Below are 72,089 nucleotides of genomic sequence, written 5' to 3' on the forward strand. Positions count from 1 at the left end.
TCAGTTACTTGCTCATAGCTGTGACTAAATGCCTGAAGGAAGTAATGGAAGAGAGAGGGTTTAATCCAATTTACAGTTCCAGGGGAATAAATTCCATCATGATGAGAAAGGCATAGTGGCAGGAATGGGAAGCCAATTTGTCACATTGCAGTTAGGAAGCAGAAGGCAAACAGGAAATGAGACTGGGATGTAAAACCTCAAGGCCCTCCCCACTGTGTGACTGCCTTCCTCTAGCAAAATTCAGACTTCTAAGGTTTCAAAACATTCCTAAATGGTGTGCCACCAGCTGAGGGCCAAGTGTTCAAGCACATGAGCCCATGGGTACAGACCCCCGTATAAGGGTTTATTTTGAGCTCATGCTTTGAAACGATATAGCCAGGCGTGGCAGGGAAGTTGTGGCCGTGGAAGCCCAAGGCAGATAGTCACATTGCATCTGCAGTCAAGAAGCAGAGAGATGCTGCCTGCCAAGTTAGGCTTGTTTAAACAGAGTGAGAAAGACAAATGGCATCAGAGAGATGGCAGAGGGTGAGGCCTCGGTCTGTACTCTCCATGGGATGAGACACCAGAAGAGGGTCAGAGCAGAGGGTGCCATGGCCTGATGTGGGTGACAAAAGTCTCCTGCTGCCTTACCCTGGTGGGGAGCAAGAACAGGGTAACTGGGTGGGGGGGCATTACCATGATCCAGGAAGTGACAGTGGTGGCTTAGACCAGATGTCTTGTGAGACATGTAAGGAAGATAAGATATTTACCACCATAGACTTTGTAGAGGCGAAACATGCCAGATCTGCTGGTAGGATATGAGAGAAAGAGCAAAGTCAAGATGACTTGAAGGTCTTTGGTCTGAACAGTAAGAGGATGGAGCTGTCTCAGATGGGGATGGGTGTAGAGGAGCAGCTTTGAGGGAGAGACAACTCAGGAACTCAACATTACACATGTGGAGGCACAGATGAGAGAGATAACTAGCATTCATGTGGAATCCAGGAGGATGTTACAAAAAGAGGTGTAGATTTTGGGGGAAGGGTAAGATAGGTATTTTAGGGCTATAAATTGCTGTAATACCCATAATTTCATAGAAGTGGATGGCTAATTCAGAGATGACTGAGTAGAGCCTAGAGACTGAGTCAATAAGGTACACCTGATTCTTGGGGCCCTTCTAACATATGAACTTTGAGGAGGACCCACCAAGAGACCCTCGGAAGAAGCCAGTAAGGGTGCCTAGGGTAGATGTGATAGAAACACTGAGGATTACTCATTTTTCTAGAGTTTTCTCCAGATAGATATCAGTGAACTTTAATATTTAGTTTTTCCATTAAACAAATACAATTATGCAAATAAAAGCTGTGTATGAGAGAAAAATTGCACTGCATTACAAGTAATTGTGAATATATAATACTGGACTAGTATCTGAGCAACACAGCTTTCTCCTTGGCCATTGAGATGAACCTTGAAGTTTTCCAACATACAGAACCATAACTATGAGGTATACAGATCATTTCTACCCTGAGGTGGATGGAGTCTTGGAGGAGTTTTTAGTACATTTATTTGATGTAGATACTTCTTACAGAATATATTCATAACTTGTGTGTATATTTACTTTGAGAATGCTGTTTTTAATGCTTTGTATTTTTAGAATCACTTCAAAATGATTCTTATTGAACTTGAGGGTTTTTCTCTCTTTCTTTGTGTTTTATGACAGACTATCCTTTGAGGCATGCAGGCTTCCTTCAGAGCTCTTCCTAGGTAGAGGTCATGTCTATGCCTACAGAATTAACACATATGACAAACATCATGACTAGGGTTTCAGAACATTCATTGTCAAATTATAAAAATCACAGTCTTCCTTTCTTCTCCTATGTCAGTCTTGAAGGTGACCTTTCTTCATCACTGCCTTGCACATGTTCGCTCCTTTGGAGAATCATTTTAATATCCTAAGAGAAAAAAAATCAAAGAGAAGTTACAGATATTAATTAAAAATTTAAGATTAATGACCATATTATATGTGCAGAAATTGAACAGTAGGTGTTTTTCTTTTCCTTTTATTTCATTCAAGATAACCTTTTCCCTCCATTTAGTTTGAATTACACTCTAAAACCAATTAACTATACTCTTGGAAAGATATCTAAAGTCTTAGAACCTCTGTTTTCTAATCCAATAATGGAATTGCTATATTATATTAAATGACATTTATAAAAGCAGTTAAACAATTCTGTCACCTAATCTGTAAGAAGACAGAGTGCTTTTACTATGAATGAATAAAATATAGTATTCATAGTCTATTAAAGGAAAATTATAATGTTAAGCAGGTAACTTTTCTGAGGTTGTCTCATGTCTCTTTTTTTTCCTTTTTTTTTTAAACATTTTTAAATTTTTATTTCTTTATTTATTTGAGAGCGACAGACACAGAGAGAAAGACACATAGAGGGAGAGAGAGAGAATGGGCGCGCCAGGGCTTCCAGCCTCTGCAAACGAACTCCAGACGCGTGCGCCCCCTTGTGCATCTGGCTAACATGGGACCTGGGGAACCGAGCCTCGAACCGGGGTCCTTAGGCTTCACAGGCAAGCGCTTAACCGCTAAGCCATCTCTCCAGCCCTCTTTTTTTTTCTTACTACCAGGAACAGAATGGTCTGCTTTTGATCTGTTTAAAATATTTAGCAATGTGACATTTTAAATCATAGGTATTTTTTAAAAATAATTTTTATTTTACTTTTATTATGTTTTTGCAAAGAAAGTGAGAGAGAGAGAGAGAGAGAGAGAGAGGGAGAAGAAGGAGGAGGAGGAGGAGGAGAGGAAGAAAAAGACGGAAGCCAGAGCCTCTTGCTATTGCAAACAGCTCCAAGTGCGTGCACTGCTCTGTGCATCTGGCTTTATGTGTGTACTGGGGTATTGAATCTGAGTGGTCAGGCTGTGCGAGCAAGTGCCTTTAACCACTGAACCCTCTATCTAGCCACCATAGGCAACTTTAAAAGAAATATAAACTAAAATTGCAGCACAGAATGCGTACAGAACACATATGGAAAATACAAAATTACATTTGATGGGTTGTTTTTTACAGTTTTTTTTTTTTTTTTGTAATTTCACAATTTAGGGAAAGGTGTTAGGACTATAAGTTTCCTTTCTTCAGAGCTGAGTCCCAAAGGCGGTGGTCATTTTACATATAAGATATGAGTTAGTGCACTGCCGGAGGTGACTTGCTGGCTGTCACAGTGACATCACTCATAGTGAGTCCTCTTGAGGAACCTTGTTCCTTGAAAACATGGAGCTCCTGAAACTAAAGGTCAAGCTTGCAGTGTCATTCTGAAGGCCTTCTGTAAGTGCTAGGGCTGTAAAGTCCACACTGTTGTTATACAGTTAATCTGGGGAATAAAGAATGTGCTCTCCTGTGATTACCTGACTCTCTACAACACAGGAAGGAGGTATACCCCAGATATATGTAATTCAGCTTAGCTAAATTTATTGCTGAAATCAGGGGCCATGATTGCTAGTAGCAGCGAATGGAGACAGGCTTGACAGGATCAGATATTTGGTGACCTGAAAACATGAAATACTGAAGCAGCCATTGTTGTCTTGTTATAAAGATACAGGCAAGTGTGATGGTTAATCTTCACTGCCACACATATGTGTGTGAGGAAGTCTCTAGATTAAGATAATTGAAAACATCATAACTGTGGGGGGCACCATTCTATGGGGATGTGGTCCTGGACTAAATAAAAAGGAAAAAAGTGAGCTGAGTACCAACATTTTGTTGATATTTTCTTTCTGACTCTAGGCTGAATGTGACCATCTGTCTCAAGCTCCTTCCACCATGTTGTCCATGCCATTGATAGGCTGTACCTTCAAGCTGTGGGCTAGAATATGTCTTCCTTAAGTTGCTTTTGTAAGGTACTTCATTACAGTAACAAGAAAAATAAATAATTCATAAGGTTGGGTGATATTTTAAAGTCTGATGCCTTGGATACAAAGTAGGATGAAAATGCCCTTCCAGCCAAATGTATAATTATCTGCAATTGAGTCTGGTTTGATTTCTTTATAAGATTCTCAGTCTCTTGTGACCTTCTTATTCTAACATTAAAAGTGTTCTATTTACAATTGAAAGCATTAATTATGGATAAACACTTGATTTTTAAATTTTCTACAAGAAACGTATGATTATTTGACATGTATTCATCATAAAAAGTGACATGTGTTAAATTGCTAGAGACAATGATTTGTTGTTACACTTAATATATTTGTCACAGGAGGTGAATTTTATTATTAGCACTATAATTACACTGTTTTCATTAATTTTATAATATCCACCCAAATCATTTTCTTAATAATTTGAAAACATGTCTCAAACATAATTTTCTTATATGAAGTAATATGAAAATAGAAGTGAAATAGTGACTTAAAATGGAAAAAAAATTGCAGCGCAAAAAAAATTCTGAACCTTCTGCAAAGGTATTTTAAGCATGTGGGCTCCCTGAGGATTCAGAATGGACTTCCATCCCCATGCCCATCTACATGTGAAAATTTTCTATTGAAAAAAAGGATGGAGTGCATTCAAGGGATAAAAGGTCCACTTATTGGTCATCCACTTATCAGTTCATATGGTTCATTTCACCTGAAAGTTTTTCTTGACTACAAATACCACAGTTTATATTAATAGACATAACAGTGGCTTTTGATCTGATGAGCCTCAAGCTAAGTACTATGTAGATGTTACCTCATTTCATCCATACCCTTAAAGCACACTGTATGAGGCAGACGTGATACTTAATGCTATGTTACAGCTGTGGCAGCTGAGACACTGTGGGATCACTTGTCCCAAGTCACACATTTCAAGGCTCGAGAGCTAACTCTCATAAGCATAAGATCAGGCCATCTTACAACAGAAGCAGAACCAAAATATGTCACCACTACTGCACGGATGCTACCACATTTTTTCCCCCAAATATGCGATAAATTGGGATAAACAGCTTCTAAACACAAATCTTATAAACATAAGGCTGTTAGGCAACAACCTTTACTTCCCATGTTTATAACAGCAAATAATATTTAACCTTGAAAAACCACATTGTACCTTTGTTTTTGCTTTACTTATCTTGAACGATCTTCAAATAGCATTGCTGTGGTTAAAGTTCATTTTAAAATGTGATCTAATCGCTTGTACATGGATACCTGGAGCAAAGTGAAAGGGCGAGCAGGAGAGCCCCCAAATCTTCCAGGTTGGTGTTTAAGTGAGTTCCCTCTTCCCTTTCCCTTCCCTTTTCCTTCCTTCCTTCTGGTGAGCAAGAGCAGGGCACTTTACTTTCTTTTAAGTACTAGCCTTGTGTTTTCCCATTCACCGGCACAACTCCTCTGGATTGCATCAGTGTGAACCAGCTGCAGATGTTTCCCATCCCTCATTTATTCCTCAGTTGAGCATCAAGGAACAGACGCGAAGAGCAAGGAGCATCGGAACTGAAGGACTCAGGCGCACCATAATGGGAAAAACGAGACACCTGCCAGTGAGTTAACTCACCAGCTTATTAACTGTGGGGTCAATGAGCTAGCTTTCTGCCAACGGTATGTCAGGCGATACCTGAACTATGAGAATGGTTAAGCGGAGGATGACAGCGGGGTGGCTGCCAGCCAGAGAGGGAATGGGCATTAGAGAAGATGTTGGGCGTGCACAGAAGTGGTTTTAGTGACTAGCATGGCAACATGCCCCTTGCATACAGTGGCTGGACCTTGGACACTGATACACAAAGGAGCTGTGCTATTCCACATGGAAGTGGAGCGTCACTGGCTGGACCTTGAGAGCCGCAGCTCCCCTGCTCTGCGGTCTCGCTCTGGCCGAGAGTCACCCTGCTGCTGCCCTCGAGTTCATCAGTCTCCGGGTGCCAGTATTTCCTGGCACTAGCTTGGTAGGAAAATACAAAGCAAAACAACCTTCACATGAAAGAAAAGAAAAGGTCTAGGGAGATAGCTCAGTCAGTAAAGTGCTGGCTGTTCAAGTATGAGGACCTGAGATTGAGTCCCAGTATGTTCAATAAAAAAAAAAAAAATCCTAGGTATGGCGGTACATACATGTAATCCCAGTGCTGAGGGGAAGGAGGCAGGGGATCCCTGCGGTCTTGCCTATTTAGGTCCAGGCCAATGAGATGGTCTCAAAACAAAAAAAAAAAACAAACAAAGAAAACCAATGGACCAGGACCTGAGGAACCACTCCTGAAACTGTCCTCTGGCCTCCACATGCACACATACATACATACATGCACACACATGTATGCCTACACACACCTTCACACGTGAATACTAAATAAATGCATAAGTAGCAAACAAACACGACATCATAACATAACAAAACCTGTAAACATATAAAACAGCTCTGTGGCCTGCAGATTTCCCTAAGAATCTGGCACCAGTTCAAGGACTGACTCTCAAAGCTAGACAGTCATCTTGAGACTTTCTGTTCTCAGGCAAAATGCTGAAACAAATCTTTTCTGGCCACAGTGAAGTTATTCCTAAATTGCCCTGACTTCATAGGATTTTTTTTTTATTTATTTATTCTCATCATGGGAGGAAATATTTGGGTCCTGAATTTATGCTCTGACTTGTTCTTGGACTACAAATTGAATTCTATCATACTTTATCTCAAGATGATTAAACATTATTTTACTGGGTGGTCAATGGAACAGAGCACATAAGATGAGATGTTGTTTAAGTGATGAGCCTATGGGACCTGCTCTATACAAGATGACAAAATGACGTGATATAGTTAAGATACACAGAAATATGTCGGGGAGAAGAACTCAGTATCACTATACCCCTGCTTAGCAGCCAGTCCATGCTCCATTGCTTTTAAAATACAAAACAAATTTCCCTTTGATTCTTTTCGATCTCAATCTAATCCTTTTTATTTTTATTTGTTTTAGAGAGAGTAAGAGTGAGTGAGCAAGAGAGAAAGGATTGATGCCCCAAGGCCTCAGCCACTGAAATTGAACTTCAGATGTTTGTGCCACCTAGTGGGCATGCGTGACCTTGTGCTTGCTTCACCTTTGTGTGTCTGGCTTATGTGGATTCTGGAGAGAGATCAAACATGGGTCCTTAGGCTTCACAGGAAAGTGCCTTAACTGCTAAGCCATCTTTCCAGCCCTCAAACTAATCTTATTGAGTGGGATCCCCTTAGGCCCTTTGCAGATGGTTCCAGCCTGCTCTTTGATGCAGTCCTGCTTCTATGCCTTGGCCCAGGCTTGCCTTTCATTTAGCACGACTCCATCTTCCCATTCCAGTAGTAAAAATCTCTACAGAAGTTTTCTCTTCCTATACCTTCTCAACCCCCAACTATGTTTCTTAGGAAGCTTCCCTCCATGCCTCCAGCATACACAGTCATGTACTGATTTCCTATAGTTTTAGTTGGTTGATTTAGAGTGATGGTACTCATTTTTCTTACCCCCTTCCCTGGAAGCTTGGGCTGCAGGTCTAGTGGTATGTGTGCTGAATTGAGCAGGAATCCTTGCAGGCATCATTTCTCCTGCTTCTTCTGTGACAGATAATGCCAAATGCTTGCTAAGCAAGATGTCACTTAGTCCTCACCACCACCTTTTTGTCCTCAGTCTCACTGATGACACAACTAGGTTTTAGAGACAGTTTAGGTCTTGTCCCATGGCTTTGTGATTTTACAGATTGCGTTCCTAAATTTGAAAATTGGAGTTCACTACTCAATGCATTTAGTTTAGTGTTTTAACAGCTGCTAGCTTAACAGACACAGATTTTAATTATTCCTAATACACAGAATAAAATTAATGTCAAAAGGATTAACAATTAGAATTTTCTCTAGGTTTTTGTCCATGGTGTCCCCCACTTTGCGCTCTGTTTGCCTGATGGAATTGTCTCCCAGGCTTTTTTACCCATTGTTGTTTGTACCACATAGTTAATGCATACCATGATTGGAATGTAGTGACCACATCAGCACTTTGCTGGAGATTGTGGTCTTGGTTAGTTTTCTTTGACAGGAAGGATTCTATTCTCCACATTCTTCTAGTACAGAGCAATATGATCATGTGGCTGGAATGATCAGAGCTCTTAATCATCCACCCACCCCATCCAGCTTTAATTATCACGTGTTTCCAGCTTCCTGCAATAGACTCGAGGTAGTGCCACAGAGACTGAGAATTACCTCAGCTATGGTGAAAGTGCTGTAGATACTGCAGGCTGGCCGCTCTGGCCAAGTCCAGTTTTATTCTCCTTCCTTCAGGTGCCCTGCATTCCCTGAGCTGAGCCCACCAGAAATAGAACTGTTTTGGGATGATACTCACTGGAAGTTTATAGTCTGAATAATTTGCTATCAGGTCCTGAATGAAAGGATGCTTCAAGAGAACATTCACTTCAATTGGCTCCAGGTTCTTGGATCCTAAGTCTTGAAATACACTTATAAAGCTCTTTAAAGAAGAATAAAAGAGAAGTTGGTTTACTTTATGGTCCTGCCAGTACTTAAGAATAATTTTCTTCACTCTAAGGAATTCACTGTAAGTTCTGTATAGTGACACATTGTTGAAGCAATTCCAGGGAAACAAGCTCTAAGGTGAGGATGGGTTGTCCTTCCTTCCTTCCTTCCTTTCTTTCTTTCTTTTCTTTTCTTTTTTTTTTTTTTTTGAGGCAAGCCCAACAGATTGGACTTTTCTAAAATTTACTTATTTATTTAAGGGCAGAGAAAGAGGGAGAGAGAGAGAGAGAGAAAGAGAGAGGGAAGAAGAGAATGGGTATGCTAGGGCCTCCAGCCACTGCAAACGAACTTCAGATGTGTGTGCCCCCTTGTGCGTCTGGCTTATGTGGGTCCTGGGGAATCGAAACTGGGTCGTTTGGCTTTTCAGGCAAATACCTTAACTGCTAAGCCATCATTCCAGGCCCAGATTGGCCTTCTTTTCATGCAAAAGAAATAGAGGGCCTCCAGCCACTGTAATAGAACTCCAGACACAGCACCACCTTGTGTGCATATGCAACCTTGAGAGCTTGAGTCACCTTGTGTGTCGTCTGGCTTATGTGGGATCTGAGGAATTGAACATGAGTCCTTCGACTTCACAGGCAAGCACTTTAACTGATAAGCCATCTCTCTAGCCCCCTTTATTCTTTTATAAGACAATCTAACCCACCTCTTCATAAATATTCTCGGTCTTTAGGTGGCTGGAAAATCTGCTAGCATCCAGTGACTCAATTTCTCCTCTAAACACTTTGAGTAGTGTTTCCATGGAAATCTTTTCAGTGTTTGCATTTTCAGGGATGTCTTCTTCCTTTTGTTCCCTCTTGTCTTTCTCCTTTTTTGTTTCCTTTTCCTCTCCTGCAACATTTTCTTCAGATTCAGGAAATTCCTCAATAAGACTCAGAGTAGAGTAGGAGGTCTGCAAAATTAAAGGAAGAAAAAATAGTTCAGACTGAAGTCTTAACAGAACAGAGACATTTATAAACAGCAATTTACCACAAACTTCCCATATAAAGGGAAGGTGGCATCTGTTACGAAATAGCTCAATAAGTTATGGAACAGAATATATTAACAGTACTGGAAATCATGTCACGATCCTAGACCAATTTGGCTATGAGTGTCGAATTCAAGTACTGACATTTTGAGTATTAAAAAATGTAAATTAGGGCTGGAGAGATGGCTTAGCAGTTAAATGCATCCCTGTGAAGCCGGAGGACCCCCGTTCAAGGTTTGATTCCCAGGACCCACATTAGCCAGATGCACAAGGGGGCACACGTGTCTGGAGTTCATTTGCAGTGGCTGGAGGCCCTGGATCACCCATTCTCTCTCTATCTGCCTCTTTCTCTCTCTGTCGCTCTCAAATAAATAAATATATAAAAATAAACAAAAAATAAAAAATTTTAAAAAATGTAAATTATTTCTGAAGTAATTTTTTTAGATCCTGAAAGTATTTGTGCCCCTTGATTCAGTAGATGTAGGAATGATCTTGGATAAATATTTATGGGCACAATTTTTTAATATGAAAGTTAATTCAATATTGTAACAGATTACCAAGATTAAAATTACAAAAGTTGGAGAATGGTGACATAAATTGATTTTTTGTGATGGAATATTATTCTGCTATAAAAATTGTGTGTTAATTTCAGGTCAGCTTGGGCTACAGTAAGAACCTACCTCAAAAAGCAAAACAACAAAAATAAGAAAGAGAAAAAAAGAAAATTGTGCTTCTAGAAGAATCCTCCATACCATAAGAAAGTAACAGAACAAGAATTAAGCATCCAAGAAATAGCTATACTAGAACTTAGAGTAATTGTTTCATTATAATCTTCATTTTCATGTATATAAATGTTTACTAATAAAATAAACAGCATGTATTTTAAAGGGTTAACAGTGATTACGTATCTGTAAAGAGCAAACATGATTTTGTTTATCCTTGGTATTGCACACTTAAAATCATCTGCTGTATATTTGTGTGTATATATGGTCACATACGTGTTTTTGTCTGATGATAAGGTGACCAACATTTAGTTATGTGGCATAGGAAAATGGATATTTATGAATCATAATTGGCCAGATAGCAAATAACACCTAAATTCTGGTTTTCCATAAGGAAGGGAAAATGATAACATAAGAGGCTGTCAATGACATCAAAAGCTTCATTCAGTCGATATACTAAGTGAATGCTATTTTTTTCTAAACAAATATGATAGAATTACGACCCTAAACTCATCCCCCATAGGGGTGTCCCACAGGGGCTTTGGAAGGACTATTAGGATGCTTTAACTATTTGTGTCACCTTGCTTGGCTGGTTTTTTATATCCTGTCCTAATCTTGGAATTTGAGTATTGAAAAGAGTGTTCAATAACAGTGGGAAATTTGGGGATTAAACACGTATTATACAGATTTAATAAGCAATACTATGTAAATATGTATTTCAACCTCTTCTCCACCTAAAACAGTTTTGAGAATGACCACATTAGCTACCCATAAGTCATTTCCTGGGTCAAAGGAACATTTGGTACATTGAGAAGAACACTGTCAGAATAAAAAAGCATCGTGCTGCTTGAGTGTGGAACGAATGCATCTCTATTTAGATTGGAGCACTGTGTGGGCAAGATGAAGACAGAACCTGTGGATGAACAAATGAGTAGATGGCTACATCAACAAGAAGTACCAGAATTCATTAACAAAGCCTGGCCTCTCTGTACAATTTCCATAATTAGAAATGGTTTTATCCACTTTAAAGGCTGGATTTAAACATCATGGCATAATTTTTTTATCCAAATTGTAACAATTTGAACATTGTACATTTTAGGATGAAGGATCCTTGGTTTATAGATGACTGAGACTGCTCTTTAAATTTTTTGGTGTTTTGTTTTGTTTTACCTTGCTCTCTAGGACTTGGAATAGGCTTTATGGGCCAAAAGGGGGGAAGAAGAAAAGGGAGGGAGCTCCAGCTCAGATGAAATAAACCATGTCAATCTTCTGGAGGGAAGGAAGCTGTATGAGAAATGGGGACTCTCTCTAACAGATAACAAAGACATAAAATTTGAATGTGCACGGGAATAAGACCATTGAAAAAGCAGGGGGAAGCCAGTGTTTCTAAACAAGTAATTACTAGTGGCATCAAAACTCTGATAGTGACATTAACTCTAAGCAGGGATGTGTTGGTACTTGTGAGCACTATGTCACATTGCTGTAAGAGAGAATGGCCAGTTCACGCGTCTGCTGAATAGTGCTTATGGGTCTCACTGCCCAAGCTTACATTTCTGAAGGCGTAAAAGGAGGTCAGTTCTGGGACTAGTGTGAGAAAAGCATCATAAAGAAGATCAGGCTGGTGAGAAGGCTTAGCAGTTAAGGTGTTTGCCTGCAAATTGCCAGGTTCGCCCAGGACCCACGTAAGCTAGATGCACAAGGTGGCACATGTGTCTGGAGTTTGTTTGCAGTGGCTGGTGGCCCTGGCATGCCCACTCTCTCTCTCAAATAAGTAAAATATGTTAAAAAAAAAAAAGAAGAAGAAGAACAGAATAGAAGTTTATGTGTTTTTAACTCCAGGATCTCTTACAAGACTTTGGCTATGTGGGAGATTCAAGCTCACAATTTATTAAATTCAAACACCATGACACATGGATTACAGAATGAACAATTTACCCCAGGTGTCATTTATTCAAAGATTACATTCACGAGGACTCATTCATTAGTGATGGATGCTTGGCTCTTGAGCTTTTAAATTACCCAAGAAGCCAATGGCTTTGCACAGAAGGTTGAACCCACATTGAATAAAATCAGCATGAGTAGCAAATATAGAATAAGGAAAACAAAATAAAACATGGGGGGAGATTTTTAGTCATCAGTACAGTCAGAACGCAAAAGCAGCGATATGATAGCATGTCCTGGGAGCGAAGAGTGAAGGTAGATCAGCTGGAGATGTTGTTTCTGAGCAAGCTCTTTATGGATCCCTGGGATGAGGTTGTTCAGGAAACTAGAGCACAGTTGTGAAGGACTGAGAACAGCAAAATTAGAAACAAGATGATGATGGGCCAGAACCAGGGGCAAGAGAGAATGAAGGAGGCGGGAAGCGCCTGAGTTTCAAAAGTGCCTGGAGTTCATTCTAAGTTAGAATGAGCCCATGAGGCTGAAGGGAGACATGACACAGCTCCCTCAGCCACAGTTTTCTGTTGCATAAGAGTTTAGTTCCTGTAAACCTTTGTTGGATTTTCAAAAATATTTTTAAAATTTCTTTTATCTATGTCTGTCTGTATCTATCATCTATCCATCTACCTGCTAGCTAGCTATTAACACCATTGCATATTGTCATATTCCTAAAATTGGGTTGTACTCTGATCCCCCACTCCTGCCACCCTTCTCCCAGAGGGTCCTTCTCAGTGAGGGTTTCAATATTCACTGCGCACTCCTGAATGTACCAGTCAATCCCCGTGGGGGGGGGGGGGGAACAATGCCCCAGGATATTCCTTTTTACCTTGTGGCTCTTCCAATCCTTCTGCCTCCTTGGCATGTGTGTTATAAGAGTTCTGGAGAACCTTATCCAAAGGAAATGGCTTCCTGAGTGGTATTACTAGTATGAGGTGATGGGGTTCAGGGATGTCAGGGATATAGGCCATCTGTACTAGGTGACCTGGCTGTTACCCATTGAGGTAGCTGTCTGTTGCCATGGCAATGGCTGTAGCTGAGCTTTTCTTTCCCTAGTCTTTCTTACCCTTGGCAGAATGTCTGCTAAGACTTCTCTCCCCTAAGACCAGACTGTCTTCTTCCATTCTTCCCTTCCTCCCTTCTTTCTTTGCCCTGTTCACAAACACTGATTGAACATTTGCTATATGAAGCTACTTTGGATGATGTAAGATAGGTTTGATATGCATTGCACTAGACTTGAGGGAGGGGGGACAATCTGGTAGGATTCAATGGTACACAAAACACAGCCTGAATGACTGCGACTCCTTCACTTCCTTGTTGATCTTCTTTTTCAGTCGGGTCACTGGGCTCCATCAGTGGCTTCTCATCTTGCACAGACTGAGTTAAGCTAAGGTCTTTGTGATGTACTGAAAGTGAAGGTGTCATTACCTTACCCTGTGAGGAAGACTGTGTAAGAGGAAGCGCAATATGCCATGGGAACATGTATCAGGCTTGGATGGGTGGGAGAGAGGAGGATCAGGCATCATCATAGGTCAGGAAAGGCCCTGTTCTTGAGGACAGACATTTCATTGAGACCTTACAGCTGTGGTCCGGAATTAGATCATAAATCCAGTGTTAGCCTAGAGTAGACACAATCTATAGAGGAACTGGGAAAGCAAAAGATGCAATCTACAGGAATGTGGGCCATGCTTAACTAGCATATTTGGGAAGTTTATAAATGGTACTACCTCAAAGACAAATACTTCTTGCTGAATTGTGTGCTTCCATGTAAGTACTGAGCCACTTGAGTGGGTTGAAGATCACAAAGTTAGATGCCCCTGGCCATCTGTCTGACTTACTCTGGCCCTCGTGTCAGAGGACGTGGGGGAGGGTTTCTATCCATGTGTTCAGGGCTAGTCATTGTCTAGCCCATTTCTTTCTGATTAACCCTTAGTTTTATTTTGTGTGTGTGTGTGTTTGTGTGTGTTGTTTTGTTTTTTATTTTTTTGAGGTAGGGTCTCACTGTAGTCCAGGCTGACCTGGGATTCACCATGCAGTCTCAGGGTAGCCTTGAAGTCACAGTGATCTACCTCTGCCTTCAGAGTGCTGGGATTATAGGCATGTGCCACCATGCCCAGCTTGATTAACTCTCTTTTGATAAGTGTGCGTGTGCATGTGTTGCGGTGTGTGGGGGGAACAGCAATGCAGTTGGGACCCTGAGAAGTCTGGACCAGACAAGCCTCTCCCTCTGGGTCCACAAGGAACACAGAAGAACGGGTCCTAACTGAAGGGCTCTGCCGCAGAAAAGGCGAACCAGCAGCCAGAAAACATGCAACAGACACCGGAGATGCTCACCACTCAGCACCCTTACCTGGAGCTCTTTCTACCTGAAAAATCTAGAGAATGCCCATCTCTGAGAAATTGCAAAGAGAATGTATGGTGACATCCTAATCAGCAAGTAAGACTTTGTGTCCTTTTTGGTAAATGAGTCAAAGTGCTTGTGGAATTCAGGTTGCCAGTGTTTCAGGCTATCAAAAGTCACACATGGGCTGGGGAGATGGCTTAGTGGCTAAGCGCTTGCCTGTGAAACCTAAGGACCTCAGTTTGAGGCTGGATTCCCCAGGACCCATGTAAGCCAGATGCACAAGGGGGCACATGCATCTTCTCCCCCACCCCCTGCTTCTTTCTCTTTCTGTCTGTCTCTCAAATAAATAAATAAAAATAATCAAAAAAAAGTCACACCTGTGGGATATACTGAGGCCTGAGCTTGCTTCGAATACCATTTCTACCCTGTTTAACAAATGGTCGTGTTGATAATACAATTATTTTTTGTTCATTAAGGTCAATCCTTCATGAAAAATAAAGTCTGTTTTTTTTCAGAAAAAATTTAGATTCTACCAAGAAGCTCTAAACATATTTCCATCTCACTACAAAAGCTTTTGATAGATTTTGGGACCAGAGATCTTCAGGCAATTGAGGAATGTTTTATTGAAGATGTGCTTTTTTTTTTTTTTTTTTTTTTTAAAGGATTGTGTTAGGTCAAGAGAAATGTGGAGAAATAAAAATAAGTAAGTCCCTATTGTCAGGAGTTTTGGATCTCCTAGCAGCCCCTCCCAACTTCCCCAAAGCCCAAAGTTGGTGAGTTTCTTGGAAAGCAATTACCTTGTCTGTAGTCAGCACAAGACTCTCCACTTGTCGGAAGATATGAGTTCCCACAGCCACACTGAGGGCCCTGTAGACGCCTTGAACAGGGTCGGGGTGGCCCGCAAAGTACAGCAGCATCTGGGTGTAGTCAAGCTGAGGCGGGACCTTCTCACAGTCAGCAAACAGCCGAAAGAAGAACTGCCACACAAAGAGAACACGTTCGTGCAAATGAAAACCTAAGGCCAAGGCACCACATAGGAGTTCTGCTAATGTTTCATGGATTGACGCATTGTAATGCTGTAAGAAATATTTGATTTTCAGTACAGTGCCAAAGTTCTTTAAAAATGCATATGTCTTTTTTTTTTGTAATTCCATTTTGTTTTAAAGCACATTTTAAAAGTAGTTTTCTTATTTAGTAAAAGTTGTCTAATTGATATGAAAAAAAAAAACTGCAGCAAGGAAGCACAGTGAGGACTAATGATGAGAGGGAATGGGAACCCGGAGCAGAGGACCCACTGTGTCCTGTGCACCATTTAGACAAACTGGACTCTGGCCTTAAATAAGAGACTCTCAGCTCATCCACCCTCATTGGAGATGGGGTGGGTGGTGGGGATGATGTTGAAATCCTTAAACTGGCTCATTTATCCTGAAGTCTCTTTGGGTGGAGTGCTGGGGAGTGAATCCTGGGCCTTATGCATGCTAGGCAAATTGATCTGCCATAGAGCTATATCCTCAGCCCCTGTTCAACCCTGTTCATATCTGGTAGAGTGTGTAAAGACACTGAAGCTCAGATGATTGGACAGTTTCCTCTGAGGGAAGGATGGAACTGACATTCTCTCAGTGCCTTTTACCTTTAGCAGCATGAGGAGCTAGTACACAGGAGTCTAAAATCTTCTGGAGCCTGAAAAGTGTAGGCACAATCCCTGGGACACAGACTAAAAGTAGACACCTATAGGCCCTGCTCAGGCTGCTGGCTTCCTTGACCAGCTCTTCTTAAATGTGTACTGAATGCCCTGAAGATGCTTTTAAAAACACAGATTCTGATCATGTAGATAGTTTTGAAGCCATCTAAAGTTATGTATTTCTAAGAAATTGCCCAGGTGATTTGGATGTTAAAGGTCTAGGACCATAGTTTGAGAAACTCCTAGAACCAGAGGCCATTTCCACTATACTTTTTTATTCTAACCAACCAAGCTTACAACTATGAACAAATGTAATTAGGCAAACATGAATGTAACAGTAGGAAAATATTTTCTGATATTTGGCATGAACAATAAAAATATTAATAAGATAGCTGGTAGGTTGGAAAAGCATAAAATCGATTATGTTACAAAGAAAAGCAGAATCTTTGAAGTAAGATCTATAGGTTCTTTCTTTAAGTTATCTTTTTACCAAACATGTTTTCTGCTATAAGCCAGGCGCTCAGAACCTCACTGTGACATAGGTACCCTCTGACAAATGTGGTATCCCTTGATTTTTTTTGTTGTTTATTTTTATTTATTTGAGAATGACAGAGAGAGAAAGAGGCAAATATATATATATATATATATATATATATATATATATATATAGAGAGAGAGAGAGAGAGAGAGAGAGAGAGAGAGAGAGAGAGAATGGGCACGTCAGGGCTTTCAGCCACTGCAAACAAACTCCAGATGCGTGCACCCCCTGTGCATCTGGCTAATGTGGGTCCTGGGGAACCGAGCTCGAACCAGAGTCCTTGGGCTTCACAGGCAAGTGCTTAACTGCTAAGCCATCTCTCCAGCCCGATTTTTTTTTTTTTTTAAGGAGTCATAGTCTAGCTTTTGCATCCCTTCAGGACATTGTCTTCTCATCTTCTGCTTGCACTTGGAATATTGTAGGCACACCCAGTAGTTCTAGGTATACAAGAGGGACTCATTGAAATGGCTGGGTACATAGCTTTCAGTTCTTCAGTTCTTGTAAGGGATATGTAGATACAAACTCATTTTTCCCACTAACAAATGATAGAAGTAATATTGACAGTAAATGCAAGCAATGAAATAAGTCAATGTAAAGGCTTTTGCATAATTAAAAAAGCTTGAGTTTAAATCTGTGGATTGGACAGTTAAAATAATCTGCTTTTTGTGTGCTGAATATCATTTAAAATATCATGGTAGGACAAATTTGAAGAAAGTTCTTATCACTGGAGTACATGCTTTGCATCATCCTCTCCACTAAACTGTAGATAAGACATGTGAATATGCTGGGGATTTCATTCTACTAAGGAGGCTGCCTTACATGGCAAAGATAAAGGAATTTTTCAGAACTAACTAGGCCCTTAATCTGTTTGAGTTTGTTCAGAAGGAGCCCGATCTTGAGTTATAACTGGGCCTCTGTGTCTTAAGGGAGAAAGATGAAAGATGTCTTCCTTCTGGCCATGAAGAAGCAAACTGTCATGTGGCATAGAGCTGCAGGTACTGGGAAAGAGACAGGGGTCTCCTGGAGCTGAGGGTCTCGGTCCTACCATGGGAGGCATCTGAATTCTGGCAGTAGCACATCTGGAAAGCCAGTCTTGGATATAGTCTTGGAATTGTCCTCAGATGAAAATGTGACCACGTATAATGGCTAGATTACATGCCTGAGCAGAGCAGTCAGTGAATGCATGAGTGGACTTCTGACTCACAGAACTGTGAGATGGTGCAATGCTGCACATGGTACTGGTTTAGGTCACTAACTATGTGTTAGTTGTTACTTACATGACACAAAATTAATATGGATGTGTGTGGTGGCACACACCTTTAATCCCAGCACTTGGGAGGCAGAAATAGGAGGATTACATTCGAGGTCACCCTGAGATTACATAGTGAATGCCAGGTCAGCCTGGACTAGAGCAACACCTCACATCCCCCCAAAAATACAAATACATTGCTTTAGTCATTCAACAAATACTTAATGAGCACCTTATTGTGCTAGGTATAGAGTTTTCTAAGTGTTTAAAATATAATGAAAATCAGCCGGGCATGGTGACGCATGGCTTTAAACCCAGTACTCAGGAGGCAGAGGTAGGAGGATCACTGTGAGTTTGAGGCCACCCTGAGACTAGTGAATTCCAGGTCAGCCTGAGCTAGTGAGACCCTACCTCTAAAAAACCAAATATATATATATATATATATATATATATATATATATATATATATATATATATAGTAAAAATCAAGATCCTAGTTCTTGAGGAACTTTCTTGAAGAGGAAGGCAGAGAGCAAAAGAAAATAATAATAAAATACATAAAATTATATAATGGCTATGGAAACACAGGAATAAAAAGTAAGTGAAAGAAAGGCATGAAGAATGGGGAGGGGTATGGATGGCAGAACTGAAATGAAATTTGAACAAAACTGTAGAGGAAGGAAGGGAGAGGGTCAGGTGGGACATCTAGGACCACAACATTACAGGTAAACTGAACTGCTGAGTCAAATGTCATGTGTTGGGAACCTGCCTTATGTGTTTGACAATCAGCAGGTCAGTGTAGCTAAACCAGAGTGGGCGAGGAGGACGCAGGCAGAAGATAAAATGGGAGAGGTTATAGGGACGGGCCACTGAAGAATCTTGACTTCTCCTCTGAGTGAAACACAGTGTTGTAGGTGTCACCAGAGGCTGCTAGGATCAGGTTCAAAATCTGAGCAGACACACGTGAGAACAGACGGATGTGCCCTTGAGATGATGAGTTCAGCCAGGTGACTGGTACCCTCACTTTAGGCCCAGGCCCATGGTTTATCTGACTTGGACTTGAATGGTCAGAACCAAGAGCTAAAACAAGCCTCTCTTTGCTTCATAAGTAGCCTGTAACAGATATCGCATTATAGTGACAGGACATTCACCAATACACTTATTTAGGGCTTACTGAATGCTGATTACTGTTCTAAGAATACCACATGTGTGAACTCACTCTGTACAACAATCCCAGAGAGAGAAAATGGGGAGACCAGCAAGAGTGTTGCTTCCATGGTGAACCTGACCATCAGCGCCAGGGAGAAGGAGGTAGATGCTAAGGATGCTCAACACCTACCAAAGATGAGATCCAGAGGCTCCTGAGAGCTTATCACTGAAGTAGACTTAAAACTGGCCCAACACGGCTCAGGAAAGTTTGCAGAAGGCGGGGGGGGGTTGGAAAGATTGTGAGAGCCACAGGTCTGGAGGGCATACCCCAAGACATACTGACCGCGCTCCCACATGCCTAACCCACAACCCCATGGGGAATACCTGCAACCCCACTGTGGAGGGCCCCCAGCAGAATGTGGTCAGGGAGGAGGGAGAAGATGGTACCAACACATGATGTATCCATACAAAGCATGTTCTTTAAAAAAAATATTGTGTAATTTTTATTTATTTATTTGAGAGCAACAGAGAGAGAAAGAAGCAGATAGATTGAGAGAGAATGGGCATTCCAGGGCCTCTAGCCACTGCAAACTAACTCCAGATGCATGATCCACCTTGTGCATCTGGCTTAAGTGAGTCCTGGGGAATCAAGCCTTGAACCACAGTCCTTAGGCTTCTTTCCCAGGCAAGCGCTTAACCACTGATGGAGATTTGAAAATTAATGCTTCCTGGAGGGAGTGTATTGTTGGGGGTGGGCATATGGGTGTTATAGCCAGTTTCCCCATGCCAGTGTTTGGCACACTCTCCTGTTTCTATGTTTACCTTATGTAAGCCAGGGGGTGATGTCCACCCTCTGCTCATGTCATTATTTTTCCTATCATCATGGAGCTTCCCCCTTGAACCTTTAACAAACCTCTTTTTTCTTACAAGCTGCTCTTGGTTGGGTAATTTCTACCAGCAATGCGAACCTGACTGCAACACCATTTCTCCAGCCCTAAAGTATGTTCTTATTATTTTTTTTTTTAAGTTAAATAGAGGTTGGGAAATACCATGGGAACCTCAGTTTGGAAGCAGTGACCTTTAAAAGAGTTCAGATTTTGAGTATTGCTGAGAATCCTGGCCCTGAGAAAATACCACTCCAGGCACCTTTTCTCTTCTACGGACATCACACAGCAAGCATGCACATGCATGTACCCGCCCTCCTTCCCAGATCTGCCAGCCGTCTTTGACCCAAGTTACTGTTTCTTTCTTAGGCTCTTCAGTCCTTCCTCTGCCCCTGACTTTGTTCTTTTCCCTCATATAATGTGCCAGGAGCAGGTTAGAATCATACCTTTTCCTTTGTACCAAATGTCCTTTCCTGTTTTACTGCTGAATATGCCGCTTTCAAAGCTCTATCCTTGGCTGACATTTATAAAAATCTTCTGACTTAAATGAACATTCTTTTCACTTGGCATGATTACCAAGCTACAGGTTTCATCCCAAGTACTGATGAACCTGTCTATGTTATTGGCAGACCTATTGGAAAAAAATCATAGGGAGAACATCTTCCAAAGCTTTATAGAATTGATCCTCGTTCTTCAACTTTAGACCAAAAATGTCAACAAATAATGTCTCCCTCAAATGTCAGTCCCATACCTTGAAAGTTATTGCCAATTTGATGGCTCCTGCCTTTCAACTTCTCTCCTGCTAGCATCGATCACAAATGCTTAAAAAATACAAGAATCCAATTGAAGGGAATTATGTGTTTCAAGGTTATAACTGGGGTTATGTTCAATTTTGTCCTGCAATTTTGAGCTAATGGCTGGCTAGAAATTGAATAGTCAATATATTATACAGGATTTGCTGTGATCTCTAAATTTGCCACTCAGTTTTTCATAGATAGTACTGCATGTGGCTGTGCTGAGTATGTTTTTATAATATAAACACTGATACTTTTTAAAAATAAAAACATTTTATTTTATAAGAGAAAGAGAGGGAGAGAGAATGGTTACCCCAGGACCTATAGTCACTGCTAACAAATGACAGACGCATGTACCACCTTGTGTATCTGGCCTCTGGGGAATCAAACCTAGGTTAGGATTTGTAGGCAAAAACCTTAATTGCTAAGCCATCTCTCCAGGCCTAAACACTTATAGTGAGTTTAAAGTACCTTTCTGGTTTTAAATTATGCTTTCTTTTGTGGCTCCAGGGATAGAGGTAAATAATTATACTATTATTGAACTGCTTCCTTGGCAAAAAAAAATGTTAGGACTTTGAACAAACAGGAGAGGGTTTAAGGAGCAAGGGTGGAATCAGTAAATTTCCCAAGTGGAAGAGCTCAAAGGAAATGTTCAGCATTGTATATAATTTTTTACAAAAGTTCTCAGTAATTAATCTAGTTGTGTTTGGTCATGCCTGTGGTCCCAGGTTGGGGCAGTAAGATGGTCACGATTTCCAGATAAGCCTGGACCAGAGAGTGGACCCAAGCAGACATATAAAATACAACAAAAATAAACTAACAAGTAAATAAAAGAAGATCTCTGTAATTACCTCGATAAGATGTCCCAGCCTATTAAATGGCATGGGTTCAAGAGGATTATCTGGAACTTTCATATCATCATCACCTGCAAACCATAGACCAGCCTATAGAAAAAAAAAACATAAATGTATGATGAAGGGGTGTAATGATTCCTCTAAATGCCAGAGATTTAAATAATCTTGTTCTAGACCAGGGCTCTCTGAAATAGGGCATGAAAACCATGGCAGTGCTGGAGAAAAGGTTAGAACTTGCATTTACATTGCCTTTTATTTTATTCTATGTCTTCTTATTTTCATGATAATGAAAAATAATATAAGCAATTAGTGCTATAGTACCAGTCTAAAATTTATATGCTAGCTATATTTTAATGGTTGGGACATTGACAAATGGGTTCACCTGGATTAAGCTTGCACTGTCTAGCCTGAATTTTCTGGTTTGGGCTCAGTACTTTGGTAAACATTTCCAACTCTTTTTATCTTTCTATTGTTGGTATTAAAGGAGATTCATTTTGATATACTGTGCTAACTGGTAGTTTAAACAGTGAAGGTTTTCACAAGTGTTCACTTTTTACAAATCTTAATCCATGTGTGGAAACAGTGTAAATTTTGCTCAGTTCTTTTCATCTCCAAACAAAGTCACCCTAACAGGTATAATTTTAAGACAGTGAAAATCATCATAAACTATTCTATTTGAGAAGTATACCAGAACCCAATGAACTCAACATGTATCTCGGTCAGTCATTATGAACCTGCAGAGGACTTAAGTGCCCTTAGCTCAGTGATGTGAGCATGGGATCTTCCAGGCTCTCTCATGAAAAGCATGTGGCCTATTAATTATGAAGAAATGAGGCAGGAAGCGCTATCATATTTAGAGGGCAAAACACACGTGAGAGACAGGCAAGTGTGGACTATCACCCTGTTCCAAAGTTAGTGTCTTACTAGTTACCTTGTCTAGAGAAATGGGAAATGAAGAACAAAAGGACAAATCCAGTTAGTGGAGAGAGATGCAGCTAGCAATTCAGGCTCCTATCAGTTATAAAATTTCATTCTGTCTTTTCTCACTCAAGCTTTGCAAAGATGGTTGAATTTTCATATAGCTGGCTTAATGTCTACATCTATCATCTATTTTTTTTTTTACCACATATCTATCATTTTATTATCAATCATTCATCTCTCTGCCTACCTAGCTATCTATCCATATACCTCTTTTTTCTCATTCTTTTGACTAATTTATTACCTCACCCATTTGTATTTGGCTTCTGTACTTAAAATTGCATCAAAATTTCTCTATCAGAGGTCACCAGTGGGCTGCCAGATCCAATGGTCAGAGATTGTGCTTCTAGAGTACATAATTTTCTTGGAGCAATTTCATCCATCACTTTTCAGGACAGTGAGTTACAATTTTGTCTCTGTCTGTCATATTAGATTGGTCATTTTTCCTTACATTTCCCAGAGACATTTCAAACTCAACCCGCTAAGATTCATCTCATCATACACTAACCCTCTCACCTCAGACAGTAAAATCCCCTGCCGCCTCTCTTTGCTTTCTGTCACTGCTCTTGCTTACAGTACTAGGTATTGGGCCGTGGGATTGCTAAAAGTTTGTCAGATGTTGTTAATGTGCAGCCAGCCTGAGACTACAGAGTGAATTCAAGGTCAGTCTGGGCTAGGGTGAGACCCTACCTCAAATAATAAAATGAAATAAAAACATAAAAGAACCACTGGCTAAGAACTCAGGGGAAGGACAATGAAGTTTTCATTACTTTTGTCAGGATGTCTTAGTTCTCTAGGAATTTCTGGATTTCTTTTTCAGAAGCACTCCCTGGGAGTGGAAGCCGCACTTCTGCCTGGGACCCTGCCTTGGCTTGTGTTGTCTAGACAAAGGCTGCCAATGATCAAAACAGTGGCCCACGACCAGCTGTGCGACATCCAGTGAAGAAGACACTTGATAGTATCCCAGGTAGCCACCTGTTTATACTGCTCCAAAGTGACAGTGCCGGTCTGCGCCTCATCCACTGCCTTGAACCTCTGCAGGGTCCCCAGGAGCTCCTCCTCCAGGGGCGTGGGCCACGGCTTTGCGGCCACCAGCAGGAACTTCCGCCAGTCCACGAAGTCCGAGTTTACTGTCAACAGAGATGTTAACTCCTGCAACTAGAAGACAACAGGAAACGCCAGTGGAGCAGTTGCACGGCTTTGTCTTGAAGCCCCTTCCTGCTCAGGCTTTCAGATGGGCAAAGTGGGGTTTGAACATAGGCGACTGGAGGGAGTCCTGGCTTTCGGGGTGCTCTCATTTCCTGTTCTACCAACGGAGCCACGCAGGAATGTACCTAGAAAGTGTTTCACTCTTTGCTGTCTTAACTTCTGTATTTTTTTTTCTTAACTCTTGCACAACCCGTTTACACATGGGATTTCAATTAACTTTGTGCCTTTCCAACAGATTAAGATTATAGTTGTGCTGTGTGTAACCATGTGGGGTGTGTGTGTGTGTGTGTGTGAGAGAGAGAGAGAGAGAGAGAGAGAGAGAGACAGACAGACAGACAGACAGACAGACAGACAGACAGACAGACTTGGGATTGAACCCTCAGACTTGTCCATGACAGGGAAGTGCTCCGTCACTGAGCTATGTCACCAGCCCCATTTTATTCTGTGAGACATTCTTAAGGAAATTGTGGGGCTGTGGGACCAATAAACACTGGCATTCGCACGGTAGTTCCTGTTAGAGACCTTCAATGACTTGAAAAGCCATTTTAAAGTAGCCTTGGGATGAAATAACCTGTGTCTTCCTTTTTAAAAGCATTATTACCTTCAAAAAATTAAAGAAAAGAAAAAAGAAAGAAAGAAAGAAAGAAAGAAAGAAAGAAAGAAAGAAAGAAGGAAGGAAAAAGAAATTGTGGGGCTGGAGGGAGGGCTTAGCAGTTAAGGCGTTTGCCGGCAAAGCCAAAGGACCCAGGTTCGATTCCCCAGGATGTACGTTAGCCAGATGCACAAGGGGGCTCACGCATCTGGAGGTGGTTTGCAGTGGCTGGAGGCCCTGGGGCACTCATTGTCTACCTCTCCCTCTTTTTCTGTCCAATAAATAAATACATAAATAAAGATATTAAAAAAAGAAATTGTGAGGAAAAGCAAGGACTTGCAGAATCATCTACTATTGCTAATTAAGACAGTTGTGCTAGCAATCATAACAGGCCCAATGGCTGAGACTTCAAGTGTCTATCAGGTTTCATTTTAAGATAATCAATACTCTTTACAGAACATGTGCATGTATGTGTCTCAATTTCAAGTTTACTCACTCATTCAAATCTCACAGTTTTTTTTTTCTACTACATGCCAAGTTATCTTAGCACTACTGATTAATCGTATAAGAATAATGCTAACATCTTTCAAGGCCAAACAAAACAGAACTTACTTCAGGTTGGGTGAGGTGCATCCAACTACTAGGAAAATTGTTTGTTCCAAGGTTCAAGGTCACCAAATCAAGGAGAATGTCAGTAAATGCTTTATTTCCTATTATGCCTACAATGCAATGAAAAGCCATTTTTGTCATTATATTGTGAGATTTATTTTTTTCTTTATCTAAGACAGGAAAATATTTGGATAAGTACTGTAATATTATTCAGCATTACTGAACAACAGAAGATATTTTGAAAGCAACAATAGTGAGGTTCCGGATGCATATTGTTTTCTAACTGTATCAAAATGTACTTTGTAGCCTAATAACAATTCATTCCAGATTGAGCAACATATTGAAATTTCATACTATTTAGAGTCTTTTTTGTCTTTAATGAGAATACATTTTAAGAAGAAATATTACTTTGATAGGGTTCAAAACTGGGCATGGTGACAAACGCCTTTAATCCCAGCACTTGGGAGGCAGAGGTAGGAAGATCGCCATAAGTTTGAAGCCACCCTGAAACTAAGTAGTAAATTCCATGTCAGCCTGGACTAAAGTGAGACCCTACATCAAAAAATGAAAAAATAAAATTTTGGTAAATATGAGATAAATGTGTTTCAAGTGGGTTCAAGATAGACACCATAAACAACATAATACATTTATCTGCATTTTACCATTTAATTCAAAATATATTTGTTTGCTTTTGTAAATGTAGGGGAATTTGAATTGCTAAAGCATGAGATTGATGGTACTAATTTAATCATTATGTTGACTGAATGCTTCTAAGGACCTCATATAATATCACTAAATTTTCAAATGCTTTGTTCTTACACATTATCTAAAAGAAATATCTATCTTGTTTTGCATTCTAAATGTCATGCCCATGCATTAATGAATATGTTAAAACAAAAAGGAGCCAGCTAGCATAGCTTACACATACAGCAGAGGTACCTCTTAGAATCAGGAGAGAGCCCTAACATGTATCTGGACACCTTTCAAGTTCAGAACATGTAGTGATTCTTCTTTGTTAAGAAATATAAAAATGGAGATATAGACATAACATCTGAAAGTTTCTTTCCACACCTGTTTTTATCATATCTGAAAGTCCATGTGACTTGTTTTTTCCTCAAACCTCTAAGGAAATGTAGTTATCCCATTAAAATAACAGTGGTTTAACAAAATATATAATTCCAGAAATTGGAAGGCAATTTTCTGGGGAGCAAGAATGGAACCTTTATTGCAGTGACATAAAAATTGACCATCCAGGTGGTTGTTCAGACGTATATATATAAATATGGTGTCTTTTGAATCATACCTGAACATCCAATATTGTAGAGATAGGAACATTTTCCTAGGTAGAAAATTTCCTGTATGCCATGTTGGATGAGAGAATTATTATAAATCAGTCATGTTCTTCAGTATGAAATAATAAAGAAAATTTATTGAACCGTGCAGAGAACCAAGGCATTTAATAATCCTGGTAAGTATATAACATATTTCTACGGCTTCTAATGGCCATATTGAGAAATAAAATATTGAAAGACTTCCAGGTTGCATAGACATTGTTTTTGGGAGACTTTCATGAGAAGTGTGAAAAACATCTTAATATTTGACCTTGTTATTCAAGAATTAAAGGCATTTAGGAATATGACTTTCATATATCGTGTAATAACAGTTTCACTTACAAATTTTGATCACAGATTTTTTTAAAAAAGGAAACATTTCTTTAAATTTTGTTCTAGATTAGTGACTTAACACCAACTGCCATTTGGTACTCTCAATTGTATAGCAGGTATAAGAGAATTTAGACCATAACCAGTTCATTCAAACTTAGAGAAAAAAAATCATAGAAAGATGATGTCACAATAAGACCATTGCTTAGAAGCATGAGCTTCCCTCTTCCCCAAATTCAAGGGAGCATGTGAACACAGAAGCAAAGTCAGAAAGTTATAGGAGGATCAACATTTGGATTTTTGCATTGGATGTTTGGAAATGTCAAGTGTCGTTTGTGTTTGGGGCAGGGATGGACTATTATTTTACTTTTAATTTTTAGACATTTTGTTTATTTACTTTGCAATTATTTTAGTTATGATCAGTGACAGTCACCATATGTTACTCGTCACTTTCATCTTGGCTTTCTGAGTTCCATGAGCCATGTGAATTGTGTCCCATGTCACCAGTTGAAGACTGTGTCCTTGTGTTCCATAAATGGATAGCTGTCCTATGGTCAAAACCATCAACGTCTGGAGAGCACAAATGAACTATTAGCATATCTGTCATGCTTTCAGCCTTGATTTTCATGTGTGTGAGAGCTGGTGTGTTTCATCTGAATAAAGCCCAGTTCAGCTTGCCGGGAGGGCCAGCACCAAATTTGTTTGAGTAAACAGAATTCACAAAATCCCAGGTCAATTTTTGTATGTTTTGAAATCTAGATGGAAGGATAAAAATATATATATATCTAAAATATTGAATGGCTTTTCTCCAGACATTGATTCGTACCAGTTGCTTTATTCCATTTGCATTCTTACTGACCTGGTATATATCTCTAATCTTAACATGATCCATTCAGTATCCACATCGTCAATTTTCACATTGGTGGCTTCTCATACTGGTTCATAATGTGCAGTTTGGATGGAGACCTCTTTTTCTTCAAATTCTGCAATGCACGTGCATGCACACATGCATGTGCACGTGCACACACGCACACACACACACACACACACACAGAGTCACATAAATGAAAGCAACTCATAAGATCATAGAGTGATGAGTTCAGAGCTAGTGTTCCTATGAGTTACCTTGATTTATCTTTGTGGGCCACAATTTAAAGCTTCCAGTCGTGGTTACTCTCACCACATGTAGGCTGGCATCTCTGAAACACTCTTGCAGCCTCTTGATAAGATGTGTTAAAACCACCTTTCTCACGGTAGAAATGTTTTCTTTTCCCCCGAGGCAGTTACCGTGAACATGTGAGGCAGAATGCACCCTGTGTTCTTTTGGCCCTGCCCTGCGACAATGAAACCCGACCCCTCCCCAAATAAAGAATTAAATAGAGGGCTGGAGAGATGGTTTAGCGGTTAAGCGCTTGCCTGTGAAGCCTGAGGACCTCGGTTCTAGGCTCGGTTCCCCAGGTCCCACGTTAGCCAGATGCACAGGGGGCCGCACGCGTCTGGAGTCCGTTTGCAGTGGCTGGAAGCCCTGGCGCGCCCATTCTCTCTCTCTCCCTCTATCTGTCTTTCTCTCTGTGTCTGTCGCTCTCAAATAAATAAATAAATAAATAAATAAATAAAAGAATTAAATAGAGCACCTGGGAAATCAGTCCCCAGGTAAATCTGCCTGGCTTGACAGACCCTCCGACCACCCCCAACCTGTCACCTTGTCTGATACATTCGGAGCATTGCCAGAGTTGATTCCAAGGTAGCAAATAAGTCGGCAATTAGGAAATCTCGGTTCTGACTGACCCAGGACAGGGTCGACAGGACACTAAGGATGTCCAGCAAGAAATGAGCAAATTTGACCCTGTGAGCTTGGAGAAGGAGATCGAGAAGCTCTTTGGATTTCTGTTGACTGTCAGCACTTTTGCCCCCACCTGCCTGCAACTCATGTGGAGAATAACATGGTGGGTGATTATCTTTCTCGAAAACCTTATTCCAGAAAGCTCAATAAAATTATTTTCTGTTGTCCCAGGAAAGGTAAACATTTACTGAATGAAGGTGCTGGACAACTGCTGGGTATGCTTGGAGAAAGTTCTGGAGAGCCACCTATAATCCGTGAAGCCACTGCCGGCCATCTATTTGAGAGGGCATGACAGGGTGAAGGCCTTTGAAGGCAGTCATCAGAGAATGTTTATGAAGAGGAGAATTGTGGTAGAAATAATAGACTTGGTGAAGGAGCCCTTTGACATCATTGTGCAGAGGAATGTTCTCAAACAAGTCCTTGTGAGATTTTTCCAGGTGATGTGCAAAGCAGTACACAGCTTGCACACATGGCTGGATTTCTCTCAAAAGCAGAGCTACCTGTTTCTCTCCTTGTATTCCAGGGGCATATCGCTTCCAAAACCGACCAGTTTCTTTGCCCAGTCTCAGCTCGACAGCCTAAGTGGAAGATTTGTCTCTAGAGTTTTCTCAATGGCATTTTTTATTGCCAGGGGATCCTTGCCTTCTGTTGTCTGTCACCAGCGCTTTGACATTGCACTTTTCCTGCGCGTGCAAACTGCACGTAGACAAGCGTGGCCTCAACTGAGCGGCCTGTAAGTTCGTCACTGACAATGGAGAAAAATTTACTTTGTTCTAGTTTTTCTCTCAGATTTTTCCATTCTACTTCAGCAATGAAATATGTAAGTTTCCTCATTGACTTGTTAGTTCAGAAGACCAGCCCAGTATTGACACCCTTTATGTCATCTAACTGGCACATCCAAATAAAATCTTTGAGGGGATGTCCGGTTTTTGGCAAGAGCACAACATGTCCTGAGCAAGCTCTCGACTCTCCCTAGGGTTACTTTGCTTATGGTCTCCACTGTCAGTTCACTGGCAGCTCTGTTCACTGAAGACTGCTTGTAGCCTCCATTAATGAGGCCTTGGCATGGGCTTCGCTGAGATGATGTGCATTGAGCAATTCAGCCCCGGCTTCACCCCATGCTTACGACATAGGGCACAGAACATAAGATTTGATAGCTCATTGTATACAAGCCAAGGATACTTTTTAAGCCAAATTTTCAAAAATTGATTGTGTTTATTTGGAAGCTAGTGGTCAAAGTTACGTAGCATTTTTTTGGTGATGGGAGTCACTTCAGAAGAAGAATCTCTGCCTTTAAGAGAACACATTATTAAGAAGTCACAATGTTTACCCTCAGGTGTTTAATATCTACCCCACCTGCCCATGTTTGTTCATTATGCCTGGAAACAGAGTAAATTACTTATCAGTATCATTTAACCCTCACAACTCATCATGGCTAGTTTCTAGTTTAAGGAATTAAGCATTTATTATTAATGACATTTTGTAGGTAACAAAATTAGTGCCTGGAGAAGCTTACATGCCCACTGTTGTTGCTCATACAAGGTGGAGCGAAGCTTCACTAGTAGAGTTAATTCACAGCCCCATATGTGTGCAAGCCACTGTTACTAGTTTCTTATACCAGGAAGAGGAGCCAGAGTATTCTTTTAAAAAATTATTTTATGTATTTACTTATTAGAGACAGTGGGGCAGATGATGGATGCACCAGGGCCTCTAGCCACTGCAAAGGAATTCCAGACACATACACCACCTTGTGCATTGGGCTTACATGGGTACTAGAGAATTGAACCTGGGTCCTTAGGCTTCACAGGCAAGCACCTTAATTGCTAAGCCATCTCTCCAGCCCCAGAGTATTTTTTAGAATACATTTATTCACAAGAAAGAGGGACAATGCTTTCCTTTAAAATTTCCTTCCCTGTATGAAAGAATAAGAAAAGTATAGCATTCATTGAAAGGCATATTCAAGGTTTCCCCTGGACATCTTTCCTCACCAGCTACCACCCTTTGCAGAAACTTTATTGATTTAAATGTCAGCTTTGAGACTTGCTGGGTGGTTGGATTAAAAAGTTGTACCTAATGGTGTACCTTTTACATTTCTTTAAAGATCTAACCTATATATATGTGTGTGTGTGTGTGTGTGTGTGTGTGTGTGTGATTTCCTCTTGTGATTATGGGGCTGACTGGAAGTTATTACCTGAGACACCAAGAATGCTGTGCCACATATGACTGAATAGAAAAATACCCCAATTCAAATCTAAATTCCAGTGTCTACTAAATGTGGATCAAGTTTCCCCCACTGAAAAATCAAAAAATCATTAGGTTGAACCATTTCAAGTTGGGAACCATGTGTATGTTATCCAATTTCCTCACTTAGTGATAAACTTTAATATGTATTTGTGTGAAATCATATTAAAATATCTCACTCCATAACCCACACGGGGAATACCTGCACCCCCGCTGAGGAGGGCACCCAGCAGAATGGGGCTAGGGACCAGGGGAAGGATACTATCCATACTAAGTAGGTTTGTAATAAAAAAAAGTACTAAAAATTAAAAAAAAAAAAAAACTCATGCTACCATACACTCAGTGTCTTTGTCTCTCTTTTTACCAGTGTTTTGTAGTTCTCGGCTCCAGGTTCTCAACTGGATTTCAAACACTTCTAATCAGAACCAATATTTTTTATTGTGCTCCATAATGTGTTGCTGACACTAAGAATATCATAGATATGAGTTATATGAAGATAAATTTCTCTTCATAACCTATTTTCCTGATCTCATATTTCTTAACCTCTCAAAATATTTGACGTCAGTTGAACTGCGTCTGCCTTTCATGTATTAGCATGTAACTTCTATTTTGCCTCTTTGTTTAAAAAAAGTTGTGTGTGTGTGAGAGAGAGAGGAGAGAGAGCACACAGCAGGCTCTCCTACCATTGCAAATGAACACATGTGTCACTGTGCATCTGGCTTTACATGGGTAATAAGGAACTGAATTCCCCTTTGTCCTTTTTCTGCAATATTCTTGCATCTCTTCCTGAAATGTTCAGTTTCTAGCAAGTGTTTTTAATCACAGAGCCATCTCTCCAGCCCCGAGTTTCCCTTTTAAATGATCCTTTTATAGTTGTTATCAAAGCAAATCCCTATTTAAAAAATTCTACACATCACTGCAGTTACATGCCTGTAATTCCTCCACTCAGGAGGCAGACACAGGAGGATTTCTGAGTATTAGGCCAGTCAGGGATGCACAGTAAGAATCTGTCTCTAAAACCCAAATTAATAAAAATAAGTAAATATGGAGTTATATTTCTGGCCCTTGAAAAATTTACATGAAAATTAAGTCCCCCAGCTTTGTGAAAATCTGATGCATCCTGAAGAAACATTTTCAACTCTGTCCAGAGACACTTTTACCAGGTACAAGGGCATTGCTACATTTTTGTGATGTGAATCTGATCTAGAAGAAATAAGTCACCATTAAGAACACAGCACACATACTGGGCATGGTGGTGCACACCTTTAATCCCAGCACTTGGGAGGCAGAGGTAGGGGAATCACCATGAATTCAAGGCCACCCTGAGGCTCCATAGTGAATTCCAGGTCAGCCTGGGATAGAGTGAGACCCTATCTTGAAAAACAAAAACAAAAGAACACAGCACACAAGGTGCTATGAGTTAAGATATTAATAATATTCCATAATCTCATAAATATATCTCATAATGGAAATCCTCTTGTGTCTGCCTCCTGAGTGATGGGATGATAGGCATGTAAATGCAGTAATGTGTAATATTTTAAAAATAGGGATCTGTTTTAACAACAACTGTAAAGGGACCATTTAAAAGGAATAATATCTCATAATTAATAATATTTCAATGAATAATATCATGTCTCTATCATCCTTTTCCTTTCTATATTTCTTGTTTTAGAAAAATGTCAGATCAAAATACCAGAATATATGTATTATCAGAACATTGTAGTTTTTCAGACGCTTTAACTTTAGAAAAACCCACAGAACATTCCACTTGGCTTTTTAAAAACAATAACCCAGGTGCCCTGACTCCTGCCTTTCAGTCATGTGAGGCTTTGTGGAGGGACTAACAGCATCTACTGCCCTCTCAGATACAGGCTCTTCACTCCTTCAAACCATTCTCCGAACAGCTGGCTCCAGATGTCTCTGATAACCCTCTCCTGTGTGCCCTTTGCAAGCCACTCAAGACCTTACAACTGACCACAGCTTTTGTGGTCAAGCTTTCTACTCCTCATGTCTGGGAAACCTGCTGACATGAAACCTCAAAGTTTCCACGTCTGCTCCCTTTCCTCCTTTTCCAGCAATACACTTCTCTTGTTTCTCTTCCTGAAATGCTCAGGTTCAAAAGTCCCTTGTGGGTTGATCCCCATTCTGCCCAATGTAGGCAGCAAGGCTACTTCTTCCTTTGAATCCCTGCAAGAACCATGTAGGTGCACAATCCAGTTTATACACTCCAGCCTAGGCTTCTCGATGTGAGACCTCTTACCGAGCCCACGCATTAAGTCTCAGGATCTCCAAGTGGTCTTCAAATGAGGGCTCCTTATGAGCTTGTAAGAACAATTTTACACGCTCTAGACACCAAAATGCTGTCTCTTTTAAGGAGGAGTATATAAACTTTGGTAGATTGTGCTCTCTCTAGATAGTTCCTCAACAGAAACCAAGTAGGTGTGAACCAAATCCTTATAAGTATTACTCAGAGTGTCAATACACTAACGAAGAGTTCTTAGTGGGTACGAGTACTGTTTGAGTTTCAATAGACTACAAATTGCTCCTATTGGAGAAAGTCTGGCCTCCTGACATACTTGGCATTTGATGTCTAGAGACAAGATGTCCATAACAGAGTTTACTGTGGTATATAGAGTGAGCGCTTTTGTTTCTAATGCTTGTAGTAGTCATGTCTCACATTACTCTATGGTTTAACTAATTCTACCCAATAGTATGAGGGTTTTTTTTTTTTTTGCTATTTTTCTGGAAGCACTGTAAGATAATATTGCAAGGATTAGGGTATTCTCATCCTCATGACATGGGAAAAAACACTCTATATATTACTATGTTATGTACTAATATATCATTAGTATGATTACATAATTAAAATCATAATGACATATTACATTGAAATTAGATATCCTATGGGATATGCCCTATATAGGTACTTTAGTCTTTTTTTTTTTTTTTTGGTCTTTTCGAAATAGGGTCTCACTCTAGCCCAGGCTGACCTGGAATTCACTATGTAGTCTCAGGGTGACATTGAACTCATGGCGATTTTCCTACCTCTGCTTACCAAGTGCTGGGATTAAAGGCATGCGCCACCATGCCCAGTTTAATTACTTTAATCTTATTAACAACTTCATGAAGTAAGTACCATGTCATTTCACAGAAGAAGAGAGATTAAATATGCTGCCCAAGGTCATGTGATAATCACTGGATAAGAAATGAATTTGACAAAGAGCTGTGTAACTCTAAGCATACAATCAATCAGAGATTGAAGTGGCTATGATGTGAATTCCATTATACAAAATGCTAGTATAGGATCTGACACACAGTGTTTATGTCAAGTCGACTATCATTATAATTTAGAAAATATTTTCTCAGTCTCTGTCCTGAAAGAGTGGGTGCTCCTGGAATGATTCCTGGAAGGAAGTGATGCTAGTTCTTTCTTATCCAAATTGTTCCTGTGATGCCAAGGTAAAAAGAGATTATTTGCTGAGCAGAAGGAAAAATACAAACATGATTAGGTTCGCATTTTTCATGGGTTTCATTATCACACATAAGGTCATTTTTTTCTACCATAGTTTTGACAATCATGGCAGCAAGTAGTATTTAAGTATTGTTCTCACCTTTGATATTGGAGATATAGAATTATCACCAAGGACGGAATTTGATTAGAAAAAAACGTGTTCCATATAAGTATTATGATATATGATGCATTTGCATTTAAATATTATCGTACATTACACATTCCAATTTGCTTTAATTTAAACAAGTGTTATGTTAATGGAAACTTGTTTCCAAATGGGTTAATTCATTCTCAGAAAAAAGTTCCTTAATCTTTAGTTCTTTTCTTTTATATCCTGATACTAGCTACTCACAAATGTTTAAAGTATTCACTTATTTCAACTGAAGCTTATTATTTCCCTCAATGATTATATTTGTGTAGCACAGTTGGAAATTGCAAAGTGAAGGTTGGGGATATGGTTCAATGGTCAAAGGCTCTTGCTTACGGAGCCTGCCAGCTGCCAGTACCTATTGATGGCCAGTACCTATGTATGCAAAGCCAGATGCACATAGTGGCACTGGCATCTAGAGTTTGTTTATAGCAGGACGAAGCCCTGGTATGCCTATTCTATCTGTCTCTCTCTTTGTGTCTCTGCCTCTCTTTCTCTCTGCTTGCAAATAAATAATGAAATAAAATAAAAAAGACATTACGAAATGCCATTTAAGAACATCAATACTTTTAACAAATTTATTTGTCTTAAGGATTTTACTGGGGACCTAGCAACACAATGATTGCTAAGTTCAATGACATGGGCTTTATCCATATGCTCGTCTAATTTTAATGAACTTGAAATTTGCCTTAGATCTTTAGGTTTCAGGATGCATAGGAAATAGTGTAAGATATCATTCACTTTTCTGGGCTTTGAAACAGCAACTTTCAAGTTCAAGCCAAAAGTTCCCCAGGAACGTATATTTTTAAAATGTACTGTGTTCAGCCTATTTCTCTACACTTGCAAAGCACTTATCATAAGTAAGTTTGTCTTTGAAAACTATGAAGTGCAGGGTAAATACAATGGAAGTTCTCGTAAGAGGCCATTTCCAGATAAATGGATGGGGTTGGAAAAAATCATTCCAAGAAAGGGGTCATGCAGGCACAGAAAGACAAACACTGCACGGAGTCTCTCATCTCATAAATCAGAGGTGAGTATAAACAGTAGTAAGCACCAAAAATGTGGGCATAAAACTAGAATGATACCAGTAGGGAGAAGAACTATGGAGAGAGGAGAGGAGGAATTATCTGACAAGTTAAAGGATGGCTGAATAGTGTGTGTGTGGGGGGGGCTGGAGGGATAGGGGGTAAGGAAGGTGGGGAGGGAATTATGCAGACAGCATGAATCAGTTCCATAGAATCCCTAATTCCAACTAGCATTATACAAGTTATAATCACCAATAAGGGGGGAATGGAAGAAGTCCAGACAGAAGGTGGAAAAAGCTTAACCTCTTAAAACCATGGACTCTGGCAGAAAATTCCCAGGCCTAAGAGTGGGGTTGCCACTCACAGTGAGATGTTGGCCAGGGAGAGACATGAGGTCCCCAAAACAATGTAGGCTATCACCAAAACACTTGATCACCTGCCAGAGTTAAAAGGCAAGACCCTATTGCTGAAGAAAGTACAGGCCATGGGTCATAGGACATCAGTTTACCATGCTAGAACCAAAGGAAACTGGCTCCCTCTGGGCTACACTTCATAGTTCTGGAAACCCTGTGGGAGCTGCTAGAAGAAAATGATCATCCCACACGGGACCTTGCAGTCTAGACTACCAGCTGGATAAGAAGCAGACATTTGTATAATAGTGACTACACAGCCTTGGGAGGGTAACCAACTGTTCTATAATTGGACAAGAGGCCCACTCAGTGGGAGAGAGATCATACATGGTACTGGAAACCAAAACAGAATCTCAACACAGAGCCAGCAAACTCATATTTCAGAGAGAAGCCTCCGTTGCTCTCTGGAGAAGAAGAGTGGGTTTGCACACTAAAAAGTATCTCAAATAACTTTGCATGCCTCCTTTAACACAAGCTGTTCTCACTCTTGGCTGGAGAATCCTCTTTATTTTATAGATGGCAGAGAAAATGGAAGATCTGTCATTAAGACAAGAAGATAGCTGACTGCCCACCATGAGACTTACCACTTCTGCATCTGCCAGGGCCCAAGAGAACTTGCAGTGGAAGGGGGCACAATGAACACTGACCTTACTGCTAGCCTGACAACCAGCTCCAGGTTGATGGTGGCAGACACGGTGATCAAGAAAAACCTATCAAAGCAAAAATTCAGAGACTACGAAGAACTCAACAGTAAATCAGACCACCAACATGCCTTCCATATTTCAAGGAACACTGCTACAGAGGGGGTGAAAGATTGTAAGAGCCACAAGAGTGGGTAGGAAGACTTTGAGGCACAATCCCTCCACTATCCCACTGGGATTGATTGAGGGCTTCATAACCCCACAGTAAATCCCATAACTCCATTGAGGAAGGCCCCGGGGAAATAAGAACAAGGCAGGGGAGACAGAATAAAAGAGTATAATCTATTAAAAAATAAATAAACAAACAACCAATGTTTAAAACAAACAAACAAACAAAAAAAAAACCCCAGCCAATACCATCAAAAAGAAGCAAAGACTTAGAGTTGTTATAGAAAGGTGGGCAAGGGGTTTGGCTATTTGTGATACCATGCATGTCATGCTGGGATATAAAGATAACACTTTAAGAAAAACTGCTGAAACATCAATTGTGGCTAAGGTACCATGATAACATAATGTATTAGCTATAAGGAAATCTGCAAGACTGAAGATATATGATGACTTTTGGTACAATATTTATAAATTTCCTATCAATATACAATTGGATTCTAGCATAAAAGCTGTTTGCAATAAAACAAGATCATTTCCCAATTATTAGAAGAAATGAAGGTTCTCCACCTGAAAGATGAATGACTGCCCAAGAAACAAATGTTTGAGTTGTTGATTATGCTAACTATCCTAGTTTAACTATTTTACTTTGATAAGTTGTACCCTAGAATTAGGTACAATAGCCATGTGTCAATTTGCAAGAGATCCTCAAAGTGCACCATCAGTGGTAAAAAAGAAAATATGCTGTATTGCATTAATCTCCAGAAGGGAATAGCATATAGCTTAAATAATGAGCATGACTTCAGCTGATAAAATACCCAGCACTACTGGGATAAGTATTTTACATCTAGATAAAAAGTATATGATATATACATGTACAGATATATACATATATATCAGGTATATGATGTAATGGAGATAGTAAAAGTACGTGGATATATATCATATCTATGAAGTGTGGCAGACAGCTTCAGGTTTGCTGAGATGAATTTACAGACCAGGCACAGTCACGGAGGAAGGGATTTATTGAAGCTTACAGATCCAGGGGAAGTTCCATAATGGTAGAAAAAGTTGGCCCACTCTTAAAGGACCAAACAGAGCAAAAGAAGCCACAAGCCATAAACCAAAAGTCACACAGCACACTTCAGGAACTCTAGGCAGAACTAAGCAATTTTGCAAATCTTTAGAATGGAATTTCAAACCCACCACCACACCTTAGGGCTGGACCCCAGGATGCACCCAGGGACAACTGCCTCCAGCCAGGTGGCTGCAGTTGCAAACTACAAACTAACAGAACACTGAATATATTGGGGTCATCTATTCAAACTACTACATGAAGTAAAGGAAACAGTAGAAGAAGAGATTTATCATTTTCTCATAAATCATTCTGACATTGAATCACCAGCATCCTCGGTCCCCACATCCCATAACACTTTGCAAATTCTCCCATAATGACAGCAGTTACTAGTTCTTCGGCCCAAATGAATGTAGGGGATTATTCACATAAAACTTTACCTTCCATGTGCCTGCAGTTTATGCACCATGGAAAGACAATGAGGGGTCACCATGCCTTTAGAGTTTCTCTACAGATTCCTCATTGCTGTTCTTTTAAATTGCGTGTCCTCTGGGTCCTTGTCACACCACCACCCCCTTCTTGTTCCAGGGTTCATTAATGTTTTTCTCCTCAAAATTCATGTTAGCCTGTCTTAATCACTGAACATTGACTCTCTCTTCATATTTCTGAACACTTTCATGAAGTCCACCTTCTGCCCCAGAATTCATTGAAATGGTTTATGTTTGCTTCTACTTTTCATATTCATAGTCCAAGCTCCCTAGGGAAAGGACTTATGCTTTTTAAAATTATAACTATTTCTTTTCTTGAGTTTCTCCCTATGTCTTCTTTACTTTTTCCATTTCTGACATAGTCTGAAAATGTTCCTCATCTACCATATTCAGAAAAATAGATAAATGTTATTTGTTGGCATTTTTTTATCCCAAACATCTAGAATTAATCTTCTAAGATCTACTTATATCAAGTTATAGCTGCCACTTGTTATTTAGTTTTAAACTTTCAGTTGGAATGTAAGTCTGGTTTTGAGGTTGGATAAGAAAATGTATTATGATAATAATCATCATTAATAATACTTGGGTTCTTTCTGAAAGAATTCACTTTCACCTACTCAAAAGCCCCCAAATGCTTTCAGTTTTAACCTACTATTATATTTATTATTTTATTTATTAATTATATATTTAATATTATGGTTTCTTCTGTCACCATGATGTAGGACTAAATAAGATCACATTTTGAATTTAAAATTTTATAAATATCCTATTTTAAATGTAAAATATAGCAGGAATAAAATAAGCAGCAACTGTAATTTTGAGGACTGATGTAACAACAGGGCATCTGGAAGCTCACCCATTGGAAAGGAGGATGGGCTTTGCAATTGAACGCCAGATGCTAGCTCCACCTAGTGGGCATGTGTGACCTCATGCTTGCCTCACCTTTGTGTGTCTGGCTAATAGGGGAACTGGAGAGTTGAACATGGGTCCTTAGGGTTTGCAGACAAGCGCCTTAACCACTGAGACATCTCTCCAGCCCTAGGCTGGCTTTTGAAAATTAGAGTTTTGGTGCCTGATAATGAACACATTCCTTCTTGTCCATATGCTACCACCACGAGTGTGCCCATCTATAGCTGTATTGTGTGTTTTATAGGTTGCAGATGGAAATTCTTTTCAAGCTATTTAATGAGATAACATATATCAGTGCATGGGTTCATCCAAGCACACACATATACCTTGTCACCCTGTGGCAAGAAAACCAGCAGACTTACAGTGAAATGCATGCCTTTTCACCTATGATATTTAATATGGCTATCTGGAAATATGGACTCTTTTTTTTTAAGTAGAATTGTGTTAATACTGGAGAGCATTGGCTTTTCTCTAGGAAAACATGATAAGTAAAATATGCTGGAAGCAAGTGTAAGCCTGACAGGCAACCAAGTTCAGTGAGAAGAGAAATGAATTGTCAATCAGCTTTGAATGGCATGTGATCAAAGGCACACTGCTCAATTGCTCTGTAATTTACAGGTCAGTTCTAGTGAGTATAAGTCAGGAGACAGCATAATCTACTGAATTATACTTTCCAATTAATTAGACTCCTTGAGGAATTCCTGGACATAAAATGAAACTGAATTTTGAATGTTTATGCAGAAGCCACAGAATCGTACTGTGAAAATATGACAGAAGAAAAGAATTTCTTTGCAGAGAAACTCTATATACATATGAATAACAAGCATCTGCCAATATCTCATTTGGTTCTATTTATGACCTATGAAGCATTGAGGGAAAAGCTAATTATAAAAGGTATATTCTCTAGTTCCTAGGGTTCTTTCACAGGTGGACAAAAACACAAACTCAGATTTTCCATACATCTCAACTAGAACTATTCCTGATGTCTATCTTTCAACTACCAGTTGGGGTCAAATTTACCAACTTGCGTCCAAGAGTGGGAAAGGACAGGAGAGGATTTATCTCAGATCTACAGAGCAAACGTCAAATAGACCTGAGCAGAGCAAGGCCTTCTAACAGCGCTGCACACCCCAATAGAGGTCATTTAATTTGTAGCCAATTGTCGGTCATCCTGGATAATTGTGCTTTTGTGCTCCTTCAGTGATAATTACTTTCCATACCTTTTGGTGCCATGGCTAAGAACTGCTCTCGAAGATTGTCAAGCTGTTCAATTGTCAGGGTCCCATTATCTTCCTTTTCTACTGGGGGAGGGCGTGTTGGTGGTGGTGGGTCTGGGAAGACTTTGACATCACCGTTAATGAAGAATTCTTCTTGATTTAAGTAAAGCTCATTCTGAATTTTTGTAGATGTTTCAATGTAATAGCGGGCTACTTCAGTCAATTTATCTATGCTGCAAGTAGTAAAATGAATAGGGTTATTGCTACCGAAGATATGATGAGATAACTCTTTTTAATAAAGAAAACACAATAAATGAAAATATTGTAGTGAAGTTACAGAATTCAATCTACATATACACTCAAATCTATTTTGTATAAGGGCAGAGTATAAATTAATTAAGATCAAAAGCATTAGTATTATACAACTAATAGCTACACATTTTGTACAAAGCTGAACAAAAAAGAGAACCCATTTAATATGGTTTTGTTACTGTTGAAAGACATTTGCTATGTAAGCAAGATTGCATCAACATCAAAGTTTAGGCTCCATTCCCGAAGATGTTCTCATGGTCACAATGTAATAGTTGACTGTTGGAACACTACATTTTGGAATCAGAATTTAAGTGGAATCAAATTTGGTAGATGCTTCTCTAACTTGGTGTCAAACATCTGATGTTCTCTGAAAACATGTTTGCCAGCATAGCCTCTAGTGTTCAAAATGAATTAAAACTGTGGGTTTTGTCTTCATGAAGACTATGTTCCTACATAGATGATAAACCAAGAGCCACACCAGTGAAGGACTCACAGGGTAGAGGGGAAACAGCCCAGGAGCTTAGCATCTGTCCTGGAACAGGCTGTAGCCACGGATCTTAGGGTCAGCTGCTGATGCTGTCTGAATCCAGTTTCATTGAAGTGGTACAATGAAAACATTCCTTAGCTTGGGACAATTGATATGAAATCATGTAGGTCATGGTTTTAAACTATACTGGAGATATATTTAATGACCTAATTAAAGTCTGTTTTCAAGGTCTGGGTTTTATGGAAAATCATGCACCATAAGAAAGAGCTTATCTAATCTGCCTTTATTATGATAAGGAGCACCAAAATATTCATATACTAAAAATTGAAACAATAGTAATAGCTGCTGCCTATCTACAGGTGCCCTTGTATTTCACTCCCGAATGCCTTTGTGAATGTCCACGTAGTGAATATTAGCTAATTAGTTTGTTCTTTTGGGTTTTTCTGTGCTGGGGGACAGAGAATAAGGGCGTCCAGTAAGAACTGAGTTTATAGGAGTGAAGTGAGAACGACTACAATCAGGCCAGCCAGTAAACTGGCGCCACCTAGTGGAAGGTTACTATGAGTAACATCAAAGACACAAGAGGAAAAAGTGGCAGAGGAGATTTGGGGATCAAAGAAACTTGCCAGTCTCTCTCTTTCTTCTATTATTACATTCTAGTCTTTCATCTTTGTCGTATCCACAATACACACAACATCCATCAATTCGTAGGGTCAAAGATATATACAAACAAGAAAACTGTAAATCCATCTGACAAAAATAATACCCTTTTACACTTGACGGATGCATGAATGGGAGCCATGAATCCTAAGAATGAAGATGAAATGTTTTCGTTGATACGTGGCAGGCGGAGAACAGGACTGAACTGTTTCATGAAGCTGATAGCCACTGCGTGGCTTTTCCTCAGTAAAATAACGTTAAGCAACCTACATGCAGCAAAGTTACTGCATAGAAATATATGTGTTTGAATCCTTTTCATTTGTCGCTTTGCTTTTTCTATGCAGCATAGCACTACAAAACTAGACTAAAGATTTTGTAGCAAATCTTTCACTCTGAGACAGAACTGGGAACTGAAGCATAAAAGCTGTGTTTTGGATAGTAATTACTGTTTAAAATGGCCATTTTAATTCTATTTACATGAAATGGCAAATTTTCAGTCAATGTCTATTGAAAACTCTGGCATATTTCAGGATCTAGCTCAAACAGAAGTCTGTGAAATAGATTGGTTGGAGTGTTTCCTTTTATAGGAAAAGTTGGTAAGACCCAAAGCAATCAGGCAAGCTACTAATTTTTGAACAATATGGGAATCCTGGTGTCCTGGAATTCTAGTCTCCCCATGCTCAGAGAGCATGTCCAACTCTGCTGATCCACATGTCTTGCCTTTTAAAGGGGATGGGTAGGGCTGGGAAATAGCTCAGTACAGCAAAGATGGGGAGACAGCTCAGTAGGGTAAGGATGGGGAGATGGCTCAGTAGAGAAAGGGTGCTGGTCATATAAGCCTGGTAACCTAAGAAGGCTCTCCTGATGTTGATGCTCCAGGACTCATGTGAATAGCTGGGTGTGGCTACACAATCTTATGGGGAGCGGAAATCATAGAATTTCTGGGGCTCATAAACCCTGTAAGCTTCAGGATCACTGAGAAACTGTTTTAGGGAAGTATATAGATGAGCAGAAGAGGAAGGGCATCTGCTATTCCTCTCTGGTCTCCACAGGTGCATGCATGGTTGTGGTAGTTTGAATAGGTGGCCCCAATATAGTCAGCGTTTTATTACAGATCTGCAGCCATCTGGTTGGAGGAGGTGTCACTGGGTGGATCTTAGGGTCCAGCCCTAAGGTGTTATGGTGGGTTTGTTTGAGATTTCAATCTAAAGATACACAAAGTGTGCCTAGCTGGAGTTTCTAAAGTGTGCTTGTGGCATGGCTTTTGGCTTGTCACTTATCTCTCTGCCTGGTCCTGTAAGAGCAGGCCAGCTTCTTCTGACATTATGGAACTTCCTCTGGATCTGTAAGCTTCAATAAATATCACTTTCTCTATCACTGATCCTGGTCTGGAAATTCATCTCTGTGAACCTGAAGCTATCTGTAACAATGGTGCACACACATCTGTACATACACAACATATGTCTCCCCCCCAAACCATATCATACAGCACACACAAAAGAAATAAAAAGGTGGGAACTAAAGTACGAGACTTCTCTATGTTGCTGGCACTGAGAGTCTGGTAAGGCCTGCAGACCCAACAAAAAGATAACTGAGTTTAATGCTTACTTGGGAATGAGTTTAATTAGTCAAGCATTCCACTGTATAACTTCTTGATCTTCCAGTAACACTTTATAAGTCTAGCATATCAAATATGTGAACTATGATCTTATTTGTGAAAAATACTTTAGAATTAATTATCCTTAATCTTGTTTTAAGTATTTTTTTCATTTCTTTAAGAGGGGGAAATAAGGGAGAAAGAGAGTAAGTGGAGGGAGGGAGAATATGTGTGTACCAGGGCCTCTAGCCACTGCAAATAAACCCCAGATGCATGCACCACCTTGTGCATTTGGCTTACATGGGTACTGGGGAATTGAACCAGGGTCCTTAGGCTTCACAGACAAATGCCATAACAGCTAAGCCATTACCTTGTTAACCAAGGTTCCCATCAGGCAGAATGATATCTGTATTCATAAAGTGCACACGTGGATATTGTGATAGAGCCAGCTGACATGAGACTCACTGCTTGAAGACAGGTAACAGACGTGATATTGAAGCTTACCTCACATGCTCATACATGATGCACAAGGGCCAGTATTTATATTTAGGAAGGTAATTTAAGTTTGCAAACACCCAAACACCCTTTGGCACTCAGGAATTAGCACAGTATGTTTTGTAGATGTCATGGAGTAGTTTACCTGGCCATTTCCTTCAAATATCTCTCACCAAGCCACTTTTCCATGAACTTATAGACATCGATCACCTTGGTTGCAAAATTTTCAAGGACACTCAAAGCTTTTGTCTTTATCAATTCAAGTCGAAATTGTGTGGCTATTTCTGTTTATAAAAGAGAAATCGGCCATAAGGCAAACAAGCTAGACTCAGAAAGATAAATACCATGTTTTCTGTCATTTGTGGGACTTAGACTAACAAAACTGACATGAAAGTGGAAGAGGAACGAGTTGGGAAGAATAAAGGCATGAATGGAAAGAAGGGGGTCAGAGAAGGTAATGGGGTGAATATGATCAAAGTATGTTATATACATGTCTATAATACATACAACTTACACCTGTATGAAACATCATGATGAAATTTCTATGTTGTAAAATTAATACATGCTGAAGAAAAAGAGACATGCTTCATGCATTATATTTTGCATGCATGTATTATAAGCAAATTCACCTTTTATATCACCAACCAAACTTTGGTTCAGCAAGTTTCAGCTGTATACTTAATAAGCTGCTGTAGATAAGTAATTTGCAGGAGAGTCCTTTGAGAAGCTAAACCCAAACTGTGCTCAAGCTTTACATTTATTATACTTTTAATGATATAATTTTTTTTGGGGGGGGGTTTCAAGGTAGGGTCTCACTCTGGCTCAGGCTGACCTGGAATTCACTATGTAGTCTCAGGGTGGCCTCGAACTCATGGCGATCCTCCTACCTCTGCCTCCCGAGTGCTGGGATTAAAGGCGTGCGCCACCACGCCCGGCTTAATGATATAATTTTTGACAAGTTTGATAAATTATGATTGGAGTGCTGATCACCTCTCACTTAGCATGTCAAAAGAACTTTTACTCTGCTTGTTTAAACTTCCTCTTCCCACTTCAATTCCAGATCCACTTCCACACTATCCAGAGGAATCTGAGTAATATGTCCATCTACACATAATCACTCTCTGCACAGACATTTTCATTAGATCCTGGTTTCCAAAGAGGTAATCTTACTTTGGGAGATCAGCTTCCCATCACCTAACCAGATTTCCCAAGATTATGCTTCACACTTCTTAGTTACTCACCAAAGATGGTCCTTGTTCCTTGTTTGCCTTGGCAAATATGTCACTTCTACATTTCTACCTCAGTCTGTTCTCTGCACAAATTCTGCCATTTTCTTCTGGTTCCGCTCACATATTAGTTGCTCTGAGAAGTCTTTCTTGATCCCACCACCATCACCTCTGTTGTCCTATAAACTTATTCCAACATCATAGCACGTTTTGACTGTCTTTATTTCTGTTCTTCTAGTTGGATTACATTTCGGTTTATTGTTTTATGTTTGTGAATAGGGGAATATGTCTTTAGCAACTGCCATGAGCTTAGGCCAGCAGTGGAAACTCAATAACATTTCCTATATGAATGGATTTTACCACATGTATTGGATGAGCTAAAAGAGGATGCCCCTAAAAATCAGGGAATCAGGCATGAAGACAGGCAAAGGAGGAAGAAATGCGTCCCGCTCTCCCTGTGTTCAGCGTAAATCTGATTTTACTACTGAGTTATGGAGGCAGGTGTTGGTTGGATAGGGGCAGGGAGTGAAGAGGAGAGAAAAAGAGAAGAGCTGAAAACATCCTCAATAGCTAGTGGTCCCTGAGTAAAGATGTTCTAGCTATCAATGCTGTCTTACTATGTATGGTTTTATCACTTACAATATTGGCCATGTTTTCTTTCCATAAGCTATCTTTGCTCAGTTCTCGGATATTCAAGGTTCCATTCTGAATTACATTATAGGACAATGAGAAGACCTGTAGGTGACCCATATCTTATAAGAGCCATTGCTCTCTTCCAAGAATGGCCCTAAACATTCAAAATACATGGCTGGCCCATCTATGGCCTCTGACCCCAGAAACTTATTTTCAGAGTCTGTTGACCTTTGGTTGGGACTTACTTTCCTAATGAGAATAATATCTTACTCTTAATATAATATAGAGGCGTTTATCATAGTTAGATCCTAATCAACCATAACACTTGCAGTTTCTTTTTTTCCCCTAATTTTTGAAATTTGAGTTACTGTCATGCTCTTCTAACCCCTTCCGCTTATGTCTTATATTCTAAGAGAGAGAGAGAGAGGGAGAATTGGTGCACCAGGGCCTCAGCCACTACAATCAAACTCCAGACACTTGTGCCACTTACTTAGTGGGCATGTGAGACCTTGCACTTGCCTCACCTTTGTGCATCTGGCTTATGTGGGACCTGAAGAGTTGAGCAAGGGTCCTTAGACTTCGCAGGCAAGCTCTTTAATTGCTAAGCCATCTCTCCAGCTCCACTTATGTTTTTTAAAATACATTTTATTGGGTCTTTAATATATGAACACACTGCAAATCTATATCCCTTTCTGACATCCTACAGACAATTAAGACTAATTTAGGGAGCTGGGCACAGTAGCTCATGATTGTAATCTTAAGAGAGGCAGAGGTAGAGGTAGAGGTAAGAGAATAGATAGCACAAGCCCAGATGGGGCTGCATATTGAATATGAAGTTGACTAAGCTAATAATACTAATAATGATGATGATTGATCAGGTGAGGCCAAAGCAGTACAACCACCAAATCAGGTCCTCTTAGAGTCATATGTAAACAATCAGCTGATTGGTGTCTTTTCACTCTCTCTGCTTGTGTTGTCATAGACACAGTGTGAGGCCACCAATGTGCCTGTTCTGGGCTGTTTGGTTATAGATCTACTTTTCACTGAGAAGGGTCATGTTAGATGTTTTCCAATACTACCTTCTAATTGCAGGGCAGCAAGATGTTCTTCCTTTATTTTGAGCTTCAGTTCATTTTTCCTTTCAATTTCAGCAATTTCCTCTGCTGATACCATCACAGGACTCACTTCTGCTACAGGTGATGATTTACCTGAAAAGTCAGTGAAATGTGACGAGTAATGCACCAATGTATGAGTGTATGCCCATGCTATTTGGGCAAAGTGAGCACACAGCAGACAGTTTGTGCACTGATAAACACCTAGCAATTCAGAAACAAGAAACTTTGGGTTTTCTGCTATGGGTGATGACATACTGAAAACCTTTCATTGAGAATTCTCCATGTGATATCTGGGTTGGACTTGTATGAGAATACATTTTTTTTTTTTTTTGCAGTGTCATAGTAAATAGATGGGTAGGAAGCACAGGATCCAAAGAATAAAATCCAGACCCGAAGGAGAGAAATTAGTGAGCTACACAACACTGTGGTTAATATGAGCTACCTGGAGAAGTACCATCACTCCATAGGGTATTGCTTGAATTTTAAAATGTTTCTTGGGCTGGAGAGATGGTTTAGTGATTAAGGCGTGTGCCTGTGAAGCCAAATAACCCAGGTTCAATTCCCCAGAACCTACATAAGCCAGATGCACAAGGGGGTGCAGGCATCTGGAGTTTGTTTACAATGGATGGAGGCCTTGGTATGCTCGTTTCTCTGTCTTTTTCCTTTCTCCCCCCCCCCCGCCTCTTTCTCTCTCTCAAACAAATAAATAAAAATAAAAAAATAAAAAAATATATAAAAGAGAACATGTTTCTTAGATTTTCACACACACACACACACACACACACACACACACACACACACACACACAAACAGCAAGTTACCTCAGTGAGTGAAGTAATTTTTCTTATGTGATTAAAACTCTTTTATTTCTTGCCTCAAAATTTGTACATTCAGGGCTGAAGAGATGGCTTAGTGGTTAAGGTAGTTTAATGTGAAACCTAAGTACCCATTTTGGGATCTCCAGGCCCCAGATGCACATACTAGCCCAAGCCCACATGCATACAAGGTGACACACATATCTAGAGACCGATTACAGTGGCTGGAGGCCCTTGCATGCCAATTCTCTCTCTCACATAAAGAAAAGGGGTCAGTTTTTTGGGCTTACCTCAAAAGAAAAAAAATGTGCATTTAGAAGGGAGGGTTACAAGTGCTACAGCTATTCCACTGAGTTATTTGGAAGCATCTCTGAGCCTGTTTTCTTATCTCTTCACAACTCTGAGGCAAAGATTTAGGCAGGAGGGCTCCATGGGGATACCATTTGTTTGAATACAAATGCTGAAACTTGGCGCACACGGAGCTTTTGAACTCTGTGTTTGCTGGAGCCAATGTCAGCTCTTCTGTATAGACTTTTCAGTTTACAAGGAACCATCTTGGAAGTTCATCTAATGTATTCCAAACTGCATTAGTACTTTCTTTAACCCTGAATGAATTCTTTATGGTTAAATAAGTTAGGTGGGATTGGCATGCAATATGATTCACCCACTGACACCATGCCAATTTTGGATCTGTAGTTTAAACATAGGGCGCTTGTTAAAGGTTTGTTCCCTGTGCAGGAGAGTTTGAAGTGAGCAGGGTTCTTGGGTTAAGGCCTGAATACCTTTGGCTTTTTTATCTGTCTTTTTCTTCTTGGGTGGCTCTTTCTCCTTCTTAGCTTTTTTATTTGTTCCTGACGGAGGAGACTTTTCTTTTGTGTCTGCGGGGATGCTTTCTTTTTCTTCTTCCATGAGCCTCTGATGAATTTCAGCAGCCACCTGGTTGTATAATAGTATTTTGGTTAGGGCAACATTTATAAAATATGGCAACTCTTTGGATTTCAGTTCCACTGAAGCCTCATTCTACCATACACTATGATGCCTTTTGTCTTTACCAAGCACTCACACTGATAATTAATGCTATCAGAACAAAAGCACTGCCTGTAATGTATCCTTCATGTCCAAATTACTACCTCCAAACTCAGGGTTATGCAAAAATTCACTTTTGTCTAATGTCTGCCTCAATCACTTTAAAATACACTAGCTTCCCAAGTTCCTGCTCTCTTTGCCTTCAGGGGAGGCTAATATGGGTTTCTTTTCTTACTGAATATTTTGTTATTTATTTATTTATTTATTTATTTATTTATTTATTTAGAGAGAGCAAGAAAGAAAGAGGGAGGGAGAGAGAAAAAAATAAATAAATGGGTGCACCAGGGCCTCTAGCCACTGTAAATGAACTCCAGATGCATGTGCTACTTTGTGCATCTGGCTTTCATGTGTACTGGAGAATCAAACCTGGGTCCTTAGGCATTTCAGGCAAGTGCCTTAGCCACTAAGCAATCCCACCAATCCCATACCGGTTTCTTAACCAATTCTTTTATAATTGCCCCACTAATGAGAAAAAATTTTACATTAAAAAAATTTTTTGTTGTTTATTTTTATTTTATTTATTTGAAAGCAACAGAGAGAGAAAGAGACAGAGAGAGGGAGAGAGAGAGAGAGAGAGAATGGGCGTGCCAGGTCCTCCAGCCACTGCAAACAAACTCCAGATGCATGCGCCCCCTTGTGCATCTGGCTAACGGGGGTTCTGGGGAATCGAGCCTCGAACCAGAGTCCTTAGGCTTCACAGGCAAGTGCTTAACCGCTAAGCCATCTCTCCAGCCCTACATTTTTTTTTTTCTAATGAAATGCCCTCTCATATAAAGTTTACTGTGAAGGTATGTTTGTTTATGCATTCTGTGTATCTGTATTATACATGAATTTTTTTTTTAAATTTTTATTTATTTATTTGAGAGCGACAGACACAGAGAGAAAGACAGATAGAGGGAGAGAGAGAGAATGGGCGCGCCAGGGCTTCCAGCCTCTGCAAACGAACTCCAGACGCGTGCGCCCCCTTGTGCATCTGGCTAACGTGGGACCTGGGGAACCGAGCCTCGAACCGGGGTCCTTAGGCTTCACAGGCAAGCACTTAACTGCTAAGCCATCTCTCCAGCCCATACATGAATTTTTTATACATAAAAATTTGATACCAATTTTGGAGAATACATGTCTGATATTGGTTGGATCCTGGTCACTTGAAACTTGAGCTCTCATCCGACATGATTTACAAGTTTGCTCTGTCCCCCAGGCTAACCTCATAGTTCCTTGTTCCCTCTACTCAGCTGACTTTTAAATTACCCTCTTTCCAGCAAGTCCTCTTCATTCCCACAAGTGTTATGATTAGAAAGGATGGTTGTATGATCAGCCCACCATAGCTGCAGATTGGGGAAGCCATGCCCTTCCCACTCAGGATGCTTTTCCTCTTGCCTCTGAGGTTGGCTCTGCACTTCAAGCTGTCACAAACTGTCTCACAAGGCTATGGTGATAACCTGAGAGAACATTATCCTAAGCACAAAAATACAAGCACATAGTACTAATCTATGGCATGATTTCATTGACATGAATAATCAAGAGAATGTTGAACTCACAGAAGTGGAGGGTAGAATGGTAGTTCCCAGGAATCGAAGGAGAATAGATGGGATGTGGAGAAGTTATGTTAGTAAAAGGTACAAAGCTTCACTTAGATGGAAAGAGCAAGTTTGGGTAACTTAATTGCATGGCATACTGTTAATAATGGAGTTTAATTACAAAATAATTTTATTTATTTATTTGAGAGAGAAAGAAGCAAGTAGAAAGAGAATGGGCATGCCGGGGCCTCCAGCTACTGCAAATGAACTCTGGGTGCATGTGCCACCTTATGCATCTGGTTTACGTGGGTACTGGGGAATCGAACTAGGTCCTTAGGCTTTGCAGGCAAGTGCCTTAACTGCTAAGCAATCTCCTCAGCCATCAACTGACTTATGAAAAGTAAAAACTTTATAAGAACTGAGGAAGGGATCATGAAAAGAAAAAAAAAAAAGGCACACATGTGTGGAAGTAGCAGTAACCTATGACCTGAAACTAAAATTTCAATAAAGCCAGTGCTTAGGAGATAAGAACCAATGAGGGTGTATGTATGTATGTATCATGCATGTATGTAATTTAAATGTTTACTGGTTCCAAGCCTGGTATAATTTCTGGGGAGAAGAAATGAAGCAGAAGGGAGGAGATGGTATAGAAAGATGAATGTAGTATATCTCTCACAAAAGACACTTAACAATCTTATGGGTAAGAAAGCAAGATGGTCCTGCTTTTGCTAAACTCCTAACATATTTCATGTTCCAGGGCCCACCATGTAGCTGTCCCAAATGGCTCCATGAGTGCTAAGCTTCATTCACAAAAATTTAGCATTCATGCTCCACGGCCACATCTGTGTTCTCCATAGCTTTGGGGGGTGCTCAGAAAATGTGTATTAATTGATGTATGGTTTAAAGATACTCATGTTCCACAGAATAAAGTCATGGCTGCTTCAGTAACAGCACATTGAAGGGATCCAGAAAGGTTTCATACAGTAGCTCAACTCAGTGTGTTTTAGGTTTAAAAAAAATTTTTTTTCACAGATGCCCTTTTGATAAAAGTGGATTTCATGCTATATACTGTATTTTCAAGTTCTTGGTAAAGCTGAAAGAAGGCTTATTAACATTCTCCCCTAAATTGCGAGCAATTCATTTTGTAAATATGTTTTTGCAAAGCACGATGAGTTAGCAATTTCCTTTAAAATTGGATTTATCTTCTTGGCAAACAATCTTGCAGTGGTGATGATGATGGTAATGATCATAATCTGCATTTTCTCATCCGCTTTCATCAGAGACCTCTGGATGTCTTTCACAAATTAGCAGAATTTACAATATATTCAGCAACCCAACCTTTGAGGCAGGGGAAACTTTAAATGTAATGCCTTGGCATTGTGGGAATTAAATGTGACTTCTTTGAAATCATTACATACCTACTAATTAGAAGAAAGTTTTGCTAAAAATTAACATGGCACACTAAATGAATAACTGTTGGTAAAACCACTGTGTAGAAAAGGCCCGCGTTAAAGTACACCTCATTTCAAGTACACTGGTAGCACTTGGAACTGTTTTCCTGCACCAATTTACTGAGTCATACTTATCTCACTTGGAACTCAAAGTAACCTTAATTTTTTTGTTTTCTACCAGGGAGTGGTATAAGCATCTTGGTTCTGACTTCTACAACTTAAGTATCTTTTTTTTTTTTCTTGCTTTTGGTCATGTGACATCTAGTCTTAGAAAACTACTAGAAATCTGGAAGGGCTTGCTTGATATATAATTGTTAATAATATTAACTATTGAACCATTTTGCTTTCTATGTCTTCTATGAAATATTTAAAAGTCCAAAAGAAAAATGGTATAATTTTAGACAAATTACTAACAAAATGAACTTAAAACATGTTCACACATGTTGGATCTTAAAGTTGGAATTTTTCCAATCATTTTGAGGATCTGTCCCATGTTAGAAAAGCAACTAAAGAACTAGAGTGATTAACAAATTTCTCTGAAAACATATGGTTGAATCAAGAGATGTAGACAGTGCTCTTTAGTGGTCTGGTCCTTTCCTTAAAAGTTCAACATTGGACTGGAGAGATGACTTAGCAGTTAAGGTGCTTGCCTGAGAAGCCTAAGGACCCATTTTTTACTCTCCAGATCCTACATCAGCCAGACACACAAAGGTGAGGCAAGCACAAGGTCACACATACCCACTAGGTGGTGCAAGCAGCTGGAGTTTGATTGCAGTGGCTGAGGCCCTGGCACTCTCTCTCCCTCTCTCTTTCTCTCTCTCATTTTCACTCTCTCTAAATTAAAAAAAAAAAGTGTGGCATTGTTTCTGGTAATTAAAAAAAGTTATAAATATGCATAATTTGTAGATTATGTTTATGTAGCTCAATTAACAATAAGAATAATTCATTTCTTTTTCTAGAAGACCTGAATCTGGTTTCTCCCCTCTCTGGTACTGGCAGTCTTAGTGGTGGTTATCATTACTGTCAGCACCATTCTTATTTCTATTGACATCAGTGTTGTGAGAACAGTAACAGTATCTAATAACTATTGATGACCCAGGATTGTGTTAGGTAGGGGCATTGTAGTAGGTTGAGGTATATGAGAAGGTTTCAAAGCTAGTTACATATTGAGGAAAATAACACATTAAAAATGATAAAGGATAGCCTGAATTCTGCTAGCCAAATGTGTGGGAGAACAATTCCAGCTACAAAAAAGGAAGAGCTTATGATTATGAAAGTTGGGGATTTCAAGAAACAGGCTATTGACAGGACAGAAATCAAGACATCCACAAATTCTAAAGGTTAACAGAAATCAGAGAATCTAAGCAAATGGAAGTGGGAAAGACTCTTTAGAAGGGCAAAACAATACTACCCATGGCATTAAAAGGGTAATGTCTGTGGATAAAGGGAGAAAACCCTATATAGAGGGTTAGGAGAGGGTTTTATGAGTTGGTACAGGCCAGGAAATGAGGCTTAAGTCACTGGGCCTCTGGGTCAAGGTATGGAATTCTTAAAGAGGAACTGGGAATGAAAACAATACATCATGCTCATTGGATTCAATAATGAATTCTTATCCATAGATCCTTATAACCATTGTATGCTTTTTAAAAACAATCTACACTAGTATTTATCATTTTACCTTTTAAAAATTTAATATAGTAACAGATGTACTTAAGGTATATGTCAACTATCTTGATAAGTGCTTTATACTGGTAGTCTTAACTATTTGCTGTAGTCATTATCTTCTTTTTATTGGATGTTTTAAATTATTTTATTTTCTTTTATCATGTCATATTGAAAATACTACATAATTATTCACTTAGTGATCATCCTAGGAATACCATACCAAATGATTGATTCAAACAGTAGACATGGTTGAATTAATAATTCACAATATAATTCTTAGAGTTATCATTAAGATAGAAGCAGCAAAGTACTTTGTTTCCAAACTTATAGTAAGGGGCAAAATAAACCAAACTGTAAGGCTAAAAGTATTCAGATAGAAACGAAGAGGTTCATTCTACCAATGAGTGATTGTATCATGATTCTTGTAATAATTTAAATGGGGAACAATTATAATCGTAATAAACAAAATTTTAACAATGACATACATATGTAGATATAATTACTTACATATATTTGAAAAATAAAGACATGATAAATAATAAATAATCTAATTCATATAAGCATTGCATACAATTAGCTATATGTTTAGTAAACAATTGTATATAGAGATCTACCTTATTTATCATCTATCATATCTATTGATCTACTTATTATCTGTATATGTATGTATCTATTTGTCTATATTTAATCTACCTGTAAAGCAAAGTTTTTGTGAGTAGTGGTGCCTACTGCTATGGAAAATAGCATGTGTTCCTGATATGTACCAACAGTTATGTGCACTCATAGATACAAAGAGATATGTGTTAAGAATTATCACAGAAGCTATAGTGACACCAAAATAAGACTCAAAAGTCTATCAGGGGCAGCTTGGATGACTAATCTGTGATAGGTTCAGAGAATGAAGCACTGCATAGTAGCAAGACTGGACAGACTCCAGCAAGGCAGTGAGGGGAGTTATAATCACTTTTGAGAAAGACACAAGAGGAAATGACAACAAAAGAGATGGGAAGGGAGACTCTGGCATTGCTGTGTGAGAAAGTTAAAAGAAAATGACCCTGAGGGCAGTGAGGCCAAGAAGGAACCCTGATGTCCAGTGAGAAAAGCTAATTAGTTGCTGTGAGATTTCTTTTTAAAATGCACTTATTTATTTGAGAGAAAGAGGGAGAGAGAGAAAGAGAGAGAGAGAGAAAGAGAGAGAGAGAGAGACAGAGAGAGAGAGAGAGAGAGAGAGAGAGAGAGAGAGAGAGAGAGAGAGGGAATGGGTGCTCCAGGGCCTCCAGCAACTGCAAATGACTGCAGATGCATGTGCCCCCTTGTGCATCTGGCTTACATGAATTCTAGGGAAATGAACCCGGATTCTTTGTCTTTGCAGGCAAACACCTTAACTGCTAAGCCATCTCTCCAGCCCTGCTGTGGGATTTCTGATGTAGCGAGCTCTTGTTCAACCTCTTCCATAAAACCTTTTGGAAAGTGGGCATGACTTTCTGTTTAAGTAAGGACTGATGTAGAAGGTAAAACAAAATCCATGTGGATAGAGCCACTGTTGGCTTTCCACCTCACTAAACCTTAGTTCTCTATTATGAAGAAGATGATAATATTTATGCCATAGTGGTTTAGGAAAACAAATGGCTAAGAGAGAGATTGTAGTCTAGAAGTCTAAGGGCCAGTATATGTATTATTTAGTTTTTTTAAAAAATTATTTACAAGCAGAGAAAGGTAGAGAGAAGAGAGACAGAGGGAATGGGCATACCAGGACCTATACACTGCAAATGAACTCCAGACACATGCACCACTTTGTGCATCTGGCTTTACATGGGTACTAGGGAATGGAACTTAGGTGGTTAGGCTTTTCAGGCAAGCTCCTTAATTGCTGAGCCATCTCTTCAGCTCTGTTAGTTATTTATTATGTTAGGCCTGGCTTTGTCAAGCATTTCTAAGAATTAGAATCCCTTCCTTAGTACTAAAATGAGTAGGTTCGCATAATACTTAAATTTCTGGATTTTATAGGAAAGAAGAAATTTGGCCATTTTAGTCAGACCTCATTCATAGATGGCAAAGTTGGCCAGAACAGAGCAGCATGTGTCCCAGTAGACGGGCATGCGCACTCTTATGTGGCTACCATCACCCCCTCCCTACTGTCTTGCCCTTGGTTTATTTCATTAACTTTTCTGACTATCCCTTAAGGCCCATGCATTATAACCCCGCCCAGAGCAGAAATTAAGTGTTGGCTCACTCTTTTCATGATTGCAAGTATTTGTTGATTGAAATTTCACTTCCTATTTCTTTCAGAAATAAAAAAAGCAATGAAAAACAAACCAATAACAATAATCACTTCTTGAAGGCATTCATTTTTATACAATGCTTGGGAACATTATGTAAACGTTCTTCTTGTGACATAGTGCTAATCCTGGGATTTAAAGAGGGACTGCCAACAGAAAACGTAGTAACGGTATTGCTCACCATCTGGGAGATTGCTATTGAAGACTGCTGCCAGGTGTCTATCAACATCTTCTCATCTGCCTCGAAGGTGGACTCCACGCTTTCCAGGGAGGGATCAATCTTGCCCTTCAGTAATGCTTTTATCCTTGGTTGGGAAGTGACTGTTTCTGGAGAAATGGATATTCGAGGAACCAGAGGGATTCTTTGGAAAACAAAAGAAACATAAGGATTTTATTGAACAAAATTCTTTTTTTTTTTGTAACCATGTTTGTTTGTGATGATTATTATCTTGCTTGAATTTCCATTTTCAAATTCCTGGAAGAATTACTTTAAAGGCTACAGTATTAGAAAACACTGCATTCAGATTTTTGTAACCTAGAAAGTAAGGCTGATAATAGGAAATCAAAAGAAACAACACCAAAACATTTTCAGGTGTAGTTTTCAATAATTAACCACTTAGCAATCCCTGTAATTAAAAGATGAAGATTAGACAAGAGTGACTAGGGAGAAAATCAAGTCTGAAATTTGTCCAGGGAATACATGCTACACAATAGAAAGAAAAATAAACCAAATGGAACTATGCATTGTGTCTTTAATACAACCAGTATGACCTGGAGTCCAGCAGTGGACAGCTACATCGAGGGTCTGCCTAATCGCATACAGGTGGCAGGTTTGGTGGTGGCCCAGGTGAAGCTTCAGCAACTTTCCTCTATCTTGAAGTTCAGTGGCGGGGGTTTTCTCATTCCAGAGCTGGGAGGAGATGGAGTCAAGCTTACTCTCTGCCCCTACTGTCACTACATAGCTTCCCAATGGAGGAACTTTAGAATCATCTTTGAAAATACACTAACCTTGACAGATGCCAGGATATCAGGCTAATTGAAGTACAGAGAAAAAAACACAAGGTAGACGTTTTTATTGTTTGGGAGCGTTTAACACAGGACAACATGTATTTTGTAATGCTTGCTTTGTAGTACGGCAGTAGGGAATATTTAGAAAAATAATTTGGGTTTAAAATTTGGTTTTTGGGAAAAAATACCTCCTTCAGCTGGAGAGATTGCTCAATGGTTAAGACACCTGCCTGTAACACCTAATGACCTGGGTTCATTTCCCCAGTACCCACAGAAAGCCAGGTGCACAAAGTGTCACATGCATCTGGAGTTCATTTGTAGTGGTTGGAGGACCTGGCATGTCCATTCATTTTCTTTCTCTCTCTCTCTCACTCTCTATCTCTCTCTCTCTCTCCCCCTTGCAAAATAAATAAACAAATGAAAATAAAAAGAAAAAAACCTGTTATCTAGGTAGCTCTGGAGATATGGAACTTTGGTATGTAATGAAATTCTGAGCTTTGGACTAATAGTAATAATTTCTGTGACTGAATAATGTACATACATAGCATTACTATTAGTGGCAATAACTACTGATCATCAACTACATAATAGTTAAAGCTATTGTTATGAATAGTATTGCACTACTACAATTATTGTTGTTACAGAGTTGTTGGAAACAAGGAAGTAGAAAAGCTGTGAAAAAATGCTTAACACTGTGCTTGTTTCCCTCTATGTGTTTAAGAGACCATGGTTAATCAGTTAGCAGGTTGGTTGATTGGTGGACTGAGAGCTCCAGCAGACAGCCACAGCAATGATTTGAGGTTGAGATCGGTGGAGAGTTGTTGTTCAGGAGCAAACAAGAACTGGAAGTTCTTCTGTTGGCTTCATTCTACTAAGCAACATGAATAGCTTCCCCATTATGCCCTACTTGATAATTTGCTAAGAACACTGCCTTTGGACTTTATTATTATTATTTTAATTTCAAAGTTCGCTTTTAGCACTTGGTGGGCATTTCTCTTACATTTGGATCCAGAAGCGAGTGCATGCTTTCTCTCTTGTGGATAGTTGTGCAGGCAAGTGCCTGACAGAAATATGAAGGTACTAGATGGAAGAAGAGAGGAAAGACATGGACTTTGGATCACTGCCTAACTCTACTGTGGTCAGGCCATCTCAAGGAAGGGAAAAATGAAGTAACAACATGCAATACTCACAATTAACTATTGCATTTAAGCAAGAATGGGTTATGGCATATTATGCAATAAGAGTAGTCATCATATTTTGAGAGTTATTGGCACCAGCTTTCAAGTGCTTTGATTCCCAGCCACATTCCCTAATGTTTTGTAGAGTTTATTGTTTGTATTTCTTTTCTTTCTTTTTTTTGGTTTTTCAAGGTAGGGTCTCACTCTAGCCCAGGCTGACCTGGAATTCACTATGTAGTCTCAGGGTGGCCTAGAACTCACGGTGATCCTCCTACCTCTGCCTCCCGAGTGCTGGGATTAAAGACATGCACCACCATGCCCTACAATTTTCTGTATTTCTCTTCTTTTTTTCTTTTAGCAATCCTACCTTAATATCAGATAAGGCTTGAAGAGAGTTGGAATGACTTATGAAGACAAGCATGTTTCTTTAACCTGTTTCCATCTAGTCAGTAACAAACTGAGTTTTTAAACCAGGCTTGTTTGACTCATTTATTCCCAATATCCTACATTTTGCTTATAGCACTTCTGCCATCTGCAGTGGCTGAGCAAACCCCTAGAAATATAAATTTATTAATTATTAATATAATTAATTATAATTAATATAACATATTATTAATATAAAACATATAAGTCATCCCTTCAAAGATTTAAGTATCATTTGGTGCCTGTTATGACTTTTTAACATTACATCTTCCTTGACTCCTATCTCTGCATCATATGTTTTTCTTTCTCATGATTTACTTGTTGGTCATAAGCATGTGCTATTTTAATTCCTACCTATATTTTATTAACTTACTTTGAAGTAATGCATGTGCTTTTCAAGGATTTTGAATTCTGCTTTCAATTGCTTTTATTTTAATGTTTACAAGAGTAAATAAAGTAGTTCATTTCTAGTGATTCATGGTTGGGAACCACATCATAGGAATTTCTACCCTTCTCATCCCTGATTTCTTGAAGACATTTTTTAAATCTGTTCATAAGTTGCCAGAGTTTGGGATCTTGTACTTTTCCTGACCTCCCCAAAAGGTCTAGAAAACAGCAATTTATGAACTTTTAATTTTTTTTTTTTTTTTGGTTCCCAAATAGAATGTTTCTTTACCCTACCTCCATGTTTCCATTCTGTTGGAGTTTTACTGTATTATTGGGTCTTTACTATTTATTAATTTTCTATCTGTAAAAGCAGATTCATAACGTCTTACATTTTTCCTTTGATCACCTTTGTGCATATGCATGTATGTATGCACACACACATGTGTGCATGTGTACATACATAACCCTCTTCCCACACACACACTCACACACTTGCGGTATTTCTGCTGCTTGGGTCCTGTGACTGAAGTGGTTAGAGATTTATAATCTCTTACCAGGTCAAAAATTTTTCTTATTTCCTTGCAATCTCTAATATTTCGAGCAGAATCTTATGCAGGACCTCCATACAAATCACACTGTATCCCCAAAGCGAAAGGAGTAATACTTACTAACAGGAAAATAATGTACATTGTCTTATGCTAATGACACACTGACATTTGAATAAAACTTCACCTCTTAAAGTTTTTTGGGAGGGGTTTGGGCTTGCAGAAAATGGAGTTAATTTTTAATGAGTAGTAGATAATTTGAAATCACAAAACTTTATGTACAAAACAATGACAGTTTAATACAATGACCTGCCTTACCTAAGCTGGCTTTCTGAAATTTCTTTACCATCTACTTGAACCAATGGGATTCGAGTAAATTTTCTACTGTCTTCTAGTGGGATTTTACATTCCATTGCTCTGTAATAATCTTGAAGGATTCTTTTGGTATCTTGGAAACGGTTCACTTCTGCCTTTAATAGAGAAAGCCTGTATCAGTATATCAATGCCAAAACAAGAATAAATTGAGCTGTATACATTTCCCATATAAGATTCTATAAGCAGGGCTATAAAAACATTCAGGTTTTAATTAATTTTGTAAAAATTTAAGTAAGACCCTTGTTTATACAGACATATCATTTAAATATTTATTAAATTATACATGACTTTATGCTCTACTTGTTGAGCATGGTTGTGAGTAACAACATGCCATTTCAATGCCTCTTAATATTGTTAGAAACAGTTTCAGTATGCATGATGTCTGAAATAGTGCATACTGCCTATCCATTGTTTTGGTACTAGAAAGTCTATATCTTAGAGCCAACCAACATGAACAAATGCTTTATCTTCCCTGTAATAAGGAACATTACAGTTAGTGTGGCAGTACCAAAATGTTACACATAACAGTATAAAAATCAAAACTAAAATTATGTTCTACCTCTCAGTGACAACATAAACTATTGAAAATAGCAGATTTTAATCACTCTGTCCAGTTTCTCTCCTTGCTTAAGTGAACAGTACAGATATAATACCTACAGTACTCACTGATAAATTATACTGCTGGGATTGGCATAAGGGACCTTGGAACTCATGGAGCATGTGGTGACACCCTGTCAGCTCACGTAATTTTCCTTTGTGTTATGCGTTCCTGTTGTGTGTTCACTGAGACCTTGTACCATAGCAATACTTCAAATTTAGAATCTGAATTTTCCAACCCATTCTCCCATTAGGTATTAGATCATATGGCATATGGGTGCTCCTCTTTGGTGATGTCAATATGACCTTCAGGCTTTTCTGTGTTCTCGAGGCTGCATGAGTTGGTAGGTGGGGGACTAAAGGCTGAGACTTATCCTGATGTTACCCAGAATAACCATTCCTTGCAGAAAGCATCTTTTCAAAAGAGAGAAAAAGTGATCAACCTACAAGAGCATTTATGAAGGGACCTCTATTTGTAAAGCATTTATTTCATATACCAGAAACAATCTTACAGTCCTTGAAGTTGAGAACAGAGGAATTTCAGTTTTGTATCCTAGCATCCAATCAAAGACAACAGCTTCAATAAGCTTCTTTTCACTTACAAAAACATGCTGATGCTCCTGAAAAGCTGCTCCTTAAAGTATTAAACTATTTAAGCCAAAATGATTAAAGCAGAAGGAATTGTGTTGTCTTAATCTGAATCTAGGGTATAAAATGAAACTTGATATCTACAGATTGTTGTAATTTATACATTAAGAAATGTCAGATTTTGAGCATAGTAGTTGGAAAAGGCTAGGAACAAAATAAAGTATTTTTCTCTTTCCCTACAAAATTAAGTTAAAATATTCATTATAGATTGTGGCAGTTTGAATGGATGGCTCCCAATATATTCAGGATTTTATTAACATTTATAAGTTATATCTGTAGCCACCTGGCTGAAGGAGGTGTCAATGGGCAGATTTTAGGGTTCATACCTAGGGTATGGTGGTAGATTTGGAATTCCAGTCTAAAGACATGCAAAGTGATGGAACTTTCCTGGAGTACCGTAAGTGTGTTGTGTGGTGTGGCTTTTGGCCATTGGTGGTGGCTTTTCTCTTTCAGCATGGGGCGTTTAAAGTGGGCCAGCTTCATCTGCCATTATGGAACATCCCCTGTATCTATAAGTTTCAATAAATATCCCACCCTCCATAACTGCCTAGTTTGGAAGTTAATTCTAGTGACCTGAGACTGTCTGCTACAGAATTGGTACCAGAATGTGGGGTGTACCTGAGATGCATCTGACCCTGTGGATTTTGGTCTTTTGTAAACTTTGTTTTGGAGGAATGGATATAGACTTGGTACCTTCAACTAAATTGCCTTTGAAAGTGGTAAGCCAAGTTTTATGAACTATTCTGATGAGAGTTTGAGAATGCTAAGTGCAGAGAGAATTGCATTTGGAAGTCTGGCATATGAACTTTCTAAGGGGAAGGAAAGACTAAGGAGGACTTTGTTGTAACTGGGCTACTGGTATAAGGTCTAGTTGCATTCTGCTGCCCAGACATAGAGAGTTTGATTAAGGTTTTTTTTTTTTTTTTTTTTTTTTTTTTTGGTTTTTTGAGGTAGGGTCTCACTGTAACCCAGGCTGACCTGGAATTCACTATGGGGTCTCAGGGTGGCCTCAAACTCACGGCAATCCTCCCACCTCTGCCTTCTGAGTGCTGGGATTAAAGGAGTGAGCCACCACGCCCAGCAAGGTTAAATTTTTAATGGACTGTTGTGCTTGGTTAAAGTTATGGGAATGAGAGATTTAAGATTTTATGTTGGACAAACTCAAGCAAATTTAAAATTACTGGCACAGAGACTGGCTGTTGAAGCTGGTATTGCCAACCACATTAGCAGCCTTAAGGAAGATGGAAATGAACTCAACTGAACTGCTTCACATTATAACAATGGAGAGGATGCTTGAGGAAATACTGACAGAAATGCAAATTCTTTTGGAAAGACTTGACTGGAGAAGGAATCTGCTGTACAAGGTCATGATTTATTTTTTCCCTGAATTAAGAATATGGCTGTATCCCACACACCTGGTATTGGTTTTGGAAGCATGAAAAATGCATGGAGTGGTTCATGAAGTACAAATATGGTTCCAGGAGCCCCTGTTGAAACTCTGAATGAGGCAGGGTCTGTTGACATTAATAGGCTGACAAATCCACTGTAAGATGAGGCATGGTTTGCATGGAGACCTGAAGATGGTTTAGATATTTCAGAACTGTGCAAGGGTGTCCATGGAGGCTTCTGATTAGGGATGGAAGCTTTCCCTGGCTACTCAGCCCAGTTGGAGGGAAAAAACTGAGAAATCCAGAGACTGGCAGTCATTGGTTACTGTATCAGACTTGAACTGCAGATGTTTGATGTTTGCTTGATGCTTATTGTGTTTGCATTATTTCATTCTCCCTTCATTATGCCTTATAGAATTTAGCAGTGTTTACTCTGTGACTTTACATGTTAAAAATGTATAATTTGTTTTCACTTTATAGGATTTACAGCTAAGAGACAATCTTAAACCTTGGAACTTCAGCAGTATTTTAGTTTGTGAACACTGTGGGGACCTTTAGATTTGATGCTATACAATGTGAGATGGTTATGGCTCTACTAGAGCTGCTATTGCTGTATCCCCAGTGAGACAACTATCTATTGGGGACCAGGGAGAGAATGTAATAGTTTTAATGGATGGCCTCCAATATATTCAGGATTATATTAATGTTTGTAATATAGAACCGAAGACACCTGGCTGGAGGAGGTGTCACTGGGAAAATCCTAGTTAGGGTCCAGCCCTAAGGTGTGGAGCGGATTTTGAATTCTAGTCTGAACATATGAAAAGTGCTGGAGCTTTGCATGGGGTTCCTGAAAGCGCGTTGTTTTGTGTGGCTTTACTCTTTCAGCACGGAGCTGTGAAAATGGGATAGCTTCTTCTACCATTATGGAACTTCCCCTGTATCTATAAGCTTCAAAAATAAGTACCATTTCCTCCATAACTATGCCTGATTTGAAAGTTCATCCCAGTGACCTGAGGCTGTCTGCTAAATAGATTAATCTCCTAACTTGAAAATAAGTGCTGGTGAGAATTATGATCTTATAAATTATACTCATATGAACTTGTAAACCCAATTTGTATAAATTGGACATTGACAAGTAACTTTGTAGAATTGAACAAAAAATGTGGCAAGGTTAAAAACAACTATCAGGGCTTAGCATGGTGGTTATACATCAAAGGTAGATGCCAAGGCAGCTTCCTGGGAGGGCAAAATGAGTGGAAGGTCAGCTGTGAGCAGGCCCAGGCCACATGTCATTGTGAGACTGGGTTAGGGTTGGGTGTTACATAATAAGAGTCAATACCATTCATTGCAAGGCCTCTGTTTGGGAGGACAAAACCAGAGGAAGGTCAGCTATGAGCAGACAACCAAATTGGGATTCTACTTCTGATACTCATCTTGCAAGCACATCCCCCTCACAGAAATTTATCTGAAGAAGTGCTGAAGCAGAGGGCAACTGTTTACTGGCCCTAGTCTCCAAGAGAAGCTTGGAACTGCTCTCACTCCAAAAAGCAAGACAGAAAATAATACTTGATGAAAAGTGCCCAGGTTAGACACTAGGAAAGCCATGTCTGCCAAGATCTTACCCAGATTTGCCTGGAGGTGGCATACTTAAAATAGATCATGCTCAGGAACCCACCCCAATCCAATAGATGATCTTCAACCCCACCCCTACCTTGATCAGTTCAAACATGGTACCTAACACAGGCTCTTGTAGAGCTGTGATTGCTGTATCCCCAGTGAGACAACTGACCTCAAGAGGACAAACCTTAACTCACAGCAAATAACAAACAACATTCAGCAAGGAATTACCTACTCCCACATTGGGAGCCTCCAATGAAAGCTTAGGAGAAACCCATTTTGCAAAAGCCCAGAAAGAAATCTCAACAAGCATTTTATGAACTTAATGAAACCGTGAACAAATGGCTTACTTAATGGGAAGAAACTGGACAAAGAGTAAACATACAGGAACTCCAAGAATGGCTGAAGGAAATGGAAGAAAAGTGGTAAAAAGAACCCAAATTACAAACCAAAGGATGGCTCAATGAATTAGAAAAAAGCAACAAAGAGCACTCAAGAAATAGATGAAGGAAATGAAAGGTAATCAACAAAAATGATTCCATTGATGGCTGAAGGAAACCAAAGATAATCAGGAAACAGTACCCCATAGATGGCTTAATGAAATTGAAGACAATCAAAAAAAGATCAATCTTGAGGAGAATCAACAAATAAATGTGCCCATGAGCCAATGGGACAAGCTCAGTGAGGACATATACAAATGCAGGAATGAACTCCAAGAGACAATAAAAAGGTCAAATCAAGAAATAAAAATGGACTGGGCATGGTGGTACATGCCTTTAATCCCAACACTCAGGATGCAGAGGTAGGAGGATTGCCGTGAGGTCGAGGCCACCCTGAGACTACATAGTTAATTCCAGGTCAGCCTGAACCAGAGTGAGACTGTACTTCGATAAACAAAAACAAAACAAAACAAAACTAACAAACAAACACAAGAAATAAAAATGGAATTCAAGCAAGAGATGGAAATGCTGAAGAAAAACATGACAGAAAATAGAAATTCAGTAACCCTCTTTGAATGCTTTGAAGAAAGCCTCGACAGCAGACTAGATTACATGAAAGACAGATTTTTGGAACCCTAAAATTAGAGTTCCTTAACAATAAAAACAATTAGACTGGGACTCCTAAAAATTTTTGTCATTTTCTTTCACCTTTTATTATGGGGGATCATAATTGTTGTTGGATTTGCAACCGTGGTCACGTATTTCATACTCATTACAGGAATACTTGGTCAAAAAATGTGCAAACAGAACATGAGGGAACTTTGGGACATCTTAAAAAGACCAAATATAGCGAACATAGGCATACAAAAAGGGGAATAAATAAAGGTCAAGGGCATAGAGAGTAACTTCAATAAAATTTTTGAAGAAAATTTTTCCAATTTTACAAAAGAGAGACTAATCCAGGCACAGGAGGGGAACAGGACACCAAATAGGACCACAGAAGAGACACCCAATGGCACATGATAATCAAAGCAGAAAACAGACTAAGCTGCTAAGAGAAAAATACAGCTCATAACATACAGAGGTAAGCCCATCAGCATTACCTCATAGTTTTCAGTGGAAACTTTTAAGGCCAAAAACGCTTGGAATGGAGTATTTTGAAAGCTAAGTGACCAGGGTTGCCAACTCAAACTACTTTACTCAGCAAAATTATCCCCCATAATAGAAGGTGAGAAAAAATACCTTTCATGATATAAACCAATTGTATGATTACATGAGCACCAAAACAGCCCTGAAGAAAATATTCCACACTGGGGAGATGAACCAACATGAACAAGAGGGGAGAAAAAGAAACAATTAAAACTAGAATGGACATAGAAGCATGCAATGACTAAGAAAACACCAAACTCCATAAACCTCCAAAATAATAGGGATCAATTCACATCACACAGTTATGACTCTGGACATTAATGGCCTCAATTTCCTAATCAAAGGATAGGTTAACAGGCTGGATCAGAAAGCTGGATCCATCCATTTGCTGTCTACAGTAAACCTACTTTATAATCAAAGATAAGCATCTCCTTAGGAAGAAAGAATGGGAAAAGATATTCCCACCAAACGAAAACAAGAAACAGGCTGGCGTGACTGTACTGATCTCTGACAAAACATACTTTAAACAAAATGTAATCAAAAGAGATAAAGAAGACCACTTTATACTCAATACAGGAGTAATTCAACAAAAGAATATTGAAATCATAAACTTATATGCACCAAACACAGGGGCACCTAATTATATAAAGCAAAATTTACTAGACAGTAAAACAGATATAAATTGTGATACTATAATAGCATGAGAATTTTTAATACCCCTGTTTCATCTACACACAGATACACGAAACAGAAAATAAATAGAGAAACAGTGGAGCTAAACACTCCATCATAGGTCTAATGGACTTAACAGATATCCATAGAACATTCCACCCTAATTCTACTGAACAAACATTCTTCTCAGCATCTCTTAGAACATTCTCTAAAATATATTAGACATTAGGAAATAAAGCATGGCTCCACAAATTCAGAAAAATCTACATAATTCCCTACATTATTATATCTGACCACAATGCATTTAAACTAGAAGTTAACAACAGTAACAACAGAAAACACACCAAATCCTGGAGATTGACCAACTCATTATTAAACAATCTATAGGTTGTTGCAGAAATAAGAAAGAAGAAATCAGCAACAAATTCCATAATTTCATTGAACTGCATAACAATGAAAACACAATATAGCCAAACTGATGGGACATAGTGGAGGCAGTTCTAAGAGGGAAATGTGTAGCACTAAATGCCTACCTTACTAAAACAGAAAAATCTCAAATCAACAACTTAAAAATCTATTTCAAGGTGTTGGAAAGAAAAGAAAAGTCAAGGAAAAAAAAAAAAGAAAATACCTGATAAAATGGTTGAAATAAAGAGCTGGTTCGAAAAAATAAACATTGATAAACCACTGGCCAATTTCAGGGAAAATAAAAGGAAGAATCAAATCAACAAGATTAGAAATGGAGATGTCACAACTGATACCAACTAAATTGGAAGAATCATCAGGACATGGATATTTCAAAAACATACATTCTGCAAAATTGGAAAACGTGGTAGAAATGGATGAAGCTCTTGACTATTATCACCTTACAAAAACTAAATTCAGAACAGATAAACTTCCTGAACAAACCTATGACTTCAAGCAAAATTGAAATAGTAATTAAAATTTCCCTCCCCTCCAAAATATCCAGTCTTGATGGATTCACTGCTGAGTTCTAGCAAACCTTCAATCAAGAACTAAAACCACATCTTCTCAAATTGTTTCACACAATTGACAAAGAAGGAATGCGACCAAACTCCTTCTATGAAACTGTCATTACTCTAATACCTAAATCAGACTGAGACACACACAAAAAAAAAAAAAAAGAAAGAAAAATTATAGGACTGGAGTAATGACTTGGCTTAGAGGTTAAGGTACTTGTCTTCAAAACCTAAGGACCCAGTTTCAATTCCCTAGTACCCATGTAAAGCAGATGTACATGGTGGCACATGAATTTGGAGTTTATTTGCAGTGGTTGGAGGCCCTGGCATGCCCATCCTCTCTCTCTATCTGTCTCTTTCTCTATCTCAAATAAATAAATAAAAATACAATATTTTAAAAATCAAAAATTTATAGACTGGGCTGGAGAGATGGCTTAGTGGTTAAGTGCTTGCCTGTGAAGCCTAAGGACCCTGGCTCAAGGCTTGATTCCCCAGAACCCACGTTAGCCATATGCAAAAGGGGGTACACACGTCTGGAGTTCATTTGTAATGGCTGGAAGCCTTGGAGGCCCCATTCTTTCATTCTCTTTCTCTCTCTCTCTGCCTCTTTCTCTCTTTCTGTCTGTCTCTCTCAAATATATGAATAAAAATGTAACATAAAGGTTATTCTCTTTTTAAAAAAATTGTAGACTAATATCTCCAATGAACTTAGATGCAAAAATGCTCAATAAAGTCCTTGCAAACTGAATTCAAGAACACATCAAAAGTATCATCTCCCTTGATCAAGTAGGTTTCACCCCTGGGATGCAGGGATAGTTCAACATATGGAAACTGATAAATGTAATTCACCACATAAATAAGCTTAAACACAAGAAGCACATGATTTTTTCAATAGATGCAGAAAAGGCCTTTGACAAAATACAATACCTCTTCATGATCAAAACACTGGAGAGAGTTGGTATGGAGGGACCCCATCTAAACATAATAAGGTTATTTATAATACACCCAAGGCTTAGATCACACTAAATGGGGAAAAAATTAGGGCATTCCCATTAAGATCTGGAACAAGACAGGGGTTTCCACCTCCACTATTGCTTTTCAACATAGTACTTGATGTTTTAGCTCAATCAATAAGACAAGAGGAGCAAATAAAAGGGATAAAAATTGGTAAGGAAGAACTCAAACTAGCCTTATTTGCAGATGACATGATATGTGTGTGTGTGTGTGTGTGTGTGTATTATAATATATATATATAATATATATATGACCCAAAGACTCCACCACAAAACTTCTAAAGGTGATAAATTCTCTCAGTAAATTGACAGGATACAAAATCAATACAAAAATTTCAGTAGCTTTCCTATATGCCAAAGAAAAACATGTGGAGAAGGACATAAGTGGTGCTATCCTATTTTCAATAGCCATAATAAGATTAAATGCCTTGAAATATCACTAACTAAGGAAGTGAAAGACTTCTACAAGGAAAATGCACAAATACTGATGAAAGAAATTGTGGAAGATTAGGGACGATGGAAAGATCTCTCATGCACATGGATTGAAAGAATTAAAACTGTGAAAATGGCCATCCTACCAAAATTATTATACAGAATCAGTGCAATTCCAATAAAAATTCCCACAATATTTTCCACAGATATAGGAAAAATAGTCTCAAAATTCATATGGAAGAACAGAAGGCCACAGATAGCCAAAAATATCCTCAACAAAAGAAATACACCTAGAGGCATCACTATACCTGATTTAAGACATACCACAAAGCCATAGTAACGATACGGTACTGAAACAACAGACATGCAGGCCAATGGAATAGAACGGAAGATCCATGCTTAAATCCAAGCAAATTTTTGGCAAAGGAGCAAAAAATACACATTGGAGAAAAGATAGCATCTTCAAGAAATGTTGTTTGAGAAACTGGATAACCACATGTAGAAGAATGAAATTAGACACATTTCTTTCACCCTGCAAAAATATCAACTCTAGGGCTAGAGAGATGGCTTAGAGGTTAAGGCATTTGCCTGTGAAGCCAAAGCACCCAGGTTCAATTCCCCAGGACCCACGTAAGCCAGATGCTCAAGGGGCATATGTAACTGGAGTTTGTTTGCAATGGCTACAGGCCCTGGTGTGTCCATTCTCTGTCTTCCTGTCTTCTCTCTCTCCTTGCAAATAAATGGAAAAAAAAATTTAAAAAGTTAACTCTAAATGGATTAAGGACCTCAGTATTCACCTGCTATTCCTCTGACAGAGGTCTAATATCTAGAAACTACAAAGAACTCAAAAAACTAAATTAAAATTTAAGCAACACAAGCAAAACATGGGGTAGAGATTTGAAAAGGGAAGTAATACAAATGGCCATTACACACTTAAAGAGATGTTCAACCTCTTTATCCATCAGAAAAAAATACATATAAAAATATCTTTGAGATTTGACTGCACTCCAGTCAGGTCGGCTTTCATCAAAAAATTGAATGACAACAAATACTGGTGAGGCTGTGAGGAAAGAGGAACCCTCATTCACTGTTGGTGGGAATGAAAACCACTGTGGAAATCAATATGGAGACTTTTGAAAAAGATGCAAAAATTTATTATTTGATCCAGCAATACCACTTCTAGATACCCTAAGGAATATTCTTATCCAGAGATCAGAGATACTTGTGGTGTCTCTCTCTCTCTCTCTCTCTCTCTCTCTCTCTCTATATATATATATATATATATATATAGATAGATAGATAGATAGATAGATAGATAGATAGATAGAAAATAGATAGATACATATACATATACATACACATATACATATACATACATACATACATACATACATACATACATACATACATATTCACAATAGCTAGGAACTGGAATCAGCCCAGATGCACATTAACTGCTGAATGCACAGTGAAGATGTGGTGCAATACACAGAATGGAATTCTACTCAGCAGTAAGGAAAAAAATTGAACTTTCAGGAAAATGAATGGAGTTGGTAAGAAATCAATCTAAGCAAGATCACACAGACATAGAAAGACAAACGCTTCATGTACTCTCTCATATGAAGCTCTGTGGGTGAATAGATTAGACAGGTAGTTTTTGGAGACAGGCACAAAATGACCATTAAGGGAGGGCTCTTATGATCGTAGGTCACACCCTTACTATATGTATGCTGCCTATCTCAGCTTGCCCTGACTGCTTCAGTTGCAGGTTTCAGTGTCTGACCATCTTACCCAATCAGATCTCTTATTTAAAAAAATCTAAAAAATGTATTATTTATTTATTTATTTATTGGAGAGAGGGAAAGAGGGAGGGAGGAAGAGAGAGAAAGAGAATGGGCACTCCAGGGCTTCCAATCACTGCAAACAAACTCCAGATGTATGCATCACCTTGTGCATCTGGCTTACGTGGGTACTGGGGAATCAAACTGAGGTCCTTTGGTTTTGAGGGAAGCACCTTAACTGCTAAGCAGTCTCTCCAGCCCCCCCCCCACCTCTAATCAGATCTCTCTTGAGCAGGCACCCTGTCCAGGTATGGGTGGATTCTTCCTCTGAGACCACGCCAATTGCCAGGGATACATGGCACAGGTATGCCCACCTTGTCCTGAGGGTGGGCTCAAAAACATACTTCTTTTGGGGGCCTATGGTCTCTTCCTATCCTCCCTAGCCATTGAGATGCACTAAATAACACACCTGGTCCTTCACACTGGTATGAATATCCCTCTTCTTCCCAAAACCAGCAGCTGCAAGGGCAGGAAGGACACTTGTTTTAACTTGTTTTAACCTCTTTAAAAGTAAATATCTTTTAAAATCCTTTCTCATATTTTTTAATATTTTTAAAAATATTTTATTTTTATTTATTTATTTGAGAGAGAGTGAGAGGGAAAGAGGCAGACACAGAGAGCGAGCGAGCAAGCGAGAGAGAGAGAGAGAGAGAATGAATAGGCACACCAGGCCTCCAGCCAGTGCAAATTAACTCTAGATGCATGTGCCACCTTGTACCTCTGGCTTACATGGGTCCTGGGGAATCAAACCTGGGTCCTTAGGCTTTGCAGTCAAGGGCCTTAACTGCTGAGCCATCTCTCCAGCCCTTTTCAGTGTTTTTTTTTTTTTTTTTAAATCTAAGGTTCTTGTACACTTACAATGGCTTCTTGACTATGTGGTATATTTCCCCTCTCCCCACTTTATGTTTCGTTCCTTGGCCCTTTCCTTCCCTCACATTCCTGTGATATTTGAATAAAATATGGTGATGTTTAGACTTCTGTGTGAGTTGGAGTAAAAACTCAGTAGCAGAAGCCAGTAAACTAGAAAAGGGCTATAAAGGAGGAATGAGAGGGCTGTACTCAAGGGGATGGTATTGTATATATGCAAGTAGACAAACAGATTACTAGGGATAGAATGGCCTAAGCAGGGTCAAGGGAATAGACTGAGTAAAAGAAGGGTGAGGTTATCAAGATATTGTGAATGAGCCATATGAAAACCTACATTTTTGGATAATGGCACACCAAGAAGACATAGATTGTTACTAGAAAAGTTTCAGTGCCAGAGATGGGACATCTTTCAGTTAGTTGTTGGCCAGGGAGTTCCCTGATGCCCCCAAAACATTTATGGTCATTGTCAGGGCTCTTGGATTCCCACTAGAAATAGGTGGTAAGACCCTGTTGCTGAAGGTTCCATATGCCTGGTATGGCAGTTTGACTCAGGTGTCCCCCATAAAGTTAGGTATTCTGAATGCTAGGTTCCCAGCTGATAGAGATTTGGGAATTAATGCCTCCTGGAGGTGGTATATTTTTGGGGGTGGGCTTATGGGTGTTATAACCTGCTTCCCCTTGCCAGTGTTGAGCACACTCTCCCGTTCCTGTTATTCACCTGATGTTGGCCAGGGGGGGTAATGTCCACCCTCTGCTCATGCTATCATTTTCCCTGCTATCATGGAGTTTCCCCTATAGTCTGCAAGCCAAAATAAACCCTTTTCTCCACAAACCACTCTTGCTTGGGTGATTTCTGCCAGCAATATGAACCTGACTGCAACAGT

At 39.3% G+C, this 72,089-nt stretch overlaps 1 protein-coding gene across 1 annotated transcript; it reads right to left on the reverse strand.

Annotated features, from left to right (window-relative positions):
- Positions 1-1,829: 1,829 nt before the first annotated feature.
- Positions 1,830-50,104, reverse strand: LOC123454071 (sperm flagellar protein 2-like). Its single transcript, XM_045132159.1, is given in 12 exon segments — positions 1,830-1,928; positions 8,281-8,403; positions 9,115-9,360; positions 15,234-15,413; positions 21,583-21,675; positions 23,539-23,721; positions 24,977-25,083; positions 40,311-40,540; positions 44,004-44,142; positions 46,797-46,925; positions 48,430-48,583; positions 49,982-50,104. Coding segments are annotated over 11 exon segments (1,656 nt in total). The 5' UTR covers positions 48,557-48,583; positions 49,982-50,104.
- Positions 50,105-72,089: the final 21,985 nt, after the last annotated feature.

This window comes from Jaculus jaculus, chromosome 13, assembly GCF_020740685.1.
Source record: "Jaculus jaculus isolate mJacJac1 chromosome 13, mJacJac1.mat.Y.cur, whole genome shotgun sequence".
NCBI lineage: Eukaryota > Metazoa > Chordata > Mammalia > Rodentia > Dipodidae > Jaculus > Jaculus jaculus.